We start from the raw sequence: 70866 nt of genomic DNA, 5'->3' as shown, positions 1-70866 counted from the left end.
CATGGACAGAGGAGCCTGGTGAGCTACAGTCCCTGGGGTCACAAAGAGTTGGACATAACTTAGCAACTCAACAACAATAACAATTCTTCTAAGAGTCTTATGATTTAACTCTCACATTAAGGTCCTAAATCTGTTTTAAGATAATTTTTGTATCTGATGTGAAGTAAGGATCCAACTTCATTCTTTTGTATGTGAATACCCAGTTCTTCCAGCACCATTTATGAAAAGGTGGCTCTTTCCTCATTGAATTGTCCTGTTGTGTGTTGACAGTTTATATTTACTTCGTCACTTACCCATAAACATTTCCATTCCTCTATCCACCCACCAATCTATTTTATTTTCTGATGCATTTCAGAAAGTGCGTTGCAGACATACTTTCTCCTAACATTTCAGCATGCATATCATCAACTATGGTTCACTATTTGTCCATGATTTTTTCTTTTTTTGTAAAATTTACATACAGTGAAATACACAAAGCTTAAGTGTACCACTTGATGAGTTTTGACAGATGCACTCGGCTGTGCATGCAAATTCCTTATCAAGATATAGAACATCAACACCAACCCAAGAAAGTTCCCTCCCATGCATTTATTTTTATGTATTTATTTTTGACAAATGCATGTGCCCATGTAACCACCACCTTAATCAAGATACAGAACATTTCCATCTCCTAAGGAAGCTCTTTCAGTTCTTTGCTTTTAATCTTGCCCCACCCCATCCGCAGCCCAGACAGCCACTGATTTCATCTGTACCACTGTAGATTAGTTTTGTCTGTTACATAATTGCATATAAATGAAATCATATCATGTGTACTATTTTGTGATAAGCTTACTCCATCCCTGACCAACATTGGAAAAACAAAACACAGCAGAACGACTGGCAAGTTGCTTTGTGAAATATTGCTTTGTGGATCTTTGTTTTACACATATACATATGCACGTGTGTGTGTGCGTGTGTGTGGGCGTGCATGATTGTACTGAGCCAAAATAGAAAATGCATTTCTTACTGTGGGTTGCAGTCAAAATGATTTAAAAGCGACTGTACTCCTGAACTAAAACTCCCGTGTTTCTTTTCTACCTGTCTTGTCACTCTCCTTGCCCCGTCACCTTCCTTGATCTCCTATCAGTTACCCCAGTAATTGGCCTCCTCTTAATACCTCTGCAAAATCTGTTTCTTCCCTCAGGCTACTGTTCCCACCTCATTCTACTCACGCTCGAACTGGAGAACTCCTGCTCACCCGTAGGTTGCTCCAGGGTTGGCCCTTCTTCGTGAAAACTTCAGTTTTCAAGCTTCCCTCTCAGAACTGGTATAACATTGTGCCCTAATTACTCGGCCACGCTTTCCTCCAGCAGACCACAAGCTCTAGCTCCTAGGATGTGAAGACATACAATAGGCATCCATAAATGTTCACTGAATGAATGAATAAACCCCAGGGTTCTGGGTGACAGGGTTTGTTTCTTCATAATTGGAGTATAATTGCTCTACAGTTGTGTTGTGTTTCTGTTGTTCAATGACATGAATCAGCTATGTGTGTACATATATCCTCTCCCTCTTGAGCCTCCCTCCAACCCGCCTCCCCACCCCACTCCTTTAGTCATCACTGGGTTTGATTTTTTTTCCCAAGGGCCCACTCCTGCATATTTTATTGTCCTGTATGTCTCTGATTTCTTAACCATCATTTTTTATGACCTCCTTCAATCACCCTGAGACCTTAGTCTTTCAACTCTCTTCTCTCCACGCCCCATGCTAGCCCTTGCATCCTTGTAATTTCTTTCCAGACATCCTGAGGCAAACAACTCATAATGAGGATGGCATCGTATCCTTATCTTTGGGGCCTTTGCCCCAGCATGGCCCCATCTTCCAAGGAGGTGTTAATGCTGTGACTGTGGATATGGGCACAGGTATGTAAAAGCACCTGTGCACGGAGAGATGATCATAGCCAGGAGACTCACTGGCTCATTTTGGTCTGGGTCCTGCTCTCAAGGAAAAGGAGCCCATAGCTATAGCTCCCAGATAGAATTCCAGAGGGGAAGTATAGCAGATTGGCCAAGGGTACAGGCTGTGGAGGAGAGATACAGGGTACGGTCCGTTTTTACCATGTGCTATCTGTGAGATCCTGAGCAAGTTACATAACCTCTCTGAGCCTCAGTATCTTCATCTATAAAATGGGAATATGCAGTGTTGTTCAAAGATTTAGTGGGACAATTGATTATATAACACTGGGCACATGGCAAGTTTCCAAGAAATGGAAGTGAATCCGGTCTGGGGAAATAACATTCCCAACGGGTATGTCTGAGTATCCAAATAACAAGAGAGAAGACCCAGCTAGAGGTAAGCTGAGTTAAAGACCAAAGACACAGAGAACTTCCCTGGTGGCTCAGTGGTTAAGAATCCGCCTTCCAATGCAGGGGACATGGGTTCGATCCCTGGTCCGGGAATATCCCACATGCCATGGGGCAAGTAAGCTCGTGCATCACAACTGCTAAAGCCTGCATGCAGCAAAATGAAGACCCAGCACAGCCAAAAATAAAGAAGTCTGAAGACACAGACAGCACTAAAGGACGTCACCAAGGCCAAACAGCATTGATTGTGCAGAGGCTGAACATCCAGGAATAAAGTCTGGAGCCAGGAGGCCACTCCATTTAGGAAATGGACTCTAGGAAGGCAGGGCACATGCTGGCTTCTCCCGTGTTGGAAGAATCTGGTGCTCTAGTGCCTCCTTCTTGCAAAACAGCTGGAGGGCAGGCGTGGGTGCCATCCTGTCGACAGCTTTGCAGTGGCACATTCTTCCTTCCTTCCACTGGAGACTAACCACTACAAATATTTCCTTGCACGGGCTAAGCATCCAGTTTAGGACTGCAAATGTTAAGACTGGAAAGATAACAGGTAAAAACAGGGCTTGTCACCTGGCAACAAGGGGACAAGTATGTGCGGTGATAAACCACTGATATCCACAACAAATAAAGCCGCAGTTCCTACAGCTTCAGCCAACTAGGTGAAGAGGACAGAGCCACGCCAGCTGACAGGTGGTAGTCCTGCTGCCAGGGGAGGCCATCCTGGGAACGCAGAAACATCCCAGGACAGCATGAGATATGGAGGCCCTGTGTGTCGAGAGCTGGTTTGCTTGTTCTTTAACTGTCCAGGCTTCAGCTCCTCCTTGGTCACCCACCCCCGGACAGTTGAGGGTGACTCACTGAAGCATTCTAGGTCTCAGCCACCTCAACCATCCCATTGGCCGCACCTTTGTTCATTCATTCATTCACTCTCCAGGCCATCCATGGGTGCTGGGAACACAAGACCATTGTTTGCAGCTGTATGCCTATACCTAGCACAGTGCCTGGCACATAGTAGGTACTCAATAAATATTGTTTCAAGGAGGAAATGAACAAGACAGAGTCAAAGTCTGCAAAGAGCTCACTGTCTAATAGAGGAAGCAAAACACAAAATCACAAGGTGCCCCAAACGCCTATACAAGGTCACTGGGTAAGTGCTCATAGGCATACAGAAGAGGAACCCCATCTGGGAAGCTCAAGACTTCTCCTCTGAGGAGGTGTCAGGCTTTCAAATGAGAGGGCGGTTTCTGAAGAATGAGGAGTAGAGGAAAAGCACAGCCAGGAACAGTGAGGGAGAAGGGAAAGCTCGTATTATTAACCACTTACTACGGGCTGGAAATTTTATACTTGCTGAAGAATTGATGCTTTTGAACTGTGGTGTTGGAGAAGATTCTTGAGAGTCCCTTGGACTGCAAGGAGATCAAACAAGTCAATCCTAAAGGAAATCAGTCCTGAATATTCACTGGAAGGACTGACGTTGAAACTGAAACTCCAATACTTTGGCCACCTGATGTGAAGAGCTGACTCATTGGAAAAGACCCTGATGCTGGGAAAGATTGAAGGCGGGAGGAAAGGGGACAACAGAGGATGAAATGGTTGGATGGCATCACTGACTCAATGGACATGAGTTTGGGTAGGCTCCGGGAGTTGGTGATGGACAGGGAGGCCTGGCGTGCTGCAGTCCATGGGATCGCAAAGAGTCGGACATGACTGAGCAACTGACCTGAACTGAACTTACCGTCTTAGAAAGGATTAGAATCTATCCATGATGACATGGGAGGGTGCGGCCTCTTGGCACTCCTAGGGTCCTTCTGCCTCTTGCTTTCCTGTCCACTGGGTCTCAGCTCGCACTGGATGATTGCAGCACCCCAGCTGCTAACCAGCTGTGTCTCCTTCAGGCTCACCATCCATGCAACTGCCAGAGGGATTGTTCTAAAACCCACAGTTGAAACTCTCTTGCCTTGGTTTGAAAACCTATTTTTGAATACCTATTTTATTTTTTGGCTGTGTTTCTATAGTTGCAGTGCACAGGTTTAGTTGTCCTGTATATTGAACCCATGTCCCCTGCATTGGAAGACGGATTCTTAATTATTGGACCACCAGGGAAATCCCACTTTGGAATCTTTTTTTAACTGAGGATAATTGCTTTACAGAATTTTGTTGTTTTCTGCCAAATATCCAATTTGGAACCTTTTGATGCTGCGCATCACGCGAGGCTGGTGATCAAGACCTTTTGTAATATGGCCCTAAGCTGGACTGCTTGCCCCAACCAGGCACTCCCTGAGATATACATGTACATCGCCACCCCCTGCTAGTGCTGCTTTGTCAGCCCAGATGCCCATCTTCTTTCTAGCCTCCTTTAGAATGCTTCCACAGAAGCTCTCTCCTTTTCAGAGATGCCTTCAGGACCCATTTCAGAGGCCTCCTTTCTTGGAAGTCCCCGCGCTTTCTGTTTGCATAGTTTTATCCCTGATCGCAATCTGGTTGTGTTCAATCTGACTACTATCTGTTGAGTCCTCATTGCTATGAACTACAGGTCAACATCAGGGGAAGAGAAAGAAGACAAGTAAGGCTGGGTCTTTGCCCTTGGGAAGCCCACTGTATGATGGGAGGGTCTCCTGAGAGCCCTGTGGTCAAATTACCTTTTAAAACTGGGAACCTGTTTCCTTTGGCCCAGTGGTTCTAAACCAGGGGCCACCCCCAACTCCCACTCCAGGGGGCATTTGGCAAAGTCTGGAGACATTTTGGTTGCTACAATGGGCAGATGCATCTGGAATCTAGTGGGCAGAGGTCAAGGATGCAGCTAAACATCTCACAATGCACGGGACACACTCTCATGACAAAGAATCCCCCAGATCAAAATGTCAGTAGTACCAAAATTGAGAAACTCTGGTTTAACCTTTAAGCAATGGAGAGCCACAAGGAGAAGTTCACCCAAAAGAGAGAGATTTAACTCTGTGAACTCTGACAGCTGAGTCCATGGCGACTTAGAGGAAGGCAACCCTTGGAGATAGTATAATTCAGGGCGTTTTTCCCTTTCTCCCAGGAAATCAGTGAAGTAAGCAGGCCTTCAGCCAAAAACACTAAGCTCTGTGGACATTGCTGTCAGATGGCAAAATCATACACATTGCAACAAGCATGGTGTTGCTATGTCAGTTATTTCCTGAGAAGAGTTTCTTTCTCCTGAGGAAGCGTGCTCACTCAGCACTCATCAGCTATGCTATCTTAAGCAAGTTTCATACCCTCTCTGTGCCTTTTCCTCCTCTGTAAATGGACCCAACAATAGTACCTAGTTCCTAGAGTTTTCGTGAGGACTAATTAGTATACGACAAGAGCCTACAACAGAGTCTGGTACACAGTGCCACACTGCTACATAAATGTGACAGCGTCACATTTATGCTGATGATTTTATCTCTTAACATCATCCTCTCATCACCACCTCCATCCTTATCACCATCGTCATCCTCAGCTTCATCATCCTCACCATTAAAATCACCACCATCATCACAAACGGCATCATCCCAGCCACCACCACCATGATCATCCCCATCAGCACCATCATTGTCGTCACCATCATCACTATCACCATCATCATCATCATTGCTCTCTTTTGGAAGAAACCTTGTTTCTTGGCCCCACCTTATTTGTGGTTTGATTGGATGTCAGTCAGCCCCAAGGGTGGTAGCAAAAGGGATCCACCCTCAGCCCCACTGACTCCTCAGACCCATAGTCTCTCTTGCAGAGCTTGGTTCAAGGTTGTTATCAATTCCTCATGTCCTCAGTCCCCCAAAACCAGGTGAGCCAGGCCGGCTTGGAGACCCCAGTCAGCTCCAGTTCTTACAATAAACTCCCTGGATCTGTTCTGTTAAACTTCAGAATGACAAAAAGCCAAGTCATAGAAGCATAAACAGTCAAAATTTCTCCTGTGGAGAAATGGTGTCTGGAAGTTGACCACAGCTGGTGTGATTCAGCTGTTCAAAGATGTCAGGGCCCCCATGCTGGGAAAATTCTTCTCTCCTTACCAGAATTTCAGATATCAGTGGTTGCTGGAGTTTATTCTGTAGTTTGCAGGCCCCAGAACATCCACACTGCGGTTGTCTTAGCATTCTCTCATGGCAGCAAGATGGGCTGTGTTCACAACAGTGAGACCCCCTTCTGTCACGTGATGCTAACGGTTGCCCCGGAAGCACTTCCCCCATAATACACGGATGTCCTCGTACATTTTGTTGGCAGAGCTGGATCATCCAGCAACCCCTCGGACAAAGGAGGCTGGGAAAGTTGGAATGGGATTGTTGTGATCGGATGAAACAAATCATGCTCCATTACCTCAGGGAGGGCACATGGCTGCCCTGATGAAGTCTGGGTTCTGTTGGCAAGAGAAAAAAAAGGAAGGTGGGTATCGTGGGTCGGCAGCAGGTCAATACAATGGCTGCAAAACAAACTATCCCCAAACTTAGTGCATTGCTTTTGCTCCTGAACCTGCAACCCGGTCGGGCTCAGTGGAGATAGTTTGTCTCTGTGCTATTTGGCGTCAGGCTGAAACTGTCACAGTATTCACTTGGCTCATGGCTTTGCAATCTGGTGAGGGCTCAGTGGACTCCACTCGGCTCTGTTTCCCTTGGTGTCAGGAGTGGGAGCTGAACACATCGGATGTCTCCCTCGCTTACACATGGGCCTGGGCTGACAAGTTCCCAACAGCTGGGGATCCTCAGGCCTTCTATCTCTTTCCATGTGCTCTCTCTAGGACAATTGGTGGCTTCAGCATAGCTGGACTTCTCACACATGTCAGCTCAAGGATCCCAAGGTATGGGCTGAGAGAGAGAGACAGAAAGGAAGGGAGAGAAGGAGAGAAGGAGGGAGGGATGGAGGGAGGGAGAGAAAGAAACAAAGAAAAATCAAGTTATGAAGAAAGAAAGAGAAAGGAAGAAAGAAAAAGATTCTATACACAGTCCTTCTATCCATCACAAAAAGTAACCCAAATGGATCATAAACCTAAATTTATAATATAAAACTATAAAACTTCTAGATGACATAGGAGAAAATCTAGGATCTAGATTTGGCAATGATTTTTTAGATATAACACCAATAGTATGATGCCCCAAAGAGAAAACTCAATAACTTGGATCTCATTAAGAGGCAAAACTTCCACTTTACAAAAAAAAAAAAATTGTTAACAGAATAAGAAGCCACAGGCTTGTAAAAACAATCTTTGCAAAGCACATGTCCAATTAAGGACTTGTATCCAAACTATACAAAGAATTCTTTTAAACTCAACTCTAAGAAAAGAAACAACCCAATTTAAAAAATGGGCGAAAGTTCTTAACAGATGAGAAGGAAGATACACAGATTGCAAATAAGCATATGAAAATATGTTCTACATAATGTATCTTGATGGAACTTGCAAATTAAAATGAGATAGCATTTCACATCTACTAGACTGGCTAAGATCCAAAAAACCGACAGCACAAAATGCTGGTGGGAGCGCAGAGCAACGGGAACTCGCGTGTATCACTGATGGAAATGCAAAATGGCTGAGCCGCTTTGGAAGAGAGTTTGGCAGTTTCTTGCAAAACTAAATATTCTTACCAAATGATCTTAACAATCACACTCCATAGTTACCCAAAGGAGTTGAAAACATGTCCACACAAAAACCTGCACACAAGTGTTTGTAGCAGCTTTATTCATACTTGTCAAAAACTGAAAGCAATCAAGGAGTCTTTCCGTAGGTGAATAGCTAAATAAACAGTGTACATCCAGACAATGGAATATTATTACTCAGTGCTAAAAAGAAATGAGGTATCAAGCCATGAAAAGACCTGAGGGAGCCTTAAATGCATATTACTAAAGGAAAGAAGAAGGCAATGGCAACCCACTCCAGTATTCTTGCCTAGAGAATCCCTTGGACAGAGGAGCCTGGTGGGCTGCTGTCCATGGGGTCGCACAAAGTCAGACACGACTGAAGCGACTCAGCATGCCTGCATGCATTGGAGAAGGCAATGGCAACCCACTCCAGTAATCTTGCCTAGAGAATCCCAGGGACAGAGAAGTCTGATGGGCTGCCATCTACGGGGTCACACAGCGTCAGACACGACTGAAGCAACTTAGTAGCAGGACCAAAGGAAAGAAGCCAGTCTTAAAGAGGCTATATACTGTCAGATTCCAACTATATGACATTCTGAAAAAAGCAAAACTATAGGGACAGTAAAATCAATGGTTTCCAAGGTTCAGGAGGAAGAAGAGGACGAGGCGAAGCCTAAGAGATTTTCAGGGAAGTGAAACTCTTCTCTATGTTGCTATATGACTGGATGGGCTTCCCTACTGGCTCAGAGGGTAAAGAACCTGCCTTCAATGCAGGAGACCCAGGTGCAATCCCTGGGTTGGGAAGATCCCCTGGAGAAGGGAATGGCTACCCACTCCAGTATTCTTGCCTGGAGAATTCCATGGACAGAGGAGCCTGGCGGGCTACAGTCTATGGGGTTGCAAAGAGTTGGACATGATTGAGCAACTAACACTTTCACTTTCACATGAGTGGATAGAGGGCTTCCCAGGTGGTGCTAGTGGTAAAGAACCCACTTGCTAAAGCAGGAGATGTAAGAGACGCGGGTTCAATTCCTGGGTAACGAAAATCCCCTGGAGGAGGAAATGGCAACCCATTCCAGTATTCTTGCCTGGAGAATCCAGACAGAGGGGCCTAGCAGGCTAAGTCCAAGGGGTCACAAAGAGTCGGACATGACTGAAATGACTTCACACATGCACACACACACGCATGAGTGGATAGAAGTCATTATGCATTTGTCAAAACCCACAGAACTGCTCAACAACAACCCTACTACTGGGCATATACCCTGACAAAACCAGAATTAGAGAAGACACATGTACACCAATGTTCACTGCAGCACTACTTACAATATTTACAAACATTGTAAATATTTACCATTTACAACAACCAACCCCAATGTCAATTGACAGAAACATTGTATATGTTGTACATATACACAGTGGTATATTACTCAGCCTTAAAAAAAGAATGAATTTGAGTCAGTTGAACTGAAATGGATGAATCTAAGTACTCTTGCCTTGAAAATCCCTTGGACAGAGGAGCTTGGGGCAGGCTACTATCCATGGGGTCGCAAAGAGTCGGGCATGACTGAGCGACTTCATTTCACTTCAGAGCCTGTTACACAGGGTGAAGTAAGTCAGAAAGGGAAAAACTAGTATCATGTATTAATGCATATATATGAAATCAAGAAAAATGGTACTGTTGAACCCATTTGCAGGGCAGGAATAGAGATGCAAACGTGGGTAATAGACTTGTGGACACAGTGAAGGGAGGAGAAGGTGGGACAAATTGAGAGAGTAGCCTTGAAATATATACACCACCATGTGCAAAATAGAAAACCAGTGGGAAGTTGCTGTGTAACACAGGGAGCTCAGCCTGGTGCTCTGTGATGACCTAGAGGGGTGGGATTGGGGTGGAGGGAGGGAGGCTCAAGAAGGAGAGGGTATATATATATATATACTTATGGCTGATTCCAAATTTGCTGGCATATTGAGTGCAGCACTTTCACAGCGTCATCTTTCAGGATTTGAAACAGCTCAACTGGAATTCCATCACCTCCACTAGCTTTGTTCATAGTGATGCTTTCTAAGGCCCACTTGACTTCACTTTCCAAGATGTCTGGCTCTAGATTAGTGATCACATCATCATGATTATCTGGGTCGTAAAGATCTTTTTTGTACAGTTCTTCCGTGTATTCTTGCCACCTTTTCTTAATATCTTCTGCTTCTGTTAGGTCCATACCATTTCTGTCCTTTATCGAGCCCATCCTTGCATGAAATGTTCCCTTGGCATCTCTAATTTTCTTGAAGAGATCTCTAATCTTTCCCATTCTGTTCTTTTCCTCTATTTCTTTGCATTGATTGCTGAAGAAGGCTTTCTTATCTCTTCTTGCTATTCTTTGGAACTCTGCATTCAGATGCTTATATCTTTCCTTTTCTCCTTTGCTTTTCACCTCCCTTCTTTTCACAGCTATTTGTAAGGCCTCCCCAGACAGCCATTTTTCTTTCTTGCATTTCTTTTCCATGGGGATGGTCTTGATCCCTGTCTCCTGTACAATGTCACGAACCTCATTCCATAGTTCATCAGGCACTCTGTCTATCAGATCTAGGCCCTTAAATCTATTTCTCACTTCCATTGTATAATCATAAGGGATTTGATTTAGGTCATACCTGAATGGTCTAGCGGTTTTCCCTACTTTCTTCAATTTAAGTCAAATTTGGTAACAAGGAGTTTATGATCTGAGCCACAGTCAGCTCCTGGTCTTATTTTTGTTGACTGTATAGAGCTTCTCCATCTTTGGCTGCATAGAATATAATCAATCTGATTTCGGTGTTGACCATCTGGTGATGTCCATGTGTAGAGTCTTCTCTTATGTTGTTGGAAGAGGGTGCTTGCTATGACCAGTGCATTTTCTTAGCAAAACTCTATTAGTCTTTGCCCTGCTTCATTCCGTATTCCAAGGCCAAATTTGCCTGTTACTCCAGGTGTTTCTTGACTTCCTACTTTTGCATTCCAGTCCCCTATAAGGAAAAGGATATCTCTTTTGGGTGTTAGTTCTAAAAGGTCTTGTAGGTCTTCATAAAACCATTCAACTTCAGCTTCTTCAGCGTTACTGGTTGGGGCATAGACTTGGATAACTGTGATACTGAATGTGATGGAATTCCAGTTGAGCTGTTTCAAATCCTGAAAGATGATGCTGTGAAAGTGCTGCACTCAATATGCCACCAAATCTGGAAAACTCAGCAGTGGCCACAGGACTGGAAAAGTTCAGTTTTCATTCCAATCCCAAAGAAAGGCAATGCCAAAGAATGCTCAAACTCCGCACAATTGCACTCATCTCACATGCTAGTAAAGTAATGCTCAAAATTCTCCAAGCCAGGCTTCAGCAATATGTGAACCGTGAACTCCCTGATGTTCAAGCTGGTTTTAGAAAAGGCAGAGGAACCAGAGATCAAATCGCCAACATCCACTGGATCATGGAAAAAGCAAGAGAGCTCCAGAAAAACATCTATTTCTGCTTTATTGACTATACTAAAGCCTTTGACTGTGTGGATCACAATAAACTGTGGAAAATTCTGAAAGAGATGGGAATACCAGACCACTTGACCTGCCTCTTGAGAAATCTGTATGCAGGTCAGGAAGCAACAGTTAGAACTGGACATGGAACAACAGACTGGTTCCAAATAGGAAAAGGAGTACGTCAAGTCTGTATATTGTCACCCTGCTTATTTAACTTATATGCAGAGTACATCATGAGAAATGCTGGACTGGAAGAAGCACAAGCTGGAATCAAGATTGCTGGGAGAAATATCAATAACCTCAGACATGCAGATGACACCACCCTTATGGCAGAAAGTGAAGAGGAACTAAAAAGCCTCTTGATGAAAGTGAAAGAGGAGAGCGAAAAAGTTGGCTTAAAGCTCAACATTCAGAAAATGAAGATCATGGCATCTGGTCCCATCACTTCATGGGAAATAGATGGGGAAACAGTGGAAACAGTGGCAGACTTTATTTTTTTGGGCTCCAAAATCACTGCAGATGGTGATTGCAGCCATGAAATCAAAAGACGCTTACTCCTTGGAAGGAAAGTTATGACCAACCTAGATAGCATATTCAAAAGCAGAGACATTACTTTGCCGACTAAGGTCTGTCTAATCAAGGTTATGGTTTTTCCTGCGGTCATGTATGGACGTGAGAGTTGGACTGTGAAGAAGGCTGAGTGCCCAAGAATTGATGCTTTTGAACTGTGGTGTTGGAGAAGACTCTTGAGAGTCCCTTGGACTGCAAGGAGATCCAACCAGTCCATTCTGAAGGACATCAACCCTGGGATTTCTTTGGAAGGAATGATGCTAAAGCTGAAACTCCAGTACTTTGGCCACCTCATGCGAAGAGTTGACTCATTAGAAAAGACTCTGATGCTGGGAGGAATTGGGGGCAGGAGGAGAAGGGGACGACAGAGGATGAGATGGCTGGATGGCATCACTGACTCGATGGATGTGAGTCTGAGTGAACTTCGGGAGATGGTGATGAACAGGGAGGCCTAGCGTGCTGCGATTCATGGGGTCGCAAAGAGTCAGACACAACTGAGGGACTGAACTGAACTGAACTATGGCTGATTCACGTTGTTGTACAGTAGAAGCCAACACAACATTGTAAAGCAATTATCCTCTAATTGCAAATGTTTTTAAATGAAAGAAAAAGGGAAGCTAGTGTGAACCTTAATGTAAACAGCACACTTTAGTTAATAATAATGTAAAAATACCAGGTCACTAATTGTTACCAACGTACTGCATTAAAGCATGTTATGTGACTAATAGGGGAAATTATGCACAGAAGAGAGGGTATATGGGAGCTCTCTATGTATTAATTTTTTGTTAAATCTACAGAAAAATTCTAAATAAATTTTAAATGTTTTTAAACCTGAAAGACAGGATTGAAAACAGGTAATATGATGCAGTGTGAGCTGAGCTAGTATTAAGAGCAAACCTGGCAACTGCCTGGGTTGAGGACCGGAGTTTTTATTACTTTGGGGTCTCCAGGACCCCGCGAAGGCCTGACACACAGCAGCCACTAATAAAATTCAGGCAGCTCAGCAGTAACCCGAATAGTGCAACTGGGTGCGAGATGGCAAACTTTACATTGATTATCTCTCTAGGGCTTCAGGACAGTGCCCTATTTTCATTAGCTCTTTATTTTGACATAATTTCAGACTTACAGAAAAGTGGCAAGTATGAAGAATTCCCATATTCCCTTCCTATGTGCTGCGTGCTATGTCACTTCAGTCATGTCCGACTCTTTGCAACCTTGGACACTACGTAGCCCACCAGGCTCCTCCGTCCATGGGATTCTCCCAGCAAGAAAGTCCATGGGATTTTCCTGGCAAGAATACTGGAGTGAGTTGCCATGCCCTCCTCCAGATCTTCCCAACCCAGGAGCTGAACTTGTGTCTCTTACATCTCCTTCATTAGCAGGTGGGTTCTTTACCACTAGTGCCATATGGGAAGCCCATTCCCTTTCTCTAGATTTCCCAATATCTTCACATCCGATCACATCTACCCCTGCCTTTCCTAGCTCTTCAGGGCTATTTTTTAAATATTTACTTCTGTTGATTTATATGACTGTCCCGGGTCTTAGATGCAGCATGCAAACTCAGTTGTGGCAGATGGGATTTAGTTCCCCATCCAGGGATCAAACCTCTGCCCGCCTGCATTGGGAGTGTGTAGTCTTAGCCACTGGACCATCAGGAAATTCCCTTCAGTGCTATTTTTACCCCATTTTACAACCAAGCAAACAGGCAGAGGGAGCAGGCTCTAAATTGGCTTCTTTCTCATTTTCCTTCTGATCAGAACAACAATGTACATTTATTGAGCACCTGATATGTCCCTGGCATTTTTCCAAGCACTTTTCATGTATTTCAGACCATAGGAAGTGGGGCCTGTGGTCATCCCCACTTTGCAGACGTGGGAGCTGAGGTACAGTGCCCAATCCACTTTGCCTGGAGCCCCATAGTAAGCAGAGGGGTTAGTGCACAGTCCATCTGGTAGAAGCTAGAGAAGAGAGAAGATGGCTTAAAGATGCAGAAAACAGGGTGGGAGCCCAGTTTGGGAGGAGAGGAGGGCAGACAGCTCAAGCCGTACACTTCTAAAATGAGACTTCTGCCATCTCTGGATAAATGCCAGTCGCTCAGTCATGTCCGACTCTTTGCAGCCCCATGGGCTGTAGCCCGCCAGGCTCCTCTGTCCGTGGAATTCTCCAAGCAAGAATATTGAGTTGGGTTGCCATTCCTTTCTCCAAAGGATCTTCCCAACCCAGGGATTGAACCTGGGATTCCCTCATTGCAGGCAGATGCACAGATTGTTTTACCACCTGAGCCACCCACAAACTCAGAAACACCAAGATGGAACAAAAGGTTTCAGGTTTACAAAGGGACCCCAGCACTGTCCAGCCTAAGTCTGCATACCTCCGACTTGACCTTCTTCCCCTCTCCCCTCCTGAGGGCTCTCCAGTCAACCTGACCTCCAGGCAATTCCTTCAACATGCTAAGTTGGTTCCTATCCCAGGACTTTTGCACTGGTTGTTCCCCCTTCTAAACTAGTCTAGCCCGTGTCCTCCTTAGACTGGAAGCTCAAATCTCTCATCGCTGGGGAGAAGACAGGTTTCTCTCTGTTTTACTCTCTTCTTGGTATCTCTTGTTACCTGAAATATTTTATTCATTTACTGTTTTTCCCCTACCTTCTGGGCTCCATCACGACTTTTACGACGTTGCTTTTAAGGGATTAGTGATCCATGGTGCCTGGGTTCGAACCCCCACCGGCTGCATGATTCTGAACAAGTTCCCCCACAAAGGCTCTGTGCCTCGGTTTTCCCATCTAAAAAACTGGGGGACTGCACTATAGCTCCCTCACAGGGTAGCTGGCGGTTAATATTAACATATGCAGCGCCTTAGAAAGGGGTCTGCCAGACGGGACTAACTGCAGAATTGTTTTCTGGAATCCGGCATATGGCAGGCGCTCCGAAAACATACATATCCGCGTTCAGGAAAAGCTGGGCTTGCCGGAAAAGGGAGAAGGCTTCAAGATGCCCAGCCCCCCGGTCCTGAACGCATCTGCCCTCGGCGGAGACAGCTGGGGGCCTCAGAGGGAATGGCAGGGGCCGGGGCGACCGACGGGCTGATGCTAAATTCGGGAGCTGGGACTTTATTCTGAAAGCGAGGGGAAGCCCTGCGGAGTTCTCTTGGCTGGATTGTGGCCTCCGGTGGCCGCGGGGCCCAGGCGCTGGGGTCGCCTCCTGGAGAGATCGGAAGCCCCTCGGACTGCGGGGACAGAGGGAACAGGGACGCTGCCGGGACCTGCGGCGGCCCCACCGGGAGGGCGCCCAGGGGAGCGCAGGGTGCGCGGGGCGGGGCGGCGCAAGCCAATGGGCGGACACGGGGCGGGGCGCAGGAAGCGGGGCGGGCTCGCCCGGCGCCCAGGAAAGCCCCGAGCGGCGCGGCCAGGGAAGGGACGGCCTCCCGGGGGGTCCCCTACTTCCCGCTCTGGGGCCGGCGCGGCGAATGGACCTGGAGGGCGCAGGTAGGAGCCGGCTCCCGCGTACGAGTGGAAGGTGGGGGAAATCGGTCCAGGCATGTCGTGGCGGCTGGGAGAGCGCTGGGCTGCCGACGGCGGGGACCCCGCGATCACCCGATCCCCAGCGGGGATCGCCCACTTGCCGGCTCTTCTCGGCGAGCGGGGCTGCGGCGACTCCGACCGGCCGGCCCCGCGCAGCTGAAGCGGGGCTGGGGAGGCCAGTCCTGGGTGCTTGGGAGCGTCTTGAGCGTGGCGGTGAGACGGGTCTTGGCTCATCACCCCCGTCCCCCCCAACTCCTTTCCCGGTTCTTCTCTGGGCACTCACTCCCAGCCCGCGCACAGGAAGTTGGTGAGGATTCCGGGGAGAGAAAGGGTGGGGAAAGTTCTGAAAACTCTGAAGTTGGAGACCGATCAAAGAATAGAGTGAAACTAGGCCTTTCGACCTTTGCTCTTCTTATTTGAATACTGGATGGGCCCAATAATAGCGAACATTTGCTGGAACTTATGTTGTATAGGTCTGTCCTGAGCATTGAAAGTATTCTGAGTTAAATCTCAAAATAGCTATTCTGGTTGGTGCTCTGTGTGTATTGTGGCCATTTTGCAGATGAGGACTGCTGAGGCAGAGGCAGCTTTAATGACTTGCCCAAGCTGATGCCCACAAGGCAAGTGTGGAGCAGGAATCAGACACAGTCATTCTGGCACCAGAGCCAGAGCAGTCCACAAAACAACAAAATTTGTCAAATTATTTTAGGAACAAATTCTCCAGAGGATTCTATTAAAAGATGCACATTCTCAGGCTCTTTTTGGTGAGGTTCAGATTCAGCAAACCCCAGAATCTAGATGATTCTTCTTGTTTTCCTTGAACGAAATCTGTATTTCTTATAATCAGGAGACACTGGGGACCAGCAAACTTGATGCCTGCTGCTAAGATTCACAGATCACCCTCCAGGCCAGCACTTACCCTGTTGGAACCCTGACTTTTGCCCTCTGTGAGGTGTGACCCCTCCCCTGCAGCTCTTCCTCTATGGGTGGCGTTTAAAGAACACCAGACATTTGCTGGGACATCAGAGCCTTTATGAAAGTCCTCAAGTTCAGTGGGGAAACTGAGGCTCGGGTTTACGTTAGTCTGGGTTTCCCCCACAGTCAGGGCACTGCAGAGTCCTGCAAAGGCCACTTGAACTCAGCTAGACCCACCATGAGTACAGATGAGCCTGATGGGATGTGGAAGGGGGGATGACCTACCCTAGCCATTCATTCACTCATTAGCATTCACTGGGCTCCCACTGGGCACTACTTGAGTGCTGTTCAGGGCACTGGTGTGTGCCTTCAAGGAGCTGCCCCTGGGTGAAGGGGTTGTGGGGGCAGGGGAGAGCTATGAGAAAGAAAGGAACGATAAGGCGAGGGTGATCAACCTTCCTGAGGCAATGGGACGGACTTCGTGGAGCAGGGACCTGTGAGCCAGCCCTGGGAGAGGAGTTGGGGAGCTTGGTAGATGCAGAATGGGAGGGAACAGCATGCTGAGCAGTGGGAACAGCAGAGATAAAGGCTAAGGGGTCGTGCAGGGGCCGCGGGGAAGGGGAGAAAAGCCAGTGATGGATGGAAAGGTGGGACATGTCATGAAAGGCCTTGCACGCCATGAGAGGAGTATGGGCCAATGTATTTTACTTTTGCCCGAACCATAAGAATCACAATGCAGATTCCTGGACCCCCACCCTCGATTTCTAGAGTCAGATCTTGGTGGGAGGCTGTGGGAAGTTTGAAGGGAGGAAGAAGCACTAGCCTGTAGCCCTGATTACAACACAGTCAGTTCCCAGCAGGTCTGGGATGACCTGAGCATTTCCAAATTCTGGGCAGTGACGCAGTGACTCAGTGACTGATGCGTTTTGCTGTACAACTAAAGCCCACGGTTGCAGAAAGCCCAGGCAGAGACAGGAATTGTCCCTGAAGGCATTCACAATTTCCTGGTGCTCAGATCCAGAAAAAAGTGCTGAGATGAAGTATCAGGGATGTGAGAAGAAAAACCCTTTCCTGGACCTCCTTTTCTCAAGCGTCCCCCAGCCCCAATCCCTACCCCCAGATGGAGGAGAGAATTCAGAGGAGAGAGTTCAAGATCAAATGCCCACTGCCCTCGATGCCACCTGGGAGTGGAGGAGAGACACAAGCCCCCTGGGTGCTTCATTTCCTCACATTTGTAAAACTGAGCTTCTGTGAGTTGTTAATGACATCATGTTTTATAAGCTCCCTAGCGCAATTTCCAACACATAATACTTCCACTGTCAGTGTTCATGTCTGTTGTACCTGTCAAGACGTATAGCTTGGAGGTTAACAGCATGGACTCTGGAGCCAGGTCGCCCAGGTTCAAATGCTGGTTCTGCTCATTCTTCTATTTATTTATTATTTATGGCTGAGCTGGGTCTTTATTGCTGCGAGGGCTTTCTCTAGTTGCGAGAGCAGGGGCTACTCTTTGTTGCAGTGTGAGGGCTTCTCATCGTGGTGGCTTCCCTTATAGTGGAGCTCGGGCTCTAGGTGCTCGGACTTCAGTGGTTGTGGAGTGTGGGCTCAGTAATTGCAGCTACTAGCAACCCTGACTTCCCTGGTGGCTCAGACGGTAAAGCGTCTGCCTACAATGCGGGAGACCCGGGTTCAATCCCTGGGCCAGGAAGATCTCCTGGAGAAGGAAATGGCAACCCACTCCAGTATTCTTGCCTGGAAAATTCCATGGACAGAGAAGCCTGGTAGTCTACAGTCCATGGGGTCGCAGAGTCGGACACGACTGAGCCACTTCACAGCAACCCACTCCAGTATTCTTGCCTGGAAAATCCCATGGACGGAGGAGCCTGGTAGGTTACAGTCCACAGAGTTGCAAAGAGTTGGACAGGACCCAGCAACTTCACTTTCACTTTCAGGCTCTAGAGCACAGGCTCAATAGTTGCGGTGCACAGGCTTAGCTGCTCTGCCGCATGTGAGATCTTCCCAGACCAGGGATCGAACCCATGTCTTCTGCATTGACAGGCAGATTCTTAACCACTGAACAGGGATGTCCACGTGCTACTTCTTATGGAGCCAATGTCTCAGGACCTTAGTTTCCCCATTTGTGAAATTATTATGACTACTTTATACCTTTTGTGGTGATGAACTGAATTCTTAAGTGTCAGGCATATAGAACAGTGCCTGGTGTGCAGTAAGCACTGTGTATTTGTTAAGCAAATAAATGAATCCCATTGGATGGCATTGAGTCTACCCACCCATTTTACAGGTAAGAAAACCAAGACTCAGAGATGTGCACAGTAGCCTTGCCTAAGGTTGTATATCTAGGAATGATAGATGGAGGGATTCGAACCTGCTTTCCTTCCCAACCTGTGTCCTTTCCCATCATGCCAGTCTGCTGGGGTGGCTGAAAGGGACATCTTTGGGAGCATTCCTTAGGGCTACAGACATGCTCAGAATTGTTTGACCAGATTTCCTTTGGCTAGAAGAGTGGATGATGGCTTGCCTAGATGTTGTCCAAACTTGCCCTGTTAAGAAAGTGGATGGGGTAACCCCAGTGGAGACGGGGGGTCCTGGAGAGACCAGGGGACCTGGCATCTGATGGACTGTATTCCCTATTGCCTTGCTTCTCTGAGCCTGAGGCAGAGAGAAGGGCACAGGTTTAAAGTCAGGCACCCCAGATTCAATTGTGAACTTGCTCTTCCTGTCTGTGGGATCTGGAGGAAGTTGCTTAACCTCTCAGCCTCAGTTTGCTTGTCAGTAAAATGGGTATTTGGAGGAGGGAGGGGCAGCATTTGTGAGATGATTTTTTGGAGAGACCTGGCTCCGTGATTGCTGTTTCTCTCCCCAGTGAGGACAGAGTCACTTCTTCACATCCAGCTCCCAACTTCCTCATTCATTTCTTCTTTGGATATTTATTGAGCACCTGTGTGCCAGGCAGGGCTTCCCAGATATTTTTGCCTGGAGAATCCCCCGGACAGAGGAGCCTGGTGGGCTACCCAGTCCATAGGGTCACAAAGAGTCGGATACGACTGAAGCGACTTAGTCATACACACGCACATGCCAGGCAAGGTGCCAGAGGACGGGCACAGAGTCCCCGTCCTCCAGGGATTTGACTTCGAGTTGTGAAAACAAGCAGTACACAAACACACGCACAGAGCTACACTCCTTATCTAGCATTCGAAATCCACAAGCTCCAAAAACCGGAAGTGTTCTCATCACTCAGATGGAAGCAAGACCTGACATGAACTACACATGAGGCTGTTTGGAGTCATTTCTTTCCTGTGGTGTGAAGGCTCGTGTGTCTTGCTGCAGAGATGCACATGTGATTGATCACAGGGTGCTCCTTGGGCCCCGTGGGGGGCAGGGTTCATTATGACGGGCAGTATATTTTATACAAGATGACCTTTCTCTAATCTGAGTAATTCTGAATTTGGAAACACGCCTGGGCTGCGGGAGGTCATGTCTTCTGCAGTATTGTGTCATGTCCCATAGCGACAGTGCTCAGAAGAAAGTAGAGCAGGATGCGGGCGGAGTTGGGGAGCCTCTCTGAGAAGGGACATTTAGAAGGGCAAGGGGCCCTGGAGGAGTGGGCCAGATGGAGGAAACCACAGAGGATGCTAGAACAGGTCTTGTCCAGCCCACCGGCCCCACTTCCGGGCCTGCTGCTTGCCCCCACTCTGGGTGCACTGTTCTACGTGCACACATCTGTGCCTTTCCAAGAAGTGGTGATGCCTCTGAGGTTTCGGGTTTGCCTCCAACTGACTCATTCTCATTCTTGGGGCCCCCTCAGGGCTCCTCACCTCCTCGTTGGTACTTAAATCCAGGTCTTTACCAAAGCAGGCATGGGAGCTCTGACTCACTGGGCAGGCTCACCCTCTGAGCTGGTATCTGAGTCCCCCTCCTTCTCCCTCTAGGAGAGAGGGAGGAGACAGATCCTGGTGAAGGGAGGAGAAGCCTGGCCCTCCGGGGTTTGGTGGAACAGATTTCCTGAAAAGGAGGAGGTGTTCTGAGCAACAGGACTGCGAAGGGACCAACAGCCTCCGGCCTGCAGATCCTGTTTGCAAAGCTGAAAGTGACAGGCACGCACACTGTCTAACTCAGCAAGTGTGTGGAGGCTGTGGACACAGCAGCATCTGACACAGAAGCAAGGGTCCCTGTGGGGCTGGCTGTCTAGTGGAGGAGGTGACTTTTGAGCTAAGACCCAAGATAGAAAGACAGGCAGATATCTGGGGAAGGAGCGATCCTGGCTGAAGGAACAGCAAGTGTAAAGGCCCTGAGGTGTGTCTGACTCAGCACAGGGAAGCTGATGTGGTTGGACGGAATTGAAACAAGGCAAAGAAGGGAGGGGAGAGAGGTCAGGAAAGCCAGTGGGAGCCAGACACCTGCATCGCCTCATTCATCTTGTGCCGAAACTGTACAAGGTGGGAACTGCTCTTATCCTGATTTTACAGATATATAAAAAAAAGACAGGGCAGCAGATATAGTAACTTGTCTGGGGGTCACAAAGCTGTGAACCCGACAGCTCCAGGGTCCTCAGCTTTTACCACTGTGTTTAAGTACATCATGGAAACTATTCAAGTGCTAAAGGCCCACTGTCACCATCCACTGTTAGTGCTCACCTACATGGATCTGGTACTCAGATCCATGCTCAGTGACCTTTGTGCACGTGGTCAGGCCAGGCTCGAGATCACAGGTGATCCAATCATTGTGTAGATCATTTTACAGATGATTTTGCCAGCGAGCATCCTCCCCAGCATGGCAGACAGGGAGGGCACCTTAAAGCAGAGGGGGCACAGTGGGGGTGCAGGCAGTGGGGGACTGACTCCCCCATCAGGCATCGTGGTACATGGGGGCAGGTAGACGCATGGGTGTCTCCTCATTTCCCTGGGGAGGAAACTGAGGTTCAGGGAAGAGACTTAACCTGGTGACGCAACTCGGAAGTGGCAGAATCTGGTTTCAAATCTGGGGCTGGAAAAGTATGCAAAGTTTAACCACTATTCTGAGCTGTCCAGCCCACGGAGCAGAGTTTAAAAGAACTAGGTTTCTTGGTTAGAAATAAGGGAGTGTAGTCACCAAGGACTGTTTTGGAGAACTGTGAAAGGCCTGAGGGTTTCCAGAAACAGCCAGAAAAGTGTTTTGTCTTTTTAAAAGAGGAAATGGAACTTCTCCGGAGAGGGAGAGGAGGGATGCCAGCCCTCCACGCCTGCAGACCGACCCCCACCCCTGGCCTCCCAGCAGTCTTGCTTCTGGGGAGTAGGCCTTCTAAAAGCCAGATTCCTGCTGTTGGACAGCTCTAACTAGGAAAAGATGTTTCCTGGGAGTTAGCCAGTTCAGCTTTCCAGGAGCTTTCACTTTCTAGCTTTAGTTCTGTTCCTTGGAGGTTGTAGGCATTGCCCTCCAATCCAGCCCAGTGGTTTTCTTTTTCTTTTTTAAAAATATTTATGCATTTATTTATTTGGCTGCACCAGGTCTTAATTGTGGCATGTGGGATCTAGTTCCCTGATAGGGGATCAAACCTGGGCCCCCTGCATTGGGAGCATGGAGTCTTAGCCACTGGACCACCAGGGAAGCCCCCTTAATGGTTCTCTCCTTCAGACAACACAGCCATAATTCATTGTCATTCTTCCTGTTCAGTCTGGCTTTGTACATGATCCAGTTGGTCGGAGCCCCACCTAAAAACCATTGCCTCTCCCAAAGCCTTCCCCAGTCAGAAAGGAGGGAGACTATCACCTCCTTGGTCTGGAACCCACACCTCTGTTGATACCACCTGCTTTGTAGTGGCCACATCCCCCTTGGGGCTGGTATTGGATTTGTCAGCTAAATCCTCCAGAATTCCCTTCTACTGTTTAGTCACTGAGTAGTGACCGACTCTTTTGCTACCCTATGGACTGTATAGCCCACCAGGCTCCTCTGTCCCTCAGATTTCTCAGACAAGGATACTGGAGTGGATTGCTATTTCCTTCTCCAGGGGATCTTCCCAACCCAGGGATCGAACCTGGGTCTCCTGCATTGTAGGCAGATTCTTTACCTCTGAGCCACCCAGGAAGCCCCTCTTCTACATGAGCTGCTGTCAATAAGGGTTTCTTCCATTCTGAGACTCCTTGTTTGTGGCTAACAGTTGTTCTCAGTTTTTCTTGTTCCCTAATAAATCCACCTCAGGCTATAATTTTTTTCTAAGTACTGCTATGACTTTATTCCACAGTTCTTGTTACACAAAATCATTCACTACTAAAATAGTTGATAATTTCTTTTTTGATTAAAAATTGTTATATGCTTTATGGTCTTTTAAGGTGGATGGAATTTTAAAGTTATATTTTGATTATTGATTTCTATGGATAGTGGTCAATATCTGTAACTTTTGTGATCTCAGTGATGGAGAATTTGTTGAGATCTTCTTTGTAGGATTTTCTGATCAGTCTTTCTGTCTGTTCCTCTTGTCATTGAAAAGATGTGTATTTCTGGCTGGGTGTAAAGTTATAAAACTATGTCTATCTAGGTCATGTTTACGAATTATATCATTTGTATTTTTCATGTTTTTTATGTAGCTTTCTCTACCTGCTTCATCTCCCACTATAACAGAAGTTCTGTTCATTTTCCCTTGACCTGCCCTCAGCTTTTTGTGTCATTTAAAAGATATTTATTTATTTAGCTATCTCAAGTTTTAGCTCTTTCATCCCAGCACAAGCACACAGGCTCTCTAGCTGTGGCATGCAGGCTCAGTGATTGCGGCACACAGACTTAGTTGCTCCAAGACATGTGGGATCTTAGTTCCCTGACTGGGATTCAGGCCACTTCAAGGTGGATTCTTAACCACTGGACCACCAGGGAAGCCCTTGGTTTTTTGCTTCGTTTTTGGAAGCTCTGTTTTCTGGTGCATGTAAATAGAATGTATGAATAGAAGAGGGTTCATGACTTTTACACCTTCTTGGTGAGTTGCTCCTTTTATCAATATAAAACAGCTACCTTTCTCTCTTTTAATAATACTTTGATGCCTTGAATTCCATTTTATTCAATATTAAGAGGACTCAATGGTAAAGAATCCACCTGCCGATGCAGGAGACACGTGTTTGATCCTTGGGTTGGGAAGATCCCCTGGAGAAGGAAATGGAGAAGGTAACCTACTCCACTATTCTTGCCTGGGAAATCCCATGGACACAGGAGCCTGGCGGGTTACAGTCTGTGGGGACACAAAAGAGTCAGACACAGCTTGGTGACTAAACAACAACAATCAGCAGCAACAGCAATAATATTTCTATACCTGTTATCTCTACTTGCTTTTTCCTTAACTGATTTTCCAATTATTTTCTTTTCTTCCCCTCTAAAGTTGTAGGACTTTTCTTTGACGCTGCTCTGGTACCCAGATGAGTTTTTTTTTTACAAAAAGCAAAACAAAACTTGCATCTTCGTCTCAGCTCTGCAACTCACTTGCTCAGTAATCTTGGGCAAGTCATTTTCCCTCTCTGGGCTTCAATTTCCTAAACCATAAAATGGGGATATGACTTGCTTTGCCCCTCTCTAGGGTTTTTGTGAAAATAATAACATAGTGAATATGAAAGACCTCGTAAACATATCTGTACTCATATTAGTCACGGAGTGTCAATATTGGCCGCTGTTCTGGGCAGTGAGAATGGCCTGGAGGGAGGAACTCACCCACGATGAGGCAGCTGACAGCTTCAGTTTCGCAGGCATTGGTTGGCTGCGTCCCGTGTTTGCAAAGAGACATGATGAGTAAGCCACAATCCTTGCCCTGGAGGACTTTTAGCCTGGAAAGACAGAGAAATGACAGGCATGTTTCACCCTTTATGAGAATGGAGAGGACATTGGGACAGAGAGACTGGCAGAGCTCTGAAGTGGGCAGAGGAAAGAGTAGGGTTTGACCAGGAACTTCCTGAGGGTGCGTAGGTGGAGGGCACCGGGAGGCAGAGGAAATGGCCCAAGGGAAGTGGGGAGTCTGTGGCACACTGGGGGACAGTGGGGCAGGGCGGGGAAGCTGTAAAGACTGTTCTTTGACCTCCCCTTGCCTGCCCCCGCGGAGGAGGAAGGCAGTGGGGCTTGCAAAATTTTGGAATTCCTCACTGAAAAAGTGTTGCGGCTCAGCCACGTAAGAGCAGGCAGTGATGGCGTGCCTCTAGCCCTGCTTCCTCTCATCACCATAACAACTGCATCCCAGAGGGACAGAAGGAAGAGAACATTTAGGGGTGCTGGAGCTTAGGGAAGGTGCAAGGGGTCTCACCTGTTGCTCCTTTCCTCTTGTTGGGGGTCCTGGCGTCTCAGGACACTCACCGCCCTGCGCCCACCCCACCCCCCCGCTCCCTGCAAGAGGACATCAGCTGGTGGTTGTAAGCCAAAGGGGATCACAAACGTAGTGTGTGGTTTTTAAAAATCAAAGTAATATACATAAAAATCTGGATTTCTAGCTTCTTGTGGAAAATCGAGAGTCCTAGCGATGCCTAGGCCTTCACGTATGTGGTGCAGAGCAGAGTGGTGGGCGGCTTCCTGTTAGGGCTGGACACGCGCTCTCCACTGTCCCTCTCTACTCTGAGGCCGTGTGTCTGAAGTCTCTTAGATGTTTGAGTTGACGCTGAGGGAGGTGACTCTCCGTGGCCACGAGGGGTGGCTGGAAGCTGCCCCCAGAGGGAGTGAGTGCCCCGTCTTCGGGGGCAAGTAGCTAGCTAGAGTGTTGATGGCGCTGTGCAAAGGTCTAGAGGGACCTGCAGTCTTACCAGCTGTGGACTCCAGAGTCTTTGGGGATCCACCAGCCCTGAGAACTGGCTGTTCCGGGGCCTTCGCTGACATGCCCTGATTGCCTCACGCGCTCTCCTCTGCTTTCTTCCTTTCCGTCTCATCCATCTTTTGTTTTCCTTTTCCTTTTTATTGCAATGTACATGCAGGCAAAGGCCCAGCTTCACAAAGTAAACACGAGCACGTATAACCTGATCAAGAAACGGAGCATGACCAGCACCTCCCACAGAAGTTTCTCTCCCGCCCACCCTGTCCCAGGACACTCTCCCAGCCACTAACCCCAAGATTGGTCTGTCTCCTTTTGGACTTTTTCTGAATGGAGCGCGTATCGCCCTTCCAAGCCCAGCCTCCTTCGCTCAGCTTGTGCTCTGAGACCCCATCTGGGTGTCACGCCATTTGCTGTGTACTCAGGGTTGCAGGGTGGTCACTAGGCGCTGGGAGACGGGCTCTGTCACCTGTCCTGTCAGCTCTGCCCCAGGCCTCTCTGCCCAGCCATGCCAGCCATGGTCCCTTTGCCCCTCCTCAACCACCCCAGGAGGCAAAGTGGTCCTGTTCTCATTTCACAGGTAAGGAGACCGGGGCTCTGCGGTCGGTCTCCAAGGACCCCAGCTTGCCAAGGTCTCCCAGCCAGTTGGTGCCGAGCCCACGCTCAGAGTTAAGCTTCCGTGTCTTAGGTGCCCTGGGGTCCCTGCCCACGTGGGTCACCCCACATGACTGACGGGTGTCCCTGACCGGGCCAAGAATGATAAGGGGTGAGACAACAGAAAGAACTCCAACGAGAGCCCCACCCCAGCCCCGCCTGTCTGCAGACCGTGAGCAGGGAGCATTTATCTGTGCTGGCCTGTCAGGTTTGCCTAGGGGACAAAGTCCTGGTCACTGTTAAGACATGCTCCTTGCAAGGGCTAGGCAAACAGAGTGTGTGTGCGTGTGTGCGCTCAGCCATTTCCACTGTGATCCCATGGACTGTAGCCTGCCAGGCTCCTCTGTCCATGGGACTCTCCAGGCAAGAATACTGGAGTGGGTTGCAATTTCTACCCCAGGGGATCTTCCTGACCCAGGATCGAACCCACGTCCCTTGTGTCTCCTGCATTGACTGGCAAATTCTTCACCGCTACACCACCTGGGAATCCTGGGCAAACAGTGGTGGAAGCCAAATTCTAGCTCATCACTTCTTGGGACTGTTATGGAACCCCTCCGAGCCTCGGTTTCTTCTTCTGTGCAAGGGAGGTTTGACCACATGTTCCACATGGGGCTTGCTGGGAGAAGCAAGCAGAGTGGCATATAAAAAGGGTGAGTTTATGGCTGCTTCCCCTAGACCAGATGCTGTGCTGTGACTTGGAAGATCCGGGTTCACTTCCCAGGCCCACTGCTGACTAGCTGTGCATCCTCAGGCAGGTTTCTGAACCTCTCTGGGCCTCAGTTTCCCCTGTCTACAAAGGGAATGATAATACTTGCACCTTCAGCTGGGGAAGAGGGGTGGGCCCTATGGGCAGAGGGGCCCAGGGCCTGATCTCTAAAGACTCAAGGAACTGGGGAAAATCATGGTGACTTCTGGTGACCTTAGGAAGGAGGCGCAGCAGGAGCCGTGACTATCACTAAGACGGCCAAAATCTAATCAGCATCTGGAGCTCCAGACATCTTGTATCTGTGTCTCAGGGCAGTGAGCACTCATTATGATAATGCGCCAATTACCAGCTCTTGGGAGGTCAGCCCCTTCCCCCCACCCCGCGCCGGGGTGGCTAAGATCCGTGTGGTGCCTGTATCGGGGTATTCAAGGAGACTCTGAGCCCAGATTGGTCAGTGCTATCCAGCAGAGAGAGGCAGAAAACACCAGTTCTGGGAGTTGTATCCCTGCCTCCATCAGGGTTGGCTGGCCAGACCTCACTGCACACAGCCAGGGGGCATTCGTCCATTCATTCTTCCATTCAGCAAATATCTATGGAACACCCCCCCCACCCCTGCTGTGTGCCAGGCCCTGTGCTAGGCCTTAGGGCTATAGCAGCGAATAGGGTGGGCATAGCCTCTGGCCTTGTAGGAGCTGGCTTTCTCTGGGGGGTTGACAGTGCACAGCAGGCGTGTGTGAGTGATAAGCTACGAGGAATAAGTGTAGGCAGAAACACGAAGCAGGAGAAGGGCTTGTAGAGTGATAGAGGCTGGCCGCTGGGCCTCAGCAGGCGATGTCTGCACGCGGGTTCCTCAGGCTCAGCTTCCTTCCTGGGGGCTCTGGTACCTTCTGAGGATGGGTGTGGCTTCCAGGATGCTAGGTGGAGTCACCCAGATGCCTCTCCTGTGGACACTTGCTCTCAACGTGTCCACAGCCAACCTGAGTGCCCGCGTTGCCATAAAGTGGCTGTTGGAGTAGGGTGCCAGCCCGTCCCTGAGATGGTGACCCTCACTCTGGGAGTCTGGCCCAAGCGAGTCCCATGAAGGAGGTCCACAGCCCCCAGCCCTCTCCTGCCCCTCAGACGCGGCTGTGTCTCACTCTGCACAGCAAACCCTGGGCTTGAGCCACAGCTGATGACTCACAAACCTGTCTCCTCCAGCGTGAGCCTTCTCTCTGAGCTCCAAGCTGCTAGGACATACTGCCTCCTGGATGCCTCCTGAGTCCATCACCCATTTGGACTCACCAAGTCCACAGTGCCTCAAAGCATGTGGTCTTCCCCAGCAAGACCACGCCTCTTCCCAGCATCCCCCCACCATCCACCCATCCGCCCGTGCCCCAGCCCAAGGCCACCTGCCGCTCCCAGCTCCCAGCCACTAAGCATCACCAGGTTCTGCCACATCCACCTCCCAGACAGAGCTGGTGCTGCCTGTTCTTCTGCAGCTCCGGCAGTACCCGCTCCTCTGTCAGCTGCTCCTGCGGTCATTCACACACAGGTCAGAGTGAGCTTTCTGGAAAGCAGCTCCCCTCCTGCTTAATAGCCTTCAGTGGCTCCCTATTGCCTTGGGGACAAGGTCTGAATTGCTTACCAACCCTGGTAGACAGTGTTGTCCTCCAGCCCTGCTGATTTCACTGCTCTCATCCTCTGTGACCCTTACCCATCGCTGCAGCCCAGGCCCTGTCTTGTGGGATGGGAAATGGACCACACCCTCCTTCTTTTAGGCTCCTTCAGAAACTGTAAAATGGGTTTCATCATTGTATTCATCTCACAGGGGTCCTTAAGCATCCTTGATCAGCGCCCGGCACTAAGGAAGCACTGTATCAGTGTAAAAACGGGAATAAAGTCGAGTACACCTGCTCATTTGTGGAGTTCCTGCTCTGTGCCGGACGCTGGGCTAGGTGTCTCCTTACAGAGGTGAAGCAGGTTCCCTGCCCTGGTGGGGCCATGTGCCTTCTGGGGCACGTTCTTCCTTCCTCTCCACACACCGCCACCCCTCCCCGGGGGAGTCTTGGTCATTTACCCACCCCGCTCGCCCCCACTGACCCTGTGGGACCAGGGGGACCTTCCCGGTCCCTCAGCACTGACAGCTCCATCCTCACAGCCTCCTACGTATCTGATGATGGCTGACCTCAGTCCACTCCATCTTGGTGGGTGGCACCTCCATCCTTCCAATGGCTCAGGCCAAAGCCCTCAGGGTCATTTTATAAAAACTGTCTATTTATTTTGTACTGACTGTGCTGGGTCTTTGTTGCTGCACTCAGAGGCTCCTCACTGTGGTGGTCTGTCTTGTTGCAGAATGTGGGCTTCAGTAGTTTGTGGCACACGGGCTTAGCTGCCCTGCAGCTTTGTGGGATCTTCCCGGACCAGGGATCAACCTCAAGTCCCCTGCGTTGGGAGATGGATTCTTAAGCACTGTGACCACCAGGGAAGTCCCTCAGAATCATCATTTTTACTCCTTCTAATCCCCTTTTCTCTGCCCCAGCCCTCAAACTCCATTCTGTCAGCAAAGCCTGTTGACTCTACCTTCAAATCAGATCTAGAATTTAACCCATTCTTACCTCTTCTTCCCTACAACCCTGGCACACCTGGCACCTAGTACCTGGGCTAGTCCAGTGGCCTCCTCATGGGGTTCTGCTTCTGCCCTTGACCCCCCAGGCCAGAGGGAGCCTTTGATAGTCTCACCTCTGTGCCCCAGATCCTCCAGTAACTTTTCTTCTGGCTCCAATATTTGTTAAAGGCAAGGAGGAGGAAATGAATGTGTGATGAATGTCTTTTCCACATCTGTAGTAGCTGGCAGATAGTGAGTGCTAAGAAAGCACCTGGAATGAGAATACATGGGGCAGGACTTCCGTGGTAGCATAGTGGGTAAGAATCTGCCTGCCAGTGCAGGGGAGGCAGGTTCAATCCCCGGTCCAGGAAGATTCCACATGCCGCGGAGCAACTAAGCACGTGTGCACAGGTACTGAAGCTCACACACGTAGAGCCCGTGTCCCGCAACAGAGAGAAGCCACCGCATTGAGACGCCCACGCACCACCATGAGGAGCAGCCCCTGCTTGCTGCAACTAGAGAAGGCCCCCGAGCAGCAGCGAAGACTCAGTGCAGCCAAAAATAAATAAAAATGAAAAAAAAAAGAATACATGGGTCACGAGCGAGTGGGTGAGGACGGGAGCACACAGTAGGCACACGGGGAGCCTAGCGAGGCCTGGAGCACACAGTAGATACACAGGGAGCCTGGTGAGGCCTGCAGCACACAGTAGGTACATGGGGAGCCTGGTTAGGACATCAGCACACAGTAGGCACACAGGGAGCCTGGTGAGGCCTGCAGCACACAGTAGGTACACAGGGAGCCTGGCAGGCTCTTGGGTGAGGTGGTTCTTGCTCCTGGTGGTGGCAGAAACAGCCCTCCCCCAGCCCGCCCTCCCCTCTCTTCTCGGGTTGGGAGTGGGGCAGGCAGGCAGAGCCCAGGCCATCTTGGGGCTCTGGCCTGGCCAGCCTCTGTTTTGGGTGGGGCAGCTGATGTGGCCACTGGTTCCGGGAACCCTCGCTGGGCAGCAGTTCTGGGAAGGCTGTGTCTTCCCTTCCCTCCTGGCCCCCTGCCAGACCGGCTCAGCTGCCCCGGAGAGCAAGGGAAGCTGCAGGCCGGCTTCAGATGGTGCAGTTTCAGGGGTCAGTAACTCCCAGGGGAGGTATCCCCCGCGGCCCTGCTGTCCTGGGCTCCCTCTCCACGTGCCTGTTGTCACGGGGCTGGCTGCATCCTGTCCACTGATCCACCCCCTCCACCGCCACCCCTCCCTTCACTCGGGTCTGCAGCCAAGAGAGGGAAGAGGAGTAGGAGGCCTGTGCACCCTGCTGGGCTCAGGCCAGCCCCAGCGGGTCGCTTCCATACCCCTGCTGGCTTCTGACATTTCAGGACTCACTGCTCATCTCCTCCCAGATCAAAAGAGTAAGTTAAGCGTGTCTCCCGCCGCCGGCACACTCTGGGTGCTTCTGCTCTCTTCTTGGCTCAGGCTTCCCCCAACTCTGCTGCTTCCTAACTCTGTGACCTTGGCTTTGTCGCTTGCCCTCTTGAGGCTTCAGGTTTCCTCTCTGGCCAGTGGAATTGGTAACGCCCCATGCCAGGGCTTCAGGAACTATGTGTCTCAAGGCAGTGGTTAGGTGCATGGGTTCTGGAGTGAGATTGCCTGGGTTCAGATCCTAGCTCTCTGCCCATAAGCAAGTGTGCTATCCTCTCTGTGCCTCTGTGGCCTCATCATTATAATGGGGATTGGTGGGATGGGAAGAGAGATAGGAGGGAGGTTCAAGAGGGAGAGGACGTATGTATACCTATGGCTGACGCATGTTGAGGTTTGATAGAAAACAACAAAATTCTGTAAAGCAATTATTCTTCAATTAAAAAATAAAATAAATTTTAAAAATTAAAATGAAACCAAAAAAATAAGAAAAAAGAACATAGCTGAATTTAGTAGAAAATGACCAAAGTAAATGTCATTCAAATAAGAAATAACATAAAAAGATTTTTTTAAAAAACTAGGGATTTTAACAGTACTTGTGAGAACTAAATTGCTCAATATGTTATAGGCACTTAGAACCAAGTCCTGCAAGCACATAATAAGCATTATATATGCACAGCAATTGGAATGAGCAAAGGCTTGATACATACTCCATGTTTAAAAGATTATTGTCTTCACTGTGGTTGAATTTTAACCAACATTTCCTAGATGTTTCATGAGCACATGACTGTGTACATGTCAGGCATTGTTTAGACTCAGGGGACAAAGCAATAACCACAGCTGTTTTTCTCAAAGAGATGTTTGTTTTATTGATTTGTAAGACCACTTTATATATGAAGGCCCTTCACTTTCTAGAATGCAGATTGCTACTATTTTGCTAATCTTTTGCTTGCTTGCTTTTTTTCTTCATGGTATGTTTTGATCTGGGAAAGTTGAAAGCATTTTTGTCATCAAAGCTTTGTGTCTTTGCCATCTACATCCTGAAATAAAATAAACATTCACACATATAACCTCAGTGATATGATTAGAGATGGTGATAAGTATATGACAGAAATAAACAAGGTGCCTAGATAAGAAGTAACAAAGGAGCCCTCGTTGCATGGTATTTCCTGATATATAGGCTGCGAAGGAGGAAAGAGACAGGAGTGTATCAGTGTTCAGAAGGCCACTGGGATGAAAGGCTCTTGGGGAAAGAGGGCAGGAATAGGAGGGAATGCTACTGGGGTCTCAGGACCCAGATCATTAGACGGATTTGGGTGGTTTGGGATTTTTGTGTGTGTGCATTTTCTTAAACTTTTAATTTTATGGTAATTATTATAAGAATGAGGGCTTCCCTGGTGACTCAGAAGGTAAAGAATCTGCCTACAATGAGGGAGACCTGGGCTCGATCCCTGGCTTGGAAAGATCCCCTGGAGAAGAGCATGGCAACCCACTCCAGTATTCTTGCCTAGGAAATCCCCATGGACAGCGGAGCCTGGCAGGCTACCGTCCATGGGGTCGCAAAGAGTTAGACATGACTGAGCAACTAAGCAACAACACAGCAAAATTGTAAGAATTCATCCACACAGTTGTAAGAAATAATGCAGAAAGGTCCCTTTTACTCTTTCCGCGAAAGGTAATCATGTCTTACAAAACTGTAGTTCAGTATCACAACCAAGATATTGACATTGATAGAATCCCCTGCTCGTCCTCAGATAGCCCCTGTTGTGCTTGCACTTGTCTGAATGTGTTTACAGGCAAGCGCGCACGCACATGTTCTTTGTATTCATTTTGTTAGCCTGACTCTTACTAATTTAACCTTATCACGTGCACAGGTTTTTGTCTCCACAACCGCAGTGAGACACAGAACAGTCCTTTCCTCTCGAGGATCCCTGTGTTGCCCTTTTATAGCCACACCTCCCTTCCTCCCTCCTTCCCTGCCACCCCCTCCCGCCGCCACTGGCAGCCACTCATCTATTCACCATTTCCATAATTTGATCATTTCAAGAATGTTACATAAACGGAATCACACAGCGTATACCCTTTTGGATTGGCTGTTTGCATTCCGGGGTTTGGATGTGACGCTGAGTCAGGGATGCTGTTCTTGGATGAGCTGTGAACCCTTGGCGCTCTGTGGCCTCCTCCCCCGCCTGAGGGAAGATATCTTTCAGGAGCCAGAGGCCAGTGAAGTGAGCAGATCATGGCCTGGTTTCCAATTTTAAAATGACTCTGGCTGCAACATGGGGTGCAAGATGGCAACATGGGGTGCAAATGGGGTGACTCATGTTTGTAGTAACTGCTCACTGCCCCCTCCACCCCTGGCTTCCCCTTATTCCATTGTTCTCCCTACCTCCAAACTAGGTTTTGGAAAAAGTCTTGACATGACCCTATTCAAAGATTCTCAAACACTACTCATGGCCTACAGGAGGGCCTTTGACCTGGAGTCCTTACTTGGGCTTCAGTAAGCTCAAGTGGGCTTCCCTGGTGGTTCAGTGGTAAAGAACCCACGTATCAGTACAGGAGACACAGGAGATGTGAGTTCGATCCCTGGGTTGGGAAGATGGCAACCCACTCCAATATTCTTGCCTGGAGAATCCCATGGACCAAGGAGCCTGGCGGGCTATGGTCCATAAGGTCACAAGCAGTTCGACACAACTGAAGTGACTTAGCACCCATGCAGCAAGCTCAAGTAACCTCTGTGTGAACCACTAAGATGGAATGCAAAATTAAATGTTTGCACTTTTCTAGGAAAAGATCTTGGAGTTTGCAACGGATGTTTACATGGGTCAGTGACCTCCAAAGCTTTGAGGACTCTGGCGTCTAACCACCTATAGTGGTTAAGAGCCAGCAAAGGCTCTGGATCCTGACTTCCCCTGTTCAGATCCCAGGACTGTCACCTTTCTGTAACCTCAGAGAAGTCACCAAACTTTTCTGAACCTTAGTTTCCTCATGTGAAAATGGGGAAAAAATAATAGTACCTACTTGATAGGGCTGTTTTAAATATTGAATGCTCAAACTACCGCACAATTGCACTCATCTCACATGCTAGTAAAGTAATGCTCAAAATTCTCCAAGCCAGGCTTCAACAGTATCTGAACCAAGAACTTCGAGATGTACAAACTGATTTTAGAAAAGGCAGAGGAAACAGAAATCAAATTGCTGACATCTGTTGGATTATCAAAAAAGCAAGAGAGTTCCAGAAAAACATCTATTTCTGCTTTATTGACTATGCCAAAGCCTTTGACTGTGTGGATCACCACAAACTGTGGAAAATTCTTAAAGAGATAGGAATACCAGACCACCTGACCTGCCTCTTGAGAAACCTGTATGCAGGTCAGGAAGCAACAGTTAGAACTGGACGTGGAACAACAGACGGGTTCCAAATAGGGAAAGGAGTACATCAAGGCTGTATATTGTCACCCTGCTTATTTAACTTATATGCAGAGCACATCTTGAGAAACACTGGGCTGGATGAAGCACAAGCCAGAATCAAGATTGCCGGGAGAAATCAATAACCTCAGATATGCAGATGACACCACCCTTATGGCAGAAAGCGAAGAAGAACTAAAGAGCCTCTTGATGAAAGTGAAAGAGGAGAGTGAAAAAGTTGGCTTAAAGCTCAACATTCAGAAAACTGAGATCATGGCATCTGGTCCCATCACTTCATGGGAAATAGATGGGGAAACAATGGAAACAGTGACAGACTTTATTTTCTTGGGCTCCAAAATCACTGCAGATGGTGACTGCAGCCATGAAATGAAAAGATGCTTACCGCTTGGAAGAAAAGTTATGACCAACCTAGACAGCATATTTAAAAGCAGAGACGTTACTTTGCCAACAAAGGTCCGTCTAGTCAAAGCTATGGTTTTTCCAGTAGTCATGTATGAATGTGAGAGTTGGACTATAAAGAAAGCTGAGCACTGAAGAACTAATGCTTTTGAACTGTGGTGTTGGAGATGACTGTTGAGAGTCCCTTGGACTGCAAGGAGATCCAACCAGTCCATCCTAAAGGAAATCAGTCCTGAATATTCATTGGAAGGACTGATGTTGAAATTGAAACTCCAATACTTTGGCTACCTGATGTGAAGAACTGACTCATTTGAAAAGACTCTGATGCTGGGAAAGATTGAAGGTGGGAGGAGAAGGGGATGACAGAGGATGAGATGGTTGGATGGCATCACTGACTCAATGGACGTGAGTTTGAATAAACTCCGGGAGTTGGTGATGGACAGGGAGGGCTGGCATACTGCAGTCCATGGGGTCGCAGAGAGTCAGATATGACGGAGTAACTGAACTGAACTGAACTGAACTAATGTTTAGGGCTTCCCTGGTGGCTCAGTAAAGAATCTGCCTGCATTGCAGGATCCCCGGGTTCAATCCCTGGGTCAGGAAGATCCCCTGGAGAAGGGAATAGCTACCCACTCCAGGAAACTTGGCTTGTTTAAATATTGGGGTAAATATTGAAGGTTTGTTGACTGCATGATGAGGCTGCAGGCGATGGGAGCACAGAGCCCTTTAGGGTAGGGCCTGCTAGATCCTCTGGGGTTTTCGGGCCCTCTCTGTGTCAGTTGTCATCCTCTCGACAAGCTTCAAGTCAGCAGGATTCCTTCCAAAGGGAGGCACCTCCCTGGACATGGCTCTCACATTTCTGTTAATATGGCTTTAGCTGGAAGGACTCTTTTGATTATTGAATTAACCTATGTAAAAAGTTTAGAAGGAAGCAGAATAACCAACTTTTCCTGGCTCATTTCATTCCATCTTGTTGGGTTCACTCTGTGATTCTAGGAGAAGTTGAAGGAGTTGGTATATTGGAAAGTACCTGGGCTCAGAAGCCAGCAGACCTGGATTCTGACCCTTGCCCTGCCCTCTCTCTAGCTGTGGTATCTGATGGGCAAGTTATTTGACCTCTCTGGCCTCAGTTCCCTTAGGAAGAAAGTGGGAATAACAACCCATCTTGCAGGGCTCTCCGGCTGAGTCAGTAAAGTAATAACTCTCATGCACTTGGCAAAAGGTCAAGTGAATACTTGACAAGCAAGGTTCTGTTTACACAAATGCTTGGTTAGGATAAAGAAGCTGTTTCCAGCAGTCAGGCTCTGCTCAGAAATGACCTGGGAGTGAGCACCGTGTCCAAGGAGGAGTACAAGCAGAAACTGGACGGCAGCGTGTGAGAAGTGGAATATTGGCAGGGACCCCTGTTCGGGTCGGCATTTGGACTGGGCAGGCCACCGTGATACCCCTCCAACCCCAATCTCAGGAATACCACAGTGGAGGGTGGGGGCTTGAAATATTTCCTCTTACCTTGATTGCTTGCTAATTCTTCCTTTTCATTCCTTTTCTTCTCTGCACCTTTGCCTTTCATTCCCTGTGATGTTCAGAGAGCCCTTGTTGCCACCACATCTGTGCTGTGTGAAGACGTGCACACCACATCTTGTGTTTTCCCCTGAGATGCAACACCCGCTGTCCCTGTGAAACCAGTGGGTGTGCGTATGTGGGTGTGTGTGTGAACATACATACGTCTGGATGTGCCCTCCAAAAGAGATCAAAGGTAACACTCTGCCGGCTGTGCATGTCATAGTTCGGTCTTCCCTGAGAGGGGCTTGCTTTGCTCTCCCACACCATCTTAGGGGACTTCACTACGTTAGCTAGCCTTCTGCTGTGTGACCCTGGACATGCGTCTTGACCTCTCTGTTTCTCTTTATTCAGAATTTGGGCTGGAGTGACCCCTTTGCCACCTCTGCCACAAGATGCTGTGGATCTCTGTAATCTTGCGAGAGGGAAGATTATGCAGACTAGGCAGAGGAAACCAGCATCACAGCCCTACCGCCCCACTCCCATCCCTCCTTCCTTGGTCTTCACGGCAGCTCTGCCAGGAAAGCCAGTTGGAACTTCAGGTGGATACCAAGTCTCCCCTAGGGAAAGTTTTCCAGCCCCGTGCTGAGCCCATCAGAGGTGCCAGATCATGTCCAAAGTGAATTCATTCGACAGACTTTCCTGAGCACCTGCTTTGTACATGCTTTCCTAGCACAGGCATTGTCCTAGGTACTAGGAGCTTGATTGTCCATGACACTCTTGTCTGGGCTCTTGGGATGATAGACACACAGTTGAAAGGAGAACGTCTCCCAGTTGCCTAACCTTTCGCCCCAGGACACTTTTTAAAGAGTACAGGCCACTTGCTATGCAGACCATCCTTCAAGTAGGCTTGTCTGACATTTCCACGTTTCCATGTGACTCGTGCACTGGGGACAGGACCCCAGGGAAGGGATGCTGTGGCCCTCCAAGAGCATTGTTTTCCGAAAGCTCATGACCTTGATTTGTCCCTGGCCATGTCAACACAGACCATTTGGTTAAGGTGGTATCTGCCAGGTTTCTGTGTATGAGGTTCTATACAATTATATATATATATACACACACACACACACACATACATATATATATAAAGTACTGTACTGTATATAAAATATCTAAAGTTATAAAGTTAATTAATGGGGCTTCCCAGGTGGTGTTAGTGGTCAAGAACCTGGCTGTCAATGCAGAAGGCCTAAGAGACGTGCTTCGATCCCTAGGTCAGGAAGATTCCCTGGAGGAGGGCATGGCAACCCACTCCAGTATTCTTGCCTGGAGAATCCCATGGACAGGGGAGCCTGGTGGGCTATAGTCCATGGGGTCCCAAAGAGTCGGACATGACTGAAGCGACTTAGCATGCATGCATAGTTTATTAATAAGTATTTGACTTGTTAATTCATAATAATATGAGTTGTGGGGAGATACTTGGAGGCTGCTGTTGTGAAATAGAGCTGTCCATTCCCCCCACTTATTCATCTGTATCACTTTAGACTTCTGTACCCCTATTTTACCTCTAAAGGGTTACAGTTGGTTACTAAAAAATTCATTATGAGGTTCCAGTTTTGCCTGTTTTGGCCAGTGGGCAGCCATTCTAGCTGGCTCTGTCTTTTCGAGAGGTCTTCATCATTCTCAGAGCCCGCCTTTACTGGCCCAAGAGTTCTGAGCTTTTCGTGTACTTTTCCTGCTCCTAGAGTCAGCTGTTTGTCGGAGGAGCTCTGGTTTCTGTCAGTGCAGAATAATATTTAGAAGCCAAGCCCTGGGCGCTGGGATGGCATGGTCCGCAGATGCATAAAAGGGCATCGTCGGGGCAATTAGCGAAATGGAAATAGGGTCTGTGGGTTAGCTGGCATCTGTGTTAACTCCCTGCTTTTGATGGTCCTATTGTAGTTATATTGGTGACTCTCCTTGCTTTTCTTGATAAACTACTCGAGTATTAAGGGGTCGTTTATTCATTATGAATAAATGTATGAATAAATGCATGAGAGGGAGACAAGAGAGTGAGCAAGAATGAATGAGGATAGGGAGAGGAAAGGCATGGGGGTGAGAATGAGTTCCTGGTGTGTTTGAAGAGTGGTGGCAGGAAGTGACGGTGTCCAGTGGGGCAGGAGTGCCTCTGTATGTGGGGGCCAGGTGGAGAGGAGGCGGGGCCAAGCACAGAGGGGCGGGGCCAAGTACAGAGGGAGGCGGAGCCAGGTGGAGTTGGAGATTTGGCCCCGCTGGGGAGGGATTTCAAGTAGGACAAAGTCACTGGAAAGCTTCCCACGGAGCTTGAGGGCCCTGGTGTGGTATTACGCTCCCGACTTTGTGCCAGGTGCGGTAGGTACACAGCTGACTTCCTCTTTGCAACACACCTGTGAGGTTGATCTTAGTGTCTTTTCCACGGAGCAGTAAAAGGAGCCAAAACTCTGAAAGATAGGGTAACTCTCTTAATGGCGTGTAAACTTTGAAGCAGCCCGAGGCCTGGCAGCTGCTTTTCCGGATGGGACTCCCACACAGAGACCGCTGCGGGGCTTGAGGGTGTGGGGTGGGTGCTCTCAGTCAAGCCAGGGGAGCCATCCCAGTCTGTTGCTGCGGAGAGGGCGTTTGGCATTACGCGTCGGGATTGGTGGGAGGAAATTGCAAACTCCTTGACCCCTCGGGAGTCGGCTTCTGAGCGCTTTTCTTAGTGATGATAACTGCTGACATTACTTGACCCATTACTTTGTTCAGGTCACTGTTTGAGGACTCCACGTGTGTAGCTTTTTTAACCCCTCACAACAGGGATTTCCCTGGTGGTCCAGCGGTTAAGAATCTACCTTCCAATATAGGGAACTCAGGTTCCATCCTTGGATGGCATAAGATCCCATATGCCACACGCCTCAACTAGAGAGAAGCTCCAGTATGCCTGCAAGTAAGACTCTACATAGCCTAATTAATTAATTAATTTGTAAAAAATCCTCATAACATCCCAGTGAAATGGAGTGTATTGGCCCCACTTGATGGATTAGGAAACCAAGGAACAGGGGCGTTAAGCAATTTGCTCTGTCCCAAGCGACAGAGCAAGTATTTAAAGTTAAGGAAATAAACAGAGAAATGTATGGTGATGGTTTTCCCAGGAAGGGCTCATAAACTCCTCTGTTTATAGTAACAAAGTAATAAACATAATAAATAAGGGCTAAAATCTGACAGTGGCCACACAATGGAATACTGCTAATTAACTGCTGGGGATCCTAGTGGCCTGGAATGATGTTAAAGGATGTAGTAAGTTTAAGTTTTAAGCTTTAGCATGTATTGGGTGCTGCAATTTTGGTAAATAAAATATATTTATCTCCCAGTTTTTAATTAAACAGATATGGAAGAATAGATTTCAGTACGTAAGGGGTTCTTGCTGGGCCTTGTGATTTGGGGGGATTTGAATTAGATTTTCTTTGGGGTAACCGCATTTAATAATTTTTATTCCCCAATCACGGATTGGGTGCTGATTCTAGGAAGGACCGAGGGCAGGAAGAGAAGAGAGCAACAGAGGATGAGATGATTGGATGGCATCACCAACTCAATGGACATGAGTCTGAGCAAACTCCAGGAGATGGTGAAGGACAGGGAAGCCTGTCATGCTGCAAAGAGTCAGACACGACTGAGTGACTGAAAACAGCAACAGATCACGGATTATGGGATGTCATTAACACATTAGGGGTGATGCACAATTCCATTTGTGTAAACAGCAGAAAAGTGATCCGGGATTAGAAGTCAGGGTGGCGGAGTAATGACTGGAGGGGAACAGTAATAGTGTTTTGTAACAGCTAACCACAAAACCTCAAGGAGCATGTAGCAGGAGACATTTGTTAGCTCAAGTTTGTGGGGGCAGCTTACCTGGGCTTGGCTGATTTTGCTGGGCTGATCTCACTAGTGCATCCAAGGTCAGCCTCCAGTTGGCCAGGCAGCCCTGCTGATCTTGACCTGACTCAAGTGACCTCACTCTCCCAAATGGGGCGGCCGCCTGTTGCCTAATGCAGCATGAAACTGCTGGGACTGTTGCATGTCAGCATCCTCCCAGAGTCTAGCCCAGGCGTGTTGTCCAGGCAGTGGCCCTGCAACAGCGTGTCTCCTTGTGCGTCACTTTTGCTAATGTCCTACCGGCTGGAGCTAGTCACATAGCTGAGGCCAGGGTTCAAGGGTTGCGGAGGACACCCTCCCTGGAGTGATGATGGGGGTGGGAGCACTGCAAAGATGTTCAGTTGCTAAGTCATGTCTGACCCTATGGACTGCAGCACGCCAGGCTTCCCTGTTCTCCAATATCTCCCGGAGTTTGCTCAAATTCATGTCCACTGAGTCTGTGATGCTCTCCAACCATCCCATCCTCTGCTGTCCCCTCCTCCTTTTGCTTTCAATCTTGCCCAGCATCAGGGTCTTTTCCAGTGAGTCAGCACTTTGCATCAGGTGGCCAAAGTATTGGAGCTTCGCCTTCAGCAACGATCCTTCCAGTGAATATTCAGGGTTGATTTCCTTTGGGAGCGACTGGTCTGATCTCCTTGCTGTCCAAGGGACTGCAAAGTTACATGGGTACAAGCCATGGACGTAGTGAATCTGACACGCTCAGCAGTGTCATTTTTAGTGGCTGCCTAATGCTTCATGGCAGAGAAGGCGATGGCACCCCACTCCAGTACTCTTGCCTGGAAAATCCCACTGGATGGAGGAGCCTGGTGGGCTGCAGTCCATGGGGTCGCAAAGAGTCGGACACGACTGAGCGACTACACTTTCACTTTCCACTTGCATGCATTGGAGAAGGAAATGGCACCCCACTCCAGTGTTCTTGCCTGGAGACTCCCAGGGGCAGCAGAGCCTGGTGGGCTGCCGTCTGTGGGGTCGTACAGAGTTGGACACGACTGAAGCGACTTAGCAGCAGCAGCAGCAATGCTTCATGGGGGCTTCCCTGATGGCTCATGGATAAAGAATCCACCTACAATGCAGGAGACACAGGAGAAGCAAGTTCAATCCCTGGGTCAGGGAGATCCCCTGGAGAAGAAAATGGCAACCCATGCCAGTATTCTTGCCTGGGAAATCCCATGGACAGAGGAGCCTGGTGGGCTACAGTCCCTGGGGTCGCAAAGAGTCGGACACGATTGAGTGACTAAGCACAGGCACAATACTTCCTGGCATGGGTACCATCATTTATTTAACCCGCTCTGTAAGGCTGGACAATTAAAGAGTAGCATTTCCAAAGTATATTTCAAGGAACTGTAAACTGCTCCAGAGATTAGTTGGGGTTTTCACACACACACACGCACACATAAATGAAGGTTAGGTCTGGAAATAAATTTTGTAAGCCTTGGGTTAAATGAAGAAAGGTAGATTCCTTTACTGTGAGACTTATCAGAACCTTCACATGTTAATGTGCATTATGAATTTGCAGAAGTCTAAGGGGGTTGCTCAAACTCAATAGGCCATGGGGTGTCTTTTAAGAAGCATCTCTTGAAACAGGTGTTCTGTGGCTCTGACTCTGGGCTTTGTGCGGGTATGTTGTGTTTAGTGGTTGTAGGCAGCACTGTCGTGGGTGTGGAAGGCTTGTTGCTGGCCGAGGGAGGGTCGTGTCTGGAGGGAGGTGAGCTCTGAAAGCTGCTTGAGTTGATGGGGCTGGGAGATCACGAGTCAGTGCTAACCCGCTAACCTGATTACTTGCTCCCAGCAGGCACCGTAGGATCTCCCGATGGGGCGGCTTCTCTCTGTACTCATGTTCCCAGTGAGCTGCCTGATCCTGTTGTGGGTGGCCCGCTCTGGTAAGTCACCCCCCGTCAGTCATCTGTTCCTTCCTTCATTCAGCAGACCTTTGGATTGTTTCCGCACCAGGCCCCCAGGATAATCAGAGAACAACACAAAGATTGGAGGAGACTGCATGACAGTGGGAGGGGACAGCTGATGACAGATGCTTCTAATATTAAGGAGATTCTAAAGATCCTTAGGGGCTTCCCTGATAGCTCAGCTGGTAAATAATCCACCTGCAATGCAGGAGACCCCAGTTCGATTCCTGGGTCAGGAAGATCCGCTGGAGAAGGGATAGGCTACCCACTTTAGTATTAAGAGTCTGCCTGCAATAAATACCCAGGTTCTATCCCTGGGTTGGGATGATCCCCTGGAGAAGGGAGAGGCTACCTTAGAAGGTGATGTTGCTGTTGTTCAGTCACTAAGTTGTGTCTGACTTTGCAACCCGAGGGACTGCAGCATGCCAGGCTCCACTGTCTCCCAGAGTTTTGCTCAGATTCATTCAGAAGATGATGGCGAAAGACAGAATAGGACAGATGAGGCAGGACTCAGAATGCTGGCTGGAGGGGGAGGACTGTGATTTGAAGATGGAAGGGAGGTTCAGGAAGGGAGGGGACATGGGTATACCCATGGCTGATTCTTTTTGATGTATGACAGAAAACCACAAAATTCTGTAAGCAATTGTCCTTCAATTTAAAAACTAAAAAATAAAATAAAGTGCCTGGAGTCGCAGTGGAGCACAAATGTGAAGGAAATGGGGAGCCGGGCACACGTCCAAGTTAGGAGCGTGCTCAGTGGCAGCCCCAAGCCCAGAGCCTGCCTGGAGTGTTGGAGAGACCAAACGATGCAGAGATGCAGACGTAGGGGAGTCAGTGAACAGGAGGAGGGAAGAGGTGAAGACAACTAAGTAAACGGGGGCCCAAGCGGGGTGGGAGCTGGGAGGCAGGGAGGAGGCACCGTGAGATGGGTGGGGCCGTGAGATGGGTGGGGCCGTGAGATGGGTGGGGCCGTGAGATGGGTGGGGCCTGTGAGATGGGTGGGGCCCTGAGATGGGTGGGGCCGGGACCGGCAGGGCAGAGGGGGCGGGCATTGGCATTTGGATCCATCTGAAGGTAGATCTGAAGGCAGATTGGAATTGAAGTGAGAGAGACAGATAGCAAGAATGACTCCAGTATTTCTAACCTGAGTGACTGGGAGGGACACAGTTATCATTGATGAGATGCAGAGGATACTTGTAGTGGGCGGGGAATCAGGAGTTAGTTTTGGACATGAGATGAGTTTGGGGTATTTATTAGACATTTATGACTCTTCTTGGGCTTCCCTCGTGGCTCAGTGTTAAAGAATCCACCTGCCAGTGCAGAAGATACGGGTTTGATCCCTGGGCTGGAAAGATCCCCTGGAGGAGGAAATGGCAACCCACTCCAGTATTCTCGCCTGGGAAATCCTAAGGACAGAGAAGCCTGGTGGGCTACAGTCTGTGGGGTCGCAAGAGAGTCTGACATGACTTAACGACTAAACAGCAGCAAGATTCTCCTTAATGTGGTAACTCCTTTATCCAGCGAACAAACACAAGTTGTTGTGAGCTGGGAGGGGCCTGGTACTAAGCGTGGGAGCCGAAAGGCACCTGGTGGCCGGGTATGGCCGCCCAGAGCAGGGCAATAGCTCCCTGATGATTTGGCAAACCCAGCATTCATCTGGCTGGGTTCAGATTCCAGCTCTGCCAACAAACTCGCTGGAAGAAGTCCCCCAAGCCTCTCATCCGGTCCTTCAGCATTGGCCCAAGCCAGAGGACAAGGCGTCTGGATGACAAGGCCATGAGGGTCAGCCTCCTGAGCACAGAGAGGGCTGGGGAATAGATGGGGGGCAGGGAGCAAGTCAGTGGAAAATAGTGCCTCCCCCAACCCACACCATGGGACAGATGCCTGTGGTGGTGGGGTAGCAATCCCCAGACTGACATGTTTTTCCTTTAATTCAGCCATGGGCGGGTCACTGAGTTTGCATATGATAAAAGTGCATTTGGTCTGTCCCCACTGATGGACCCTGTACCAGAGGGTATTTCTTCAGCTGCAGGCATCATCCCAGTGCTAGCTGGGAAACTCCCGGAGCCCGGTCCTGGCCCCCGCTCTGTAGGGACTGTGCCTGTGACAGTGGTTTCATTGTTGTGTGTGGGCTGGTTTCTGACTCATCCCTCTTGGTTGTCGGGCTCCAGCTGCTCAGAGGTCTCCTGTGTCTCCCCAGGGAGCATGAGGGTCCTTCAGGATCCCACCTGCTTCTCCGACTACATCAGCATCTCCACCTGTGAGTGGGAGATGGCCGGGCCCACCAACTGCAGAGCCGAGCTCCACCTGTCCTACCAGCTGAATTTTTACTACTCTGAGTAAGCCTGGGCTGGAGCTGGGAGTTGGGGAGGGTTTGCCTTGGAGTTCACCTGGCCTAGGTGGTGCCCTGGAATGCATGTGCTAAATTCAGCTCTTGGGGGCTTGACTGGGCACCATAGAGACGAGGCACCCTGGGGTGCAGGGTAAGAGGCAATGAGTGCATTGTGGGGCTCCAGGCTCAATGTCACCAAGGCACCTGGCAGGTGGATGTGGTGGAATTCTGGACTAGATCAGAGGTTATCAAACATTTTTGTCTCAGGATTCTCTTGAATGCTTAAGAATTAGCGAGGACCCCAACAGCTTTAGTCTGACATCAGCTGTTGTTGCTATTCAGCCACTAAGTCGTGTCCAACACTTTGAGACCCGCATGGACTGCAGCGTCAGGCTTCCCTATCCTTAACTATCTCCCAGAGTTTGCTCAAACTCATGTCCATTGAGTCAGTGATGCCATCCAACCATCTCATCCTCTGTCACCCCTTTCTCTTCCTGCCCTCAGTCTTTCCCAGCATCAGGGTCTTTTCCACTGAGTTGGCTCTTTGTATCATGTGGCCAAAGTATTGGAGCTTCAGCTTCATCATCAGTCCTTCCAATAGATAAAGCCTGGGTAACTTACATCTATTGATATTTTCCGTATTAGAAATTAAAACAGAAAATTTAAATCCCAAGAGCCAACCAGGTCACATTCAACAGGCTGTCAGAGCAACAACATCGCCACAGATGATGTAGCCTCTGGAAAATCGCACTCTAAGCTTGTGAGAGAAAACCAGTGGAAATGATGGCTGATGTCAGAGTATTACTATGAAAACTGTTAGACCCAGTGGAACCCCAGACCACACTTTGAGAACTTCCAGGCTAGACCATTGTTTAGGGGTGCGGTGTTAGTGATAGAGCTCACTGCAGTGATTGGTGGACCATGGAACTTGGAATGTTTTTCCAATTCACTGGTTCACTGGGATATCCCATGGTACACAGGGCTAACTGTTGTTGCACGTGGTACCCAGGACATGACCTAGTACACAAGGCATACAGTTACGGAGCACGGTGGAATATACAGCATACCCTATGTGGGCTACTGAGTACACCCAATGTGGCTACCCAATTTGGGCTACCAACTGTGCTTCTGTATGCACACTGGCTTAGACTGGGGATCTGCAAACTGCCCCATGGGTCACATCTGGCCCACCACCCATGTTTTTAAATAAAGTTTTATTGACACACATCCATCCCTATTTGTTTATGTATTGTCTATGGCTGGGGCTTTTTTGTGCTGTATCAGCAGAGTTGTATAGTTGGGACAGAAAGGCTATGTCACGCAAAGCCACAAATATTTAGTATCTGGTCCATTACAGAAAACATTTGCCAGCTGCTGGCCTAACCCATGAGATGTGGGGTTGGCTATTTTGGGTGACACGTTAGGATTAGGCTGTGGGGCACAGGGTATGTGCCCGGGCTGGACTGTGTGACCAGAGAGGCGCTAGGACACACACATGTCGTTACAAATTCTTTCATGCCATGGGTTCTTCCCTTTCAGTGGCTTTCAGGGTCCAAGCCTGGGGACAGGGGTGGATAAAAGTCCACAGTGGATGTGATGAGGAGCTGTGGGCAGCAGGGAGGTGTTCCCAGGCCATTGTCCCCACCACACCCCAGCTACTGTGATCCCAAGTCCCCAGATCTGGTCCTTGATGCAGGGTGACCAGGAAGCTGGAAGGGCCTGAGGTTCCTTGAGGTGTGTCCCGGGGTCGCCAGTGAGTCACATGCCCAGCCTAATGCAACATCTGTGTTTGCAGAAAGAACACATGTGTCCCCGAGAACAGAGGAGGTGTCGGGGGTGCAGTGTGCGCATGCCATATGCAGATAGATAACCCGGTCAGAGAAGACATCTACCAGCTGGACCTGTGGGCCGGGGGGCAGCTGCTGTGGAACAGCTCCTTCAAGCCCAGCGAGCATGGTGAGTGGGGCGGGGCCAGGGGTGGGGCGGGGCTGCAGGTGTTCCTGCAATGTGCTGGGCAGGCTTCATTCCCGGGAGAGGGCCATCCAAGCAGCCTCCTACCTTTTCCCAAACACCATGGGGTTCTTGCCTCTTTCTGGGCCTCAGTCCTCCCATCTTTGAAATGGAGTTGGGCTCAAGAGTACATCAGGCCCCGTTCAGTTCAGATATTTCAACCTTCAGAATTTAAGTGCCCAGATCAACGTGTTGAATGAGGTATGTTTGGTGGAAGGCATGCTTGCTGCAGGTCAGAAACTGAATTGGGAACCATCCTTCCACCCTCTGTCGACTATTCAGCTGCTGCTTCTTTAGACAGTGTAGACCATGGGAGGCTGCCCTTATCCTGATACCCAGAGTTCCCATAGGAATCCCTGGAGAGCGTGCTGGAGTGTAGTAACAGGAGTTTAAAACACCATTAATTACTGTGTGACCTTGGGCAAGCCGTGTTACCTCTCTGAGCCTTGGTTTCTCAAAGACAGTTATTACCCCTATTTTGCAATTGAGAAGGAAAAAAGCACATAGTTCAGAAAAGGCAAGTAACCTGCCTAAGGTCACACAGCTATTAAGTGATAGAGGCAGTATTCTCACAGAGCACACAGTCTTCGCCACTACATCAGCAATTCCTGAAGGGATTTCTCATACCCAGGGTGGGGTGGGGGTGATTTAAATTGGCCTATGAATGAATCTATCAATTAAAATAATTTTTACACATGCATATTGATTTTAGGGGCTTCTCTCATAGCTCAATTGGTTAAGAATCCACCTGCAATGCAGGAGACCCCAGTTCAATTTCTGGGTCAGGAAGATCCACTGGAGAAAGGATAGGCTACCCACTCTAGTATTCTTGGGCTTCGCTTGTGGCTCAGCTGGTAAAGAATCCTCCTGCATTTTGAGAGACCTGGATTTGATCCCTGGGTTCAATCCCTGGGTTGGGAAGATCCCCTGGAGAAGGGAAAGACTACCCACTTTAATATTCTGGCCTGGAGAATTCCATGGACTGTATAGTCCATGGGGTTGAAACGAGTTGACACGACTGAGTGAGTTTTAATGCTCACTACGTACCTGTGATCTCATGGGTATGATCATTTTAAAAGAGATGAAGGTTTAAAACACAAAAATCAAAATAAAGAAAAGTGCTTAGTAAATAATACAGTACACAGATGTGGCCAGAAGTATGAAGGATCAAAGTGGAAAAGCCAGAGTTCGGGTTGCTTGGCTTATCCACTTTGTATTCACTGTGAAAAGGTAGTTAATAGCCACTGAAGTGCTCAGTGGCCATCCCTGGTGGCTCAGCGGTAAAGAACCTGCCTGCCAGTATAGGAGACACAGGTTCGATCCCCGGGTAGGGAAGATATTCTGGAGAAGGAAATGGCAACTCACTTCAGTATTCTTGCCTGGGAAATCCCATGAACAGTGGAGCCTGGTGGGCTACAGTCCATGGGGTAGCAAAAAGAGTGTGACATGACTTAACACCTAAACAAGAAGAACAATCAGTGCTCAGTAGGATTTTAGCAACATGAGAATCGGGTATACGGTTGTAATTCTCTGTTATGACTAAATCGATGTGGTTTCCCATTGATGTGCTGCGGAGGTGGTGGTGACTGAGGCTCTAAACTGTCTACGTGCCTGCGTGGGCCCACCTCCTCCCGTCGCCCTACCCAGCCCCTCACCAGCCACTCCTTCTCCACAGTGAAACCGCTGGCCCCCAGAAACCTCACGGTTCACGCCGACATCTCCCACACGTGGCTGCTGACGTGGAACAACCCGTACCCTTCTGATAACCTCCTGTGCTCCGAGCTTACCTACCTGGTCAACGTCTCAAATGAAAACGACCCCACGGATGTGAGTTGGCGCCCCGCGGGGTTTCTCTGTGACCGCTTGGGACTCGGGTGGGTGGGGACTCAGACTCTGGGGTGTGAGATGGGGAGAGCAGCCCCCATCCGGATGTGGCTGGTCGTGGCTCTGTTCGGGGACCAGTCTTTCCACATCTCCAGGCCCCTGATGCCCAGTGTGTAGACAGGGAGTTTATTTTCAGACATGGCTCCTCATCTGTAAAGGAAGAGCTGTGGACCACATCTGTTTCCCAGGCGGGGGGCACTTGAGATTTTAGGCAATACTCTAAACACACTTAAATGACTGAATCTCAGGGCGAGATGTTCACTCCCTCCTGACACTGACTGTCAAGAGTCGCTTCTCAGCTGAGCTTTTTTTTTTAAGAAGATTTTTTATTTATTTATTTGACATTTGAACTAAATCTGTACTTTAGTTAATAATGCTGCATCACAGGTTAATTTCCTTTTTTTTTTTAACAACATAGTATTTAAATCCTCAGAATTGGATTAGAAGTTTCAAGCCTCATTCAAATACTTTTTTAAAGCACTATGAATAATAAACTGTCTAGACTTTCATCAGTAATACTAGATACCAAAATACATGGAACTATGATCAAAGTTTTGAATGAATATAAATTAGAAATTTGTCAGCTGAGCTTCTTTGTAACAGAGAGAAGGGCCTGCAGGCTGAGCCTTCCCTCAGAAAGCATGGACAGCCATAATTCAATGCCGTTGCATGGCCCTGATTGCATTTCCTTTACGAGATGCCCATGGTATCTTGGTACTTGCCCCCAGTCACAGCAGTGGCAGAGGGGTTCTGTTTTATTTATTTATTTTTATTTGTGATGTTCCTTTTGAAAAGAATGTATTTGGAGCCAGAGATCAAATGGCCAGCATCTGTTGGATCATCGAAAAAGCAAGTGAGTTCCAGAAAAACATCTACTTTTGCTGTACTGACTACACCAAAGCCTTTGACTGTGTGGATCACGACAAACTGTGGAAAATTCTTCAAGAGATGGGAATACCAGACCACCTGCCCCACCTCCTGAGAAATCTGTATGCAGGTCAGGAAGCAATAGTTAGAACTGGACATGGAACAACAGACTGGTTCCAAATCAGGAAAGGAGTATGTCAAGGCTGTATATTGTCACCCTGCTTATTTAACTTCTATGCAGAGTACACCATGTGAAATGCTGGGCTGGATGAAGCACAAGTTGGAATTAAGATTGCTGGGAGAAATATCAATAACCTCAGGTATGCAGATGACACCACCCTTATGGCAGAAAGCGAAGAAGAACTAAAGAGCCTCTTAATGAAAGTGAAAGAGGAGAGTGAAAAATTTGGCTTAAAACTCAACATTCAGAAAACTAAAATCATGGCATCCAGTACCATCACTTCATGGTGAATAGATGGGGAAACAATGGAAACAGTGACAGACTTTATTTTCTTGGGCTCCAAAATCACTGCAGATGATGACTGCAGCCATGAAATAACAAGACGCTTGCTCCTTGGCAGAAAAGCTATGACCAACCTAGACAGCATATTAAAAAGCAGAGACATTACTTTGCCAACAAAGGTCCGTCTAGTCAAAGCTATGGTTTTTCCAGTAATCATGTATGGATGTGAGAGTTGGAATACAAAGAAAGCTGAGTACCGAAGAATTGATGCTTTTGAACTGTGGTGTTGGAGAAGACTCTTGAGAGTCTCTTGGACTGCAAGGAGATCCAACCAGTCCATCCTAAAGGAAATCAGTCCTGAATATTCATTGGAAGGACTAATACTGAAATTGAAACTCCAGCACTTTGGCCACCTGATGCAAAGAGCTGACTCATTTGAAAAGACCCTGATGCTGGGAAAGATTGAAGGTGGGAAGAGAAGGGGATGACAGAGGATGAGATGGTTGGATGGCATCACTGACTCAATGGACATGAGTTTGGGTAAACTGTGAGAGTTGGTGATGGACAGGGAAGCCTGGCATGCTGCAGTCCCTGGGGTCACAGAGTCAGACACAACTGAGCGACTGAACTGACCTGAACTGATTGACATTCTGGGGCTTCCCAGGTGGCACCTAGTGATAAAGAACCTGCCTGCCAATGCAGGAGACATAAGAGACGTGGGTTCAGTCCCTAGGTGGTGAAGATCCTCTAGAGGAGGGCATGGCAACCCACTCCAGCATTCTTGTCTGGAGAATCCCATGGACAGAGGAGCCTTGTGGGCTACAGTCCACAGTGTCGCAAAGAGCTGGACAAGACTGAAGTGACTTAGCACGCACAGCACACATTGACATTTTTAAAACAGGGAGAGTTGATATGTAGGAAACCATCAAATAATCTCAGGGCTATACAATGGATGGCTGAGGCCCCCTCTATTTTAGGTGCAGGTTGGGGTGGAGGCCACTGGAAGCCGCTCAGGTTTTCACCTCAGATATTCCCATTGGAAGGACGACATCTGAACGCCAGGGGCCCTGGCGCCCCATGGAGCCAGGTTCCAATACCTTCCCTGCCACTTGCTGCATGATCTTGAGTTTCTTGCTCACCCTCCTCTTGCCTCGGTTTCCCCATCTGTAACTTGGCGCTAACAAGAGCACCCAACCCCGCAGGGCTCTGGAGAGCACAAAGTGGGTGACACAGACAGGCGCCCCTGCCTGGCACGACAACGTCATAAACGTCATCTTCCTTTTCCCCTGAAAGCCTCGGACCTCAGAATCCCACCCATCTCGTCCTCCTGGACCCTGGTCTGTAACTATTCAGGGTCTGCTGGGGACCAGGCCTCATGTCCCGGAAGCCAGTCTGGCCTGACCTTGTCTGCCGCCAAGAGGCCCCAGACGTCTTAAGCTGCCACATCAGCTCTGTTCCTGCTTCCTCTCTTTCTGGCCAAGCTGGTGGGGTGGTGGGTGTTGATTTACATCTCTCAGGTGTGGTTTTCCTCCTTGGCACTGGGCCAGGATGTGGGGCAGTAACAGGAAGGGTAGTCGGGCTCACACTGGAGAGGTTCAGAGCAGTTGGGAAGAGGGCCTGACATAGACGCCAGAGAAGGAGACAGTTTGGTCAGTAAATCCCCTTCCAATTCCTGGAACTGTGAGGGCTTAGCTCAGGGGATGGGCCAGAGGGGAGAAAAGGGTACCACCTATGGAGTCCAAAGGAAGGTCATGTGTTTGCCCGTCACGGTTGGATCCAGGATCCTGGAGTCTCCATCATTTGGTCCTGCCTTATTCTGTGTTGGCTTCATTTTTATTTATTTATTTGTAAACAATGCCGCTGCAGGCAGGCCTTCTCCAGTTGCGGCGCGTGGGGGCTACTCTGTAGCTGCGGCGCTCGAGTGCAGTAGCTTCTCTTGTTGCAGAGCACAGGCTCCAGGCATGGGGGCCTCAGTAGCTGGGTGTTTGGGCTCCGTAGTCGTGGCTTGCAGGCTCTAGAGCACAGTACTCAGTAGTTGTGGTGCCCAGGCTTAGCTGCTCCACAGGCATGTGGGATCTTCCCAGACCGGGGATTGAATCCATGTCCTCTGCGCTGACAGGCTATTTCTTCACCACTGAGCCACCAGGGAAGCCCTGGCTTCATTTTTTTTTTTTTAATAATTTCATTTATTTATTGTTTTTGGCTGTGCTGCGTCTTCTGCTGCCCAGGCTTTCTCTGGCTGTGGGGAGCGAGGGCTGTTCCCTAGGCGTAGTGCCCGGCTTCTCACTGCGGTGGCTTCTCTTGTTTCAGAACACAGGCTCTAGGCCTCTCAGGCTTTAGCAGTTGTGGTGAGCAGGCTCTAGAGCACAGGCTCAGTAGTTGCTGCCTGTGGGCTTAATTGCTCTGCAGCACGTGGGATCTTCCCAGATCAGGGATCAAACGCATGTCTCCTGCATTGGCAGACAAATTCTTACCGCTGAGCCAGCAGGGAAGGCCTTAGCCTCATTTTTAAGCAGGCTGTTTGCTCACATAGAGCCCAATATGCCCAATAGAAGCTCCGGCCTTAAAGCCACGGTGGGAAAAGTTCTTCCCTCCAGATAGCCTCAGTAAAAGTCGTGGGGCCAGTGATCAGCTACCTGCCTGGGACCACATGCCAATCTCTGAACCTGTCACAGGCTGTAGGCAGGAGGGGGATGCTGAGGCAGTGTTCACACTGGCCAGGGGAGGATTACATTCCCCCCTCTGGAGCAGGTCAGGTCAACCCCACCCAGACCAGATGGGCCGAGAATGAGGGAGGGGTGGCTCCTCAAAGGAAGTTCTGAGGAACGGGGAACAGAGACTGGGCTGGCTGAAATGCAGCTGGGTTTGGGACCTGGCACCAGACTCCAGCCAGTGGACAGAATCGGTCAATGTGCCTGGGCTGTGGCTTAGTGGTCATGTAGGTGCTCGGGGTTGCCCCAGGCCTCAGAATTCCATTTCCTGCTTCTTTTGTTGGTGGGGCAGAAGCTAATGAGACATCTTCCCCCATCTTTCTCTTCCCAAGGACAAAGCTGGGCCGGCAAGAATTCCCCTCATTGGTCATTGGCCAGAGATGGTCACATGCTCCTCTCTAACCAATCACAGGCTAGGGAATGAAATAGCCATGATTGGTTTGGACCAATGAGCATTAACCCTGGAACTGGAGACAGAGGCTTACCTACCCTGAGCTTTGAGTACTTGACCCCAATGGTATAGATGCTGGGTAGGTGTCTAGCTGTGTTTGTGACAGTACTACAGACACCAGCTGTGGCTCAGACTGGTGGGATCAATTCTAAAAATATTAGAAACTCAGTGTGGAATTCGGGAGATGGAGCTACTCCTTATCCTGGATGATTTCTGGAAAAGATTCTGTAATGGAGTTTTGGCTTGGGCATTGAAGGATGTATAGGAGTTCTCTAGTGAGAGGATAGGCCAGGTAGAAGGCTTGGAGGTATGAAAATTCATGGTATATCTGAGGATTATGGGGCTGTGGGAGTGTATACAGTGAAAAGGCAGAAAATGAGACCTCAAGCCTACCAAGGGCCGTGAATGCCATGTTCATGATCATTTCTTGAGTGCCTACTATGTGCCAGGCATGATGTGTATTGTGACTAATGGCTGGGAAAGCCCTGCAGGTGGAGAAGTGTTTGTCTCTCCATTTAGTGACGAGGGCATTGAGGCTTGGAGAGGTGGAATGACTCACCCAGAGTCCCAACATTGGAAATGGCCAAGCTGGCATTCGAAGCCAGGATTTAAACTCCAGAGCCTGTGCTATTTTCCCCTTCCCTGGGATCCTTTGCTCCGAACAGTCTCCTGAACACCTGGCCCTTTTGTTAAAAAAAGCCAAGTGTACCACAAGTAGTTCCTTGGAAGCTCGATCTCTTTTTTGTTTCTTAGTAAAACATTTCTCAATTCCCTACTCCTCTCTAGAGTGTATGATTCCTTCTGTGAACCAGCTCCAGCTGCTGCTTCCTGTTCTCTGCAATTTAGAAAGAAAGGGACACTGACAGTGAGAGTGCCCTTCTCTCCCTGCCCTGGGTCTCCTCCTGCCACCTCCACCCCGTCCCCAGCTTCCCTGGAAAGTTCCAGCTGCCCTCCGGTTTCTCCAGCAGGCTGTTAGGACTTTGCTTCCCTTTTGTGTACAACCTCCCCTCGGCTCACTTTACACCAGACCATGTGGCGCTAGTGGTAAAGAACTCCCCTGCCAGTGCAGGAGATGTAAGAGACGCAGGTTCTATCCCTGGGTCGGGAGGATCCCCTGGAGGAGGGCATGGCAACCCACTCCAGTGTTCTTGCCTGGAGAATCCCATTGACAGAGGAGCCTGGCAGGCTACAGTCCATAGGAGCTCAGAGAGTTGGACACAACTGAGCAAGCAAACATTATAATATTACTGCAAACACGACTGCTTTGAACAGCACATATTTATTGCCCCAGAGTTTCTGGGGGTCAGGAGCCTGGGCATGGCTTAGCTGGGTCTCTCAAGGGTGCACACACATGAGTTGGCTGGGGGATTCCTTCTGAGCTCCTGTGACATGGGCAGCATTCAGTTTCTCGTGGGCTTGGAACTGAGAGCCTCAGGTTCTTGCTAGCCTTTAGCAGGAGGCTGCCCTAAACTTCCCTGGTGACCTTTTCTAAGCCAGAGTCTCCTGGCAGGTTGGAGTTACAGTCTTCCATAATGGAATCACATCCATGTGGTCCCTGCGTATTCATCACCTTTGCCATATTCTGTTGGTTCAGAATAAGTCACGTGCCCCCCACCCCCCACCCCAGGCAAGAAGGGGAGAGGGGACCGAAGGACCCAAGGATGTGACATGAGGTGAGGCTCACGGGGCCGGCTCAGAGTCTGTGTGCCACCATCACTAAGCCTTCTCCCTTTCTGTTTTTAGCGTCAAAGCCAACAGACAACACGTGCTAGTCTTCATCCTGCCCTTTTCACTTAAGGGCAGATCTTGGAAGTTCTTTCTCATTGAGGGGCTTGGTTGGATGGGGCTGAGATGATGGGCCATTGATTCTGGGCTTGACTGGGGAGGCTCTAGAGTGGCCCTTGAAGGAGAGAGAGGCACGCAGTGACCCTGTCTGTGCTCAGAAAGATCACTCTTGTGCTCCCTGCATGCCTGGCCCAGCTTGAAGTACTGACCTGTATTAACCCACTTAATCCTCAGAACAGCCCTGGGAGGACGGCACTTTTATTATCGCCATTTTGCAGAAGAAGACATCAAGGCCCAGAGAGGTTATGTCACTTATCCGAGGTCACACAGCCAGAAAGTGGCAGTAGGAACTCTTACCTTCATTTTACAGATGAGGAAATTAAAACTCAGAATCGTTCATCAGCTTGCCTCAGTAACATCAAATGGCTAATCAATGAGGGGTGCGGGGGGTAGGGAAAGAGCCGGTTCCGTGACCCATTTTGCTTGACTCTGGTCACTGTCGTGAAGCCGGCAGAGGCCTAGAGTTGGAGGAGTAACCAAATACCCAGGCTGGTGGCTCTGCAGCACTGTGGGGTCAGCGAAGGGCAGCAGCCCGGGAGGGAGCTGGTCCTGCCCTCCCCCCAAGCAGATGCACTGACAGCTCCCCTTCTCCCACCAGGTCAGAATCTATAACGTGACCTACGTGGGGCCCACCCTCCGTGTCGCGGCCAGCACCCTAAAGTCTGGAGCTTCCTACAGCGCACGGGTGAAGGCCTGGGCTCAGAGCTACAACAGCACCTGGAGCGAGTGGAGCCCCAGCATCAAGTGGCTTAACTGTGAGTACCCTACCGGAAGTCCTGAGCAGTTAGCATCTCTCTCTGTCTCTGGTTTTTGGGGGGTTTTGTGAGTGTATGTGTGTGGGTTTTCTTTTCTTTTTTTTGGCCTTACCTCACGGCTTGCAGGATCTGTTTCCCCACCAGGGCCCAGTGATTGAACTCGGGTCACTCTATTGAAAGCTTGGAATCCTAACCACTAGGCAACCAGGGAACTCTCAGCAATTAGCATCTCTGCTCCCCACTTTCATTCTGGGGCCACTTACAGCCCAATATCTGGTTTCCATATCATAAGATGCCTCTAACTGCAGTAACAGAATTTCCAACTGATGCGGTCTACCAGTCCGGGTGTGGGGTAGGTTACAGTGAGAAACCCACAGGTTTCACAGCTTAACACTGTAGGAGTGCATTTCTTGCTCAGGTAACAGTTTGACATGAACTTTGCTGATCGCCAGCTGGTTTTCCTCCCTGTGGCTCCACCATTTTCTAGGACAAAGATTCTTAGCCTTTCTGTATCATGGACAGTCCAGCGAAGCCTGTGGACCTCATCTCGGTATTTTTTAGAGTATAGTTGAGTCACAATATTGTGTTAGCTTCAGGTGCACAGCAAAGTGATTAATTATACATACTCATATACCTACTCTTTTTCAGGTTTTTTTTTCCCATATAGGTTGTTAATGAGAACTGAGTATAGTTCCCCCTATGCTATATAATAGGTCCTTGTTGATTATCTCTTTTACTCAAAGTAGTGTGCATATGGCCAGTCCCAATCTCTCAGTTCATCCCTCTCCCCACACCCCTCTCCCCCTTGACAACCACAAGCCAGGATATTTTTAAATGTATGAAATAAAGTACAGAGGATTTCAGTGGAAACCTAATTGTATTGGAATGTGATTATAAAAAGATTTTTAAATATATTTGCTATCTAAGAATATAGGCTTCTTTAATAACACATTAAAAATAGAATCTAGTGGTAGTTCTCATAGATACTGTCATTTCAAAGTAGATGAGCTTAAAGGATGTTTCATGGTACTCCTGCCATTGGGTGATAAGAGAATACCTGTGATTTCTGATGGGTCCTGAGTGACTGATGCTGCCATCACTGTAGCTTGCTCTCTCCATTCCTAATGGGAGGAAACGCCAGGTTTCAGAAGTTAGTGAAGGCTTCCCTGGTGGTTCATTGGTGAAGAATCTGCCTACCAATGCAGGAGACACAGGCTCAGTCCCTGATCTGGGAAGATCCCACATGCCGTGGAGCAGTTAAGCCCCTCCACCACAGCTACTGAGTCTGAGCTCTAGAGCCCAGGAGCCGCAACCACTGAAGCCTGCGTACCCTACAGCCTGTGCTCCGCCACGAGAGAAGCCGCCGCAATCAGAAGCCTGTGCCGTGCAACTGAAGAGTGGCTCCACTCCCTCCCACTAGAGAAAACCACGTGCAGCAACGAAGACCCAATACAGCCATAAATAAATCAATGAATAAAATTATATAAGAACGTTAGTGAAAATAAAGCTATCATTTCTTTCCCGTCAAAGCTCCCAGACCCCTAAATTCTAATGGCAACCATGTTGGAAGTCCCCAAGTGAAGAATCCCTGCTCTAGGGCCCTGCCATCATCCGAATCCAGCCAGCAGAAAGGGAATGAGAGTGGGGAGATCACAGCTGCTTCTTAAAAGCCTCAGCAAGAAGGGACACACATCACTTCCTCTCAAGTTCTATTGGTGGAACTGGTCACATGGCCACACCTAGCTGCAAGAGGTTCTGGGAAATGTAGTCCTCATCTGGTACTCTGTTCCCCTAAACAACACTTTGTGACTTTTTCTGTAAAGATATTGAATTATCTCACATAAAATGAAGCCTTACAGGGGAATTCCCCAGCTGTCCAGTGTTTACGATTCTGTGCTTCTACTGCTGAGAGCCCTTGTTCATTCCCAGGTCAGGGAACTAAGATCCCACAAGCTGCACTACATGGCCAATAGAAAGGAAAACAAAAAAAAAGAGGTTTAGCCAATGAATATTGCTGCTCAGTGACGTTACTCCAGAGTCTTGTCTTTCCCTCTGCCATCCCTAGCATGGTGGCATTTTGTCCTTACCTACTATCACCTCATGGCCCCAGGTTGTCTGCTGCAAACATCCTCATGTCCCAGCCCCAAAGGGAATGGAAGGCTGCCACAAGGAGAACATCTCGTGCACCTTTTATCAGGAAGCAAAAACCTTTCCAGTCCTGGTGGACTTCCCCTTGCATCTCATCAGCCAGGACCGTCACATGGCCTTTCCCAACCGCAAGCGAGGCAGGGAATTCAAATGCCTGGAAAGGGGAGTAGTTTGGGCCCATGATTGGCCCAAACCTCAGGGTGGGCACTTCACAGCCTGGCAAAGAAGAAGGGGAGACAGCTGTAGGGTGGGGGAGGCTGCCCAAGGCATCATCTGAACAATGGGGAGAAGGAAGGGCTGTTGTGAACGCTCACTAAAGGAAGAGTTCTTCAAAGTGCTAGGTATAATGGTGAGTGGCAGGTACCCCACCCCAACCCATCTCACGCCCCTCTCAGCATCACTCATCCTGTTCCATCGATGCCTCTTGACCGTCTGTCTCCAGCTCTGGGCTGTAGGCCCTGTGAGTGGTGCCTGCTCCGTGTCTATGCCCCCATTGTCCAGCATAGCACCAGGCACATAGTAAGTGCTTGGGAAAGTTTTATCAAATTGATTTTCCCCTTTGACCTGAAGAAGTGAAGGGAAATAGATTGTGTGGGGGCAGATACCATGTGCTGGACACTCATTCATTACTTCCACAAATATTTCTTGAACTCCTACTACGTATTAGACACCAGCCCAGTGCTAGATGCCGAGGGATCAGTGGTGAACAAAATAGACAAGAATCCCTGTTTTTGTGGAACTGACATTTTGGAAAGGGAGACAGAAAATAAACGAGTAAACAAAAATATAAATGAGATCTAGCTCTAGTAAGTCCGAGAAGGAAATAAAGCAGGGAAAAGGGATGGGAGAAGGTAACCTTAGAGAAGGGGTGGGGAGAACTTTCTGGACCTGGCAGTGAACAAGGAGAGGGGCGCCAGCTCTGTGCACGGACATGCAGGCCCTGCTTCACGTGTATATTAAATCGTAGAAGCCTCACAACAATGAGTTAAGTAGTTATTAATCCCGTTGTACAGATGAGGAAACCGAGGCACAGAGTGGGTGAGCCTCTTGTCCTGGGTTGCCAGAAAATCCCTGACAGAGTCAGGCTTTGAACTGAGGGCATCCAACTCCAAGTCTCTGCACTAGACTTCAGGGCTTCAGGAAAGAGAGGAAGTTCAGGATCCTGAGGTGGCCCTGAGCTTTGGGAGAGCAGGGGACAGCAAGGAGTCCAGGGTGGCGGGGGCTCGGAGCGGGGAGTAGGAGCTGCTGCAGCAGCCAGCTCACACAGCGTCTTGGAGGGTCCCAGGGCCCCGGTCTCCTTCTCTGGGAGGTGGAGACCAGCTGGATGTGGCGCACTGAAGGCTCATGACTTCCCTCCGCTTCCAGACTACGGGGAGACCTGGGAGCAGCGCCTCCAGCTGGGCGTCGGCATCTCGTGCGTCATCGTCCTGGCGGTGTGCGTGTCCTGCTACATCAGCATCATCAAGTGAGTCCTGGGCTCCCGCGCCGCGCGCTGCCGTGCCAGCCACCATGGAGTGTGGAGTGTGCAGGAATTTCCCCTCTCATCTGACAGCTTGCAGCCCTATCACTCAATGATAGATACTTACTGAGCAGCTACTATATGCAAGGCACTGAACGGACAGGGAGACCCTGTGTCCTTGGGGAGGCAGAAGATGCCACGCCAGCAAGTAACCATGGCTGTTTCCCATAGTGACCCTTGCACTGGAGGAATCAAGCCAAGATGAGCTGGGGGATATTCCAGGGGTGCCAGGGTGGGTCCCTCTGAGGGGTGATGGCCTGACGGTGGGATGGAGCTGGCAGGGGACAGGGTCTTCCTTTGGCAGAAGGGAGATGGATCATACCCAGGATCATACCCCAGACATTTGAAGGCAGGTGGTAATAGACAGGAATTCTAGACGATTGCCCTGCAGAATCAGGAGACCTGGGTTTGGATCCTGGCCTTGGCACTTGGTAACTGTATGACCAAGTTTCTGAACCTCTGTTCAGCCTTGGGTCCCTATTTCATCAGTCCTGAGAGTCCTAAGGGAGTCCTGGAGCCCTGGGTGCAAGGAGCCTTGTCTCCAATGAGCATGAGCCCTAGGAATGTGGAATCTCAGAGCCTCAGTCCTCCCACCTCTGAAATGGGACTAATGGGCCCAAGCTGACCACATAAGGAAGGGCGATGGTGGAGGGCTGATGGTGAGTGAGTATCCGCGGTCTGCCAGGCGCACAGTAGGTGTGCAGGGAACGCAAGGTCCCTTCTCCACGTCTGTCGCTGATACCTCTGAGCCCCCTGGGCTGGTCTTTCCCCTTCTCTGAGCCTCAGTTTCCCCATCGTCTGTCCTCTCCACCCGCCACTCTCTGTATTCTAGTTCTTCAACCTCCCTGCTGTTCTTTGAACCCCCAACCCAAGCAAGTTCTTCCCTCCACTCCTTTGCACTCGCTGTGCTCTCTGCCCGGAAAGCCCTTTCCCCAGGCATTGCTGAGACCCGCACCTCCGCCATCTTCAGTTGCCTCTCGGAAGCCACCTCCTCAGAGAAGCCTTCCTGGATCACACTCTCTGTTCCTCTCTAGTCCCTTACGGCCTTTATTTTCATTCCCGGCAATTCTTGTCAGGAATGAATGATGTCATGTAGTCATTTCCGCATCTGTTTGCCTGCCTCCGTCTTCTAGAAGGTCAGCTCTGTGAAGGCAGGTGCTTCTGTCTATCTTGTCCCCTGAAGCCTGGCACAGTGAGTGTTACATAGGAGGTGCTCAGTAAATAGGTGGTAACTGACTGAGTGGAGTGCTGGAGGCTACTCCAGAGGCAATCTGAGAAGACTCCTGCCCAGCTCTGACCCAGGAAGGGAGGAGGAATCCCTCGGCCTCTCCGGCCATGCCAGACTTCTGGGCACTTAGTCCTCCGCTGCTCCGGAGGAAAGGTTGTTGAAAGGGAAACCCAGGATTCTCTCTCTCCATCTTGTGTGTGTTGGGCTCAGCTGCTCAGTGGTGTCCGACTCTGTGACCCCATAGTCTAGCCCACCAGTCTCTTCTGTCCGTGGGATTCTCCCGGCAAGAATACTGGAGTGGGTGGCCATTTCCTCCCCTAGGGGATCTTCCCGACCCAAGGATCGAACCCACCTCTCCTGTGGTTCCTACATCGGCAGGCAGATTCTTTACTACTCACGCCACCTGGGAAGTCCCTCTGCTGCTTGGGTCTCCCCTAATTCCCAGGGACTTGCTCCCTCTGGGGCGGAGGCGGCCGCATCAGGAACTCCACTCTGGGTAGCAAAGTGCTGGACCCGAACCCAGCTCTAATGCCCCCCAGCTGTCACTTCACCTCCCCAGGCCTCAGTCTCCTCCTCTGTAGAGTGGGATTAGCGGTAGAACCTGTTTCACGGGGTGAGGGTGAGGGAGCCAAAAATCTACCAGCATGATCTCTGAGCCCTAATAAGTCTGGGTGACTATGAATCTTTTTTATGGGAAGAACATCAACCTGTTAGTGATTCTCAGGGACCAACAACTTGTCCTTTCTTTTTTAGGATTAAGAAAGAATGGTGGGACCAAATTCCCAACCCAGCCCACAGCCCCCTTGTGGCTGTTGTCATCCAGGATTCTCAGGTAGGAAAAGGGGTGGGTGAGGACGCTTTGGGTCGTGTGTATCGGGAAACACATTTCAAGACATGTGGGGTATTAGGGGTATCTCTTGACTTTGCGGGTTGCACGTGGGCGGTCAGGAAGATTTCAGGGTAGGTTGAGTCAACAGCTAGAGGCTTTCACTCCCCTTCCTTTGGCTTCCATGAGGGTTCTTTCAGCTCGGGCAGCGGGGTCCTCTGGAATTGGATTTCTTTCTTTGTTGTTGTTGTTCTGAGGTCTCTGAGGTCCTCTGCATATCGTCTCCTAGGGAGGTACCTGCCCCATGTAGGACAGGAGGTCACAAGGAGTTGAAGAGGGAACAAGTTTTCCGTTTCTTCCTCTTAAGAGCAGGAAGCTGCCCCCGAAGCACCAGCAAATTCTCATTGACTTGAATTACATCACAGCCTCTTTCATAAACCACTCCCCTGTAAGGAGTGGGAATACTCCTTACCGTAGGACCATCCAGATGGACATTCCTGAGCTAGGAGTGTGGCCAGCTTCCCCAGTGCGATGGCCGCATGGAATTTGCCTGAGCACCATCAGGGTTCTCTAGGAAGGGCCGCTGGTGAGGGGTGCAAGTCCTGTCTAGAACAGAAAGTCTGTCAGTTTTCCAGGGACCCTGAGGCAGTCTCTGGAGTCCAGCAGGGCTGGCTTTGAACTCTCACTGTCGCTATCTGCAGGGTAGACTTAACAAGCTGCTTAACTTCTCTGAGCCTCAGTTCCTTCATGTGGGTTATAGTAGTGGTTATAACAGGGCTGAGGTTGGAATTCACTGAGACAATTCACAGGAAGTGAATATTATAGCACATAGTGTCATTTTCATATCGGTTAGCTCTTGCTGTATAACAAATCATCCCCAAATTTAGAAATTTTGATGATGTCAAGTCTCCTCAAGGCAAACAAGCTCTGAGCATCGCTGGGTGCCAGGCTGGGTGGGAAGGCCTCTCTGCTCTGTGTCATTGGCTGTCTCCGTGTTTTAGGTGTCACTGTGGGGGAAGCGGTCTCGAGGCCAGGAACCAGCCAAGTGCCCGTATGTATATGAACTTAGATTATAGCCTATGTAGGATTTGGAAGGGGCTGGAATTAGGGTGGGGGGCCCCATCTTGAAACTGGAGTCACACCCCCCTTGATGTCTGCCTTTCCTTCCTGGGTGTTCAGCACTTGTCCTGTGACACTGGGTTTTGAGGGGTGGCAGGGGGAGGGGTGGTCTGAGTAGGTCAACTGCCAACTGAGCCCCCTGAGTTTCATTGGTTGGGGGGGTGGTCAGTGAACCCCTTTGGGATGCCCAGTCTGTCCTGAGCAAGGCTGATGGTGGTAACAAGCAAGGCAGCGGTGCGTGCATGCTTACTAAGTTGCTTCAGTTGTGTCCGACTCTTTGCGACCCTGTGGACTAAACTGTAGCCCACCAGGCTCCTCTGTCCAAGGGACTCTCCAGGCAAGAATACTGGAGTGCGTTGCCTTGCCCTCCTCCAGGGGATCTTCCTGACACAGGGATCGAACCCACATCTCTGATGTCTCCTGCACTGGCAGGCGGGTTCTTTACCACTGTCGCCACCTGGGGAGTTGATTAGAGGTCAGACAAGAAATCCTGGCAAGGCTTTACTAGAGCCCCTGCTGCAGTGGGGAGCAGGGGTGGAGAACAAGCAACAGGTTCCCTTGCTCACTACCCAGGGATGGGCGAATTGGTTCATTATACAGGGTGAGGGTGGGGGTGTGTCCAGGGCTTGGGCTGGAGAGGTGGCATAGGTGTTTTGCCTGATTCTCTGGTGGTGTGGTGTGCAGGGGGCATGCACAGAACCCTGCCTTTGTTCCTGACACCATTTTTGCTCCCAACTCTTCAAAAGTGGCAGTTGAGGTTTGGGGTCTTTTTGTACCTTTTGTCCATCGCTTGCCCCAGCTGCAGCACACACACAGTTATTTTTACTTCCATTTAGTTTCTTAACATTTTGCTGCTCAAGGAGAGGTTTGTTCCAGTGCAGCAGTGCAGCAAAGTGTCCCAGGTCCCAGCCTGTCTCAACATCAGTTCAGGGTGATTTTGAGCTGGGCTTTGAAGGGTGAATAGGAGTTTTTCAAGAGGAGAAAGTGAACTCTGATTAAACTTTGTTTTTGTAGACACTGGAAGACTTGTCTCGCCAAGCTCCTGCCCTGTTTACTGGAGCATGGCATGGAAAGGGATGAAGACTTCTCTAAGGCTGCTAGAAATGGGCCTTCCCAGGGTCCTGGGAAAGTAGCATGGTGCCCCGTGGAGGTCAGCAAGACGATCCTCCGGCCAGAGAGCATCAGCGTGGTGCGGTGTGTGGAGCTGTTTGAGGCCCAAGTGGAGAAGGAAGAAGAGGAAGTAGAGGAAGATAAAGGGAGCTTCTGCCCGTCACCTGAGAACAGCAGGGGCCTCTTCCAGGAGGGCAGAGAGGACATCGCGGCCCGGCTGACAGAGAGCCTGTTCCTGCACCTTCTCAGAGATGAGACTGGGGGCTTTAGTCCACAAGGTGTGGAGTCCTGCCTTCATCCCCCTTTAGAAAATGCGAATGCTCAGAGGCCCTGGGCCGAGTTCCCAAGGGTGGGGCCCCAGGAGGCATCCTCTGAGGACAAGGAACAGCCTCTGAGCCCAGAGTCAAGTCCTCCGGCCACTGCAACCCAGAACCCAGCCAGCCTGCCTCTCCCAGAGACGCCCGCCGTCATCTCAGACAACCCCGCTTACCGCAGCTTCAGCACCTTCTTGAGCCAGTCCTCGGGCCCTGGAGAGCTTGACTCGGACCCACAGCTGGCCGAATGCCTGGGGGAGGTGGACCCCGACATCCCCACCACCCCCCAGCCAGAACCGGAAACCTGGGAGCAGATCCTGCGTCAGAGGGTCCTCCAGCACAGGGCGGCCCCCGGCCCCGCCTCGGCCCCTAGCAGCGGCTACCGGGAATTTGTGCAGGCGGTGAAGGAGGGCGGCGCCCAGGATAGCGGGCTGGCCGGCTTCGGGCCCCCTGAAGAGGCCGGCTACAAGGCCTTCTCCAGCTTGCTTGCCAGCAGTGACAGCTGCCCTGCAACTTCTGGGGTTGAGCCCAGCAGCGGGGAAGGGGGCTACAAACCCTTCCAGAGCCTCGCTTCTGCCTGCCCCGGGACCCCTTCCCCCATTCCCATCCCCCTGTTCACTTTTGGCCTGGACCTGGAACCGCCTCACAGTCCTCAGGACTCAGAGTGGCCTGAGTTGGAGCCAGCGGTCAAGGGAGACGATGGACAGAAACCCTTCTTCGCCCCGGTGCCAGCCACAGACCCTCTCAGGGATGACCTGGGCAACGGCATCGTCTACTCAGCCCTCACCTGCCACCTGTGTGGCCATCTGAAGCAGTGCCACAGCCAGGAGGAAGCTGGCAAGGCTCAAATTGTGGCCAGCCCCTGCTGCGGCTGCTGCTGTGGGGACAGGTCCTCGCCTCTGCTGAGTCCGCTGAAGGTCCCGGACTCCCCGCCCCAGGGAGCTCCACTGGAGGCCAGCCTCTCTGCGGCCTCCCTAGCACCCTTGGGTGTTTCAGAAGAGGGGAAGTGCCCTCTGTTCAATGCCCCCAGCCATGCCCAGAGCTCAGGCCAGGCTCCTGCAGTGCTCTCCCCAGGGCCCACGTGCATGGACGCTTCCTAGGTGCATGCCTGCTCCTTGCTGACGTCTACAGGAGAGAGGGGGCCTTAATCAGGCCTGTGAAATGCCTCCCCCTGGAAGGCCACCAGGCTGGCAGAGTTCCAGAAGACTCTGGGAACTCTGGAGTGAAGTTGTCAGATGCTGGGTCTACAGGGACCGGGCGCCCCCAGCTCCCTTCGCTGGCCCCGGCTCACCACCTCCCATGGGAGTGGGGGGCTCCAGGCAGCTGTGCCCACAGAGGCACCTGCAGTCATCTGGAGATTCCCTGGGCAGCTTGGCTTGTGCACGAGCTGTTGGCCACTTCATCAGTTCACAGCTGCGCCAGCAGACGGTCCCTGTCATACTCAAGGCATATTCTGTCACTCTGCTATCCAGTTCTTGCCCAGACTCTGGAGTAGCTACCACCATCTCTCTAGATTGGATGCTGAGCCTAGAAACTCACCAAGCCAACAGGGGAATTGACTTGGGAGGCCTTGGGAAATTGAGGTCCAAGAAGGGTGGTTATCTGCCCAGAGATGTCTGTTCATTCAACAGAAGTTGACACTGGGGGCAAGGTCTGAGCTGCAGAGGGGTGATTAATTAAGCGGAGTTAACCAAGGACATGATAAATTGTGATTTCTGAGACGTGACAGCTTGTGGCCAGCTTCCCACGCAAGGCTGGGATTCCTGTTAAGCATTGGATCCCCAGAGAAGAGGCATGCCTGGGGACCTTGGGGCAGGCGTGTGCCCCCGGGGATGCAGTTGCTGGCATCACTGCTTCAGAAGGTGTGGCTCAGGTCCCCTGATCCAGCGAGCTGGGGCGACCAAGATGCCAACACCAGGCACATCACCCACACATCAACTCCCACCTCAGGTTGAAGAATGCTTGTTTGTATGCATCTCAAAAATTATTTCATCACTTGGTGTTTGTGTTTGCTGAGGAGGGTGGAATGGGAAGAGACGCAGTTTTGTATAAATAAAGGTTCTTTATCTCTTTCCCCTCCCCCCCACCATTTATTAAACAAACATCCTGCCAAGCATCCTTGAGACTGTTTTATCTCTATTAGCTCACAGAATCTTTCCATCCAGAGGAACTGAGACCAGCCCAAGAGGTTAAGTAACTTGCTGTCTCTGCTTGGGTTTCTCTGAGACCAGGATTCAAGTGAAGTTCACTGAAATAGGAGGTGATCCCAGGAAGCCCTGCTTGGAGAATGGGGAAGGGAGCGGGGAAGGGCAGGAAGCAATAGAGGTGTTATCACAGAGAGTGTGAAGCGCAGGCAACAGCTGCTTCAGCCGCTGGGAGCTTCAGAAAGCCAGGCACAGCGCATGCCTCGAGGTGGGGAGCTGGGCTGTTTATCCACACACTCCCATCTGTCCTAGGTTGAAGGCTGTGTCCAGGGGCATTAACTCCCCAGCACTTCCAGCTGCTCCAGGAAAAAACGTCCAGGTTGAGAGCAGGGGGCTGTTTGAGCGGCCTCTGGCACAGGGAGGAGATGTGGGCAGGGCTGCACTGGCAGCTGCTACTTTGCCAAGGTCACTCAGCCAGTGGCAGACCAAAGCTGAACCTAGGCAGGGTCACCATCGCCCAGGCCCTTTGTAGGTGATCTGTGCTTGACCTCTGGGTGGTCGGTGTATGGTGTGGGCCTCAGACATGCAGGCAGGGGATCTTAATTAAGCCCTTTTGTCTGCAATCATTCTATATTTCTGAGTTGCCGTGCCGACTGCGATGCTTGCAAAATGAGGAGCTTTTTGACGTGCCTTCTGCTCTGGCATTCTCCATAATACACTATAGAGGTGATGGGGAACTCATTACCTCACATGCAGCCTGATGTTTGTGAGAACTGTCTCCTTTGTGCTGAACCGGAATCTATCCCTTTAGCTGCCTGATTCACCACCCTCCACACAGTTTGCTGATGGAGAAACGGCTCTAGAAGGAGCCCATGCAGCAAGACTTGAAAAGAGACTTGCCCATGCAGCGAGCTGCAGCAAGCCACGGAACCCAAACTAGTCCTCTGCACCTGTTGTCTTCAAGAGAGCTTTGTAATAAAATGTAACAATTTAAAATAAAAGTAATTACTTAGGATCAAGCAATATGCTAAGTGCCATCCACTGACTATATCACAGCTCTAGCAAGCAGGTTATTATTCCAATTTTACAGATAAGGCAGCTGGCCCAGAGAGGTTGAGATTTAGCTTAGGGTCACACAGCTGGAAAGCCTGGGAACTAGGATTTGAATCCAGGTCTGACTGCAGGGTTCCCAACCACCACGATGCACCATCTTATGAACAGCATGGCATCATCTCAAATTTCAGCTCTGATCCACTTAGCCTGTGAGTCATCTTAGAAAATCGAATTTTAAAACTAAGCATCCAACAGAGAAAAAACACTCAGGTGAGTGCTGGAGAGTTTGTTGGGTTATAAATCCAACAGGATTGAGACTGATTCGTTCTCTCCCCAGGATGTTGTGAGACCCAACTTGTCAGCTGAGGCTCATATTACAGAATCCTCTGGGCTTCGGGAAACTAGAATGGCGAAGTACACAGAGACACTTCCCATCTATTTTTTCTTACCTTGAGCACATGATGTGATCTTAGCTCCCCGACCAGGGATCATACCCACACCCCCAGCAGTGGTGAGTGGAGGCTTAACCAGTGGACCACCTGAGAGGTCCAATTTCTTATCCAGATTTAAATCCACCCTCCCAGGTTCAGGGAAGCTGGTGGGAGGCCACTGTTGTGGCTTCCGCACCGCCCAGGGAAGGAAGAAGTAGAGCAAGAAAGCCACGCATCCCACCAATGTTTACTGAGAGCCTGCTAGGTGCTAGGCAAGCGTGCTGGGGTGAGGGAACAAAGTCCCTTCCCTCCTGGATCTTACAGTTCAGTGGGAGAGACAGGTATTAAAAAGACAGAAGAAGGGACTTCCCCGGTGGTCCAGTGTTTAAGACTCCGGGCTCCCAATGCAGGTTCAACCCCTGCTCGGGGAATTAGATGCCATATACCACAATTAAAGATTCTGCATGCTGCAACAAAGGTCGAAGATCCCTCATACAGCAACTAAGATCCAGTGCAGCCAAATTTTAAAAATAGCTGGGAAGATACTCTGGAGAAGGGAATGGCTACCCACTCCAGTATTCTTGCCTTTTACTTTCCATCTCCATGGAAAGTAAAAGTGTTAGTTGCTCAGTTGTGTCTGACTCTTTGCAACCCTATGGACTGTAGCCGGCCAGGCTCCTCTGTCCATGGGATTCCTTAGGCAAGGATACTGGAGTGGGTTGCCATATCTTTCTCCAGGGGATCTTCCCAACAGGGGTCAAACCTCGGTCTCCTGCTACGTGGGCAGAGTTTTTACTGCGTGAGCCACCAGGGAAGCCCTGGAAAATTCCATGGACAGAGGCACAAAAAGACATGACTAAATGACCAACAATATAAATACACAAAAGGAAAAAAAAACCCCACAAACCCTGAAAGGTGCTATGAAGAAAATAGGAGTCTGAGATGGGGGGAAGAGGGTTAGCAGAGGTCTTTAGGGAGGTGACATTTGAACCGAGCCCTCTGTGACTGGGAGAACCAGGATGGTCTGGAGGAAGAGTATTCTAGGCAGAGAACAGACCAAAGGGCCAAGACCCCAAGGCACAGTGAGTTTGGCATGTTCACATATAGAAAGATCAGCTACAGCAGTGAGCCAGGAACAGTTGTGAGACATAAGGTCAGCCAGGACTGGAGTAAGGAATTTATATTTGGCTTAAATGCACATCAGCCCCACCCACCGGCAAACATGGTCCAGTAGGCACCTCGCTTCAGTCTCCCCAGTCCCCAAATGAAATCCATCCATAAGCAGGAGTCCAGGAGAGGAAGTGGAGGCACTGGAGGTGTTCCTCCGATAGGACTCCCTCTCACCTTGCGCAAGTGGAGCAGGAAGGTTCCTCCTGACAACAGCAGCTAGGGTGGTTAAAATGCTGGTTGCTGACAACTCTTACTCAGGAGTAAAGTGGTTCCCACCAGAAATGTGTTGATTAGCACAGAGTGGGGACCTTCCCTGGTGGCTCAGTGGTAAAGAATCCCCCTGCCAATGCGGGAGACACGAGTTTGTGTCTGATTCAGGAAGATCCCACAGGCAGGGGAGTTACAAAGCCTGTGTGCCACGACTATTGAGCACAGGCTGTGGAGTCTGGGAGTCACAGCTACTGAAGCCTGCATGCCTAGAGCCCATGCTCTGCAACAAGAAAAGCCGCTACAATGAGAAGCCTGCACGCCACAACTAGAGGGTGGCCCTCACTCACCACAATGAGAGAAAAGCCTGAAAAGCAACGAAGACCCAGCACAGCCAGAAATAAGTAAATACGTAAAATTATAGCACAGGGGACTGGCTGGCCGCCAGGGTCTTTCTTGGGAATTTCTTTGCAAAAGATTTTTTAAAATTCCCTTAAAATCTGGTCTGGACCTCCCAGGCGCGAGTCTTCAGATTAGGCAGGGATCTCTACGGCTCTTGTTAAGGCCCAGACTCTACGACTGCGCTGCCTCCTTTATCTGCCTGTGTCTTCGTGTTTTGTTTTGTTTTTTAATTTGTAAAATAGGAAGGATAACAAAATCTGCACTGGAAGGTCATTCTAAAGATAATCTACGTTATCACCATCTTCATAATCTCCTAGGTCTACTCCAGCCTGGCGGGGGGCACAGATGTCAAGAGAAAAAAGGTACAACCTGCTATAAGGCGAGTGCAGAGAAACAGAGAGCGAGCCGGGCAGTCAGGCAAGAAAAGGAAATTTATCAGAGGGAAGAGAGGATGGCGGGCTCTTAGGGAGAACCAGCATTCTCCCTTTCTGATGGAGTCCTTCTTATACCCCGCCAATGAAAAATTCTCTGAAGGGATTATCAGGCGAGCGTAATCTCCTCGGTTCTGTCTCGTCTCAACATAAGATTTGAAGTGACGGACATTAAAGCTCTAGGTGAGTCACAGGTCTTGGACAGACTGTGTTATAGCTCTTAGACAGATCAGTGTTACAGCTCGGTTTTATTTAGAAAATAACAGGAAAATACATCCTTGAGGAGGCATGAGGGAATGCCAACCCAAAGACATGAAGAGAAGAGAGAGCCCGGCCCTCTGGCCCCTCTTCTTATGATTTCTCCTCCCCCCGGGCCTGCCCTGGGTAAACTGGGCCAGGGGTCTGCTCGTTCTGCCTGGGGTCCTCACTCCGGCCCTTGGACCTTCCTTTGTTCTGTTTCCGCAGGCCTTTCCCTTCCTTGTCTTTTAGCCACCGCCATTCAGGACTCCTGTTTCCTATTTTAACTGCCTACCAGGGATGGTGACGTAGCCAGAGGTCTGGAATCTGGCGGTCTCGCAGCTTTGAGAAGATAGGCACCAGTGAGATAACAGGATGCCATTCGGGCAATTTGGTCAGTCTCAAGGATCACTGTGATTTGTGTTTTGTTTGCAAGGTCGACATAACGAGCCATCTTATCAGTGAGATCGCAAGGTGACTCTATCGCCTGCTTTAAGAAATGTAGAATTCTCAGCCCCAGCTACTGCTCTGGGCTTCCTCTCATGGACTAAAAAAGAAATGTTGCCATTTCAGTCAACACAAAATGCTACCTGCCATTCTGTGCTATGCTTAGTCGCTCAGCCATGTCCAGCTCCTTGCAACCCCATAGACTGTGGCCCACCAGGCTCCTCTGTCCATGGGGATCCTCCAGGCAAGAGTACAGGAGTGGGTTGCCATGCCCTCCTCCAGGGGAATCTTCCCAACCCAGGGTTTGAACCCAGGGCTCTCGAATTGCAGGCAGATTATTTACCGTCAGAACCACCAGGAAAGCCCACAGGCCAGTCTAGTAAATAACAAATGCTGCCCATCAACAAGCCATCAGTGACTGCAGCTGACAGTTTACGGTGAACAGTGTCAGATTTGTGATCTCCGAAGATTTAATTTTGGGACCAGGAACCAGGCTTGATCACTCAAGAGCTTTTATATAGCAGAGTTTTATTAAAATATAAAAAGGGACAGAGAAAGCTTCTGACACAGACATCAGAAGGGGAACGGAGAATGCCCCCGCCCCCCGCTAGTTTTAGCAAGCTGTTTTATGTCTGTTTCATCAGTTCAGGTGCTCAGTTGTGTCCAGCTCTTTGCGACCCTACGGACTGCAGCACGCCAGGCCTCCCTGTCCATCACCAACTCCCGGAGTTTTGTCTGTTCGAAAGTTATTAATCAGGTAAGAGAAACACGAAAGGCTGACCGAGTTTCATCAGGCCCCTCTCCCACAATATGCAGTTTTAAGATAGGATGGCACAAGGTGTCACATCCCCCAGCCATAAAGCAGTGTATATGAATACTGGTTTGTTGAGCTGTTATCACCCAAAAGTTGGTCTTAGGTGGAACCATTTTGAAGAACGGAGAAGGCAATGGCAACCCACTCCAGTACTCTTGCCTGGAAAATCCCATGGACGGAGGAGCCTGGTAGGCTGCAGTCCATGGAGTCGCTAAGAGATGGGCACGACTGAGCAACTTCACTTTCACTTTTCACTTTCATGCATTGGA

At 49.6% G+C, this 70866-nt stretch overlaps 1 protein-coding gene across 10 annotated transcripts; it reads left to right on the top strand.

Annotated features, from left to right (window-relative positions):
• The first annotated feature begins 15362 nt into the window (after positions 1-15362).
• IL4R (interleukin 4 receptor) lies at positions 15363-65366 on the top strand. 10 transcript variants are annotated; one of them, XM_052656072.1, is made up of 12 exons: positions 15363-15464; positions 35938-36107; positions 36266-36453; positions 41571-41658; positions 43880-44018; positions 45807-45967; positions 47697-47848; positions 54841-54997; positions 58511-58610; positions 60646-60724; positions 61720-61769; positions 62852-65366. In XM_052656072.1, the coding sequence occupies exons 4-12, from the start codon at positions 41589-41591 to the stop codon at positions 64359-64361; spliced, it is 2418 nt and encodes an 805-aa protein (XP_052512032.1). In that variant the 5' UTR covers positions 15363-15464; positions 35938-36107; positions 36266-36453; positions 41571-41588; the 3' UTR covers positions 64362-65366. The 10 variants fall into 10 exon arrangements, with proteins under 10 accessions (XP_052512032.1, XP_052512039.1, XP_052512013.1 ...); XM_052656079.1 differs by lacking the exon at positions 36266-36453; XM_052656053.1 differs by lacking the exon at positions 36266-36453 and having other exon boundaries at positions 43851-44018.
• The last annotated feature ends 5500 nt before the right edge of the window (positions 65367-70866 follow it).

Source organism: Budorcas taxicolor, chromosome 2, assembly GCF_023091745.1.
Source record: "Budorcas taxicolor isolate Tak-1 chromosome 2, Takin1.1, whole genome shotgun sequence".
NCBI lineage: Eukaryota > Metazoa > Chordata > Mammalia > Artiodactyla > Bovidae > Budorcas > Budorcas taxicolor.
Note: the sequence above shows the minus strand (reverse complement) of the source record. Positions and strands in the feature narration are given on the sequence as shown.

Coding starts and splice junctions, on each gene's coding strand:
- IL4R (XM_052656027.1), top strand. CDS start 36,083: ATGTGCCCTCCAAAAGAGATCAAAG. Junction 54,998..58,510: donor CAGCATCAAGTGGCTTAACT/GTGAGTACCCTA, acceptor CTCCGCTTCCAG/ACTACGGGGAGACCTGGGAG. Junction 60,725..61,719: donor TTGTCATCCAGGATTCTCAG/GTAGGAAAAGGG, acceptor TCCGTGTTTTAG/GTGTCACTGTGGGGGAAGCG.